Genomic DNA, 72,089 nt, shown 5'->3' with positions numbered 1-72,089 from the left:
TATTTTATAACAGAAAAGAACATGTTTTGCTTTCAATATTACTATTGTAAAACAAAAATAGCTAAAACCAGAATGCTCAGGCCTCCTTTCTTTTTTTCCCCTAAGGACAGAAAGGAAGTTACAACAGAAAATAAAATAAAAATAAAGAGAAAGTATAGATTTATGAAGGCACAAGCCAAATTCAGAAATTTCTCCTAGCCTAAAGCATTACAACAGACACTGCATGCAGGCAAGATTTTTAAAGGGAGTCTCCTGTATCATCAAGGGTCTAGATTACATCATCATTGATTTAATCTTTTCCATCTCCTAATTTTAATCGTTCTGCTTTCCCAAAGGCTGTTGTAATTTATCCCATGGGTTCTCAAAATAAGTAAAATTAAAAATAGAAACATTGCTTCTGTGCTTTCTTGTCGTTACCATTTGTTAAAACCACATCTAATTGTAGAGATAACAGTGTCTTCTGCTCCAGTTCCAATGAAAAGGTTCTTTATATATTCACGTTGTCATTGAGATCAAGGAGAATATTTGTGAATTGAAAAACCGGTAACACATTTACTCTGCTTTAGTATAAAATTTAACCAAAATGAAATTTGCTGAATTTATGAGACAAGAGCTATATCCAAAATAAATTTGCCAGAAATGTTTAACGTCATGAGATACTTCAAGTATAATTTTATTTTTCTTCTTAGATCAGACTCTTGCAACCCTTCCCTAAATATGTTTTAAGAATAAACAAAATTACAGTAGTTCTTACTTTCTAACTTGTTCACTCCTTCAGAGATTTACTAGGAAAGAGAGAAAAAAATCTTAAAGAGGATAATGAGTCCCAGCTGAGAATCATGTGCCAAGACTCTGTGACTTTTTTTTTCCTTTAAAGACATAGATAATGAGGATAGGAAACAAGTTGTAGTTATTTGGAAATGTTTCTTTTTTAAAAAGACAAAAGTCCAGAAGTTGTCACTTTGAAAACGGGTGAATTACCATTTGATATTACCCTAGTTGAAAGGGATTTAAGAGGCTATCAGCAGCTCTCAAAACATGTGCCATGTGGTGCCAGTCCAGATGGAAGTTGTCACTGGTCTTTGGTAAAAAAGTTAAATTTACTCTATTGTAGACCCTATTACTTATTATTATTTTTTACAACTACTTTGGTGTTAAATTGCTAATTTGACAAGATGAAATAATGTGAAACTACATTGTAGTTGTTACTTTTAATGTACTTAGCAAAATAAAAAGTTGGCAACCTTTTTATTTTCTCTCTTCATCTGTTTCCTTAAAATTTTACTGGTTCAAAAAAACCCACACATTGGTGAGCACTGATTTAATGGAGCTTCAGCCTTTCTACAAATACTTATTGAAATACATCAGCACACATTATGAGCATGACACATAGGTGTCATACACAGCTTACAGTCTAGTGACAAACATAAATAAGTAATAATTATAATTGAGTAGAGAAAGTGCTTTTTTGGGAGAGGGCAGTGTGTGAAATACTGGAGCATATGAGAAGGGCACCTATACCCAATCTGGGGAAGTCAGGCAAGGATTTCTAGCAAAAAGATAAACATATGAATTAGGGTGTCATACTCATGAGCAAAGTATTTCCTATATGGTGTCTAGGCACTTGGGCATGCAAAACAAAATGCTGCTCTATCATGTTATTAGAGCAAATGGTTTTAATTAGAATCTGCTGAACTTTGATGAAAGGATCATGTCCCAACCTAAACAACAGTTCTTTATTAAGCAGCTATTCTTGTCTCCAGACACAGGGTTATGGGATAATACTTTTAAGGAGAGAAGTGATATTCTCTTTCTCTAGCTCTATATCTCTTCTGAAAGTAAAACTTTTTTTGCCCTCTTTCAGGTCCTGAGTTATTGTTTTAGAGGGAGAGAGTGTCGGGAGAAAACTAGAAAGGGGGAAACCTTATATCTCTGGTTTTGGTTTTCAAAACCCATCAAAGATGGCATATGTAGGTACCTCTGGATAAGTCACAGGTAAGACAGTGTCTAGAGAATAAAGCGCTGCGGATGAGGGGGAACTTTCCCTGAGACTGAAATATTGCTGTAACGGTAATGGGGAGTAGATGCTGGAGGGATGGAGGGGAAGAGGAGAGACCCAAGAGGAACAGATGAAAGGGAGGGAAACCCTATGTTCAGTCAGTCTCAAAGAGGTGAGAGCATCCAGGAAAATAATATATCTTTTTTAAAGTTGTTCCTAGTGAGGGAAACTCAAATTCCCATGCAATCCAGATGGGGTTAAGAGAACTATGGGATCTAGCGACACTTGTGGAGAGAAACAAGGGTTATACTGCTAACTGGAAATGCCTTCCCAATGACTTGAGAATAAGCATGAATAATATAATAATGGGATGGCTGTACTGGTTGATGAATTATCAAAATTGGTGCAGTCATTACACAGAATCACTCACCATCCCCAAACTAAAAGATTAATGCCTGGGAAAGCAAAGGAGCTTCCAGGACCCTTCGTAACCACCCAAGCCAGTGTCTGCTTCCTTTCTGACTGGCTGGTATATTGCTCATCTACTGTCATAACACTTTACTCCAAAAAATGGCAGCTTAAAGCAAAAATAAGCTTTTTTTTAAATCTTGGAAAGTTTCTGTCGGTCAGGAATTTGGGAGCAGCTTAATTGGGTGGTTCGGGCCCAAGGTATATCATGAGTTTGCAGTCAAAAGGTCAGCTGAGTCTGCAGTCTTGACTAGGGCTGAGAACAAGTCCTAAAATGCCTCACTCACATGGTTAGCAAGTTAATGCTGACTATTGCAGAGGGCGTCAGTTCCTTGCCACATAGACTTTTCTGTGGGCTGCAACAGTGTCCTCATGACATGGTAATTACTTTTCCCAGGAATTAGTGATCCAAGAGAGAGCAAGGCTGAAGCCACAATGTCTTTTATGCTTTAACCTCAGAAGCCACAATCCATCATTTCTGAAATATCCTATAGATAACACAAGTCATCCACATTTAAAGTAGGAGGAACTACATAGGGTATACTAACCAGGAGGTGAAAAATCACTGGGGATCATCTTAAAAGTTCCTACTCATAGTCGGTGCCTACAGTTTGCTAAATATTTTGATTATCATTTTCACATGAGTCAGAGTAGCCTGGAAGAAGACAAAGGAAGCAAGGCAGAACAAACCCAACTGAGATTAAGTTCTTTTCTTTCCCAAAGAATGGCACCCCAAATAAAAGGTGAGGATTATAAAAATAGAAAATTTGTTCCTGCACACCTGAATTTGCATGCTGAGATTCATAACTATATGTCCTATGTAGCTGCTCCCTGAAAATAACTGCCAAATTATTTTTTTAACCAACCATTTTCTGTTGCTACATTCTTTAAATAATTTTGCTACTCATGTGAGTCTAGGAAGCACTCTGCCTCTTCCCATTAGGTACTGATTTCATTATATCATTCCTTTTGGCAGTCCATAGTATGGACCACTGGTAATTACCTTCCCAGAAGAGCATCTGTGCAGCACAGCAGATGCTAACTAGAGCTGCCTTGGCGTTCAGAAGAGAGTTGACAGTGAGGGTCTGTATATTTATGCAGCATTCATATTTTACACCTGCAATCAATTATCTACTGTTGAGGGAAAATGCTGATAAAATTTAGCCTTGCTTAAGTTTATTAACAAGCAAGCACCAATGATAGTATGGCAGCTAGCCATTAAATTATCAAGGGGGCATTCTGAGTTCAGTATCTTTAGAATTTTCTAGTACTTTATGGAGATCTTGAGTTCTAGAATTTTAGAAATGCTGCCATTTTTCAGAGTTATACTGTTATTCTTGGAAAGACCATTTAAAAATTCTAAATTACTTGGATATATTTGGCATCTGAGTGAAAAAGGAAGACTAATTTATCAATGGTATTAGTATTAGTTTCCACCCAAGAAAAGAATGAATAATTACTGATTTATGCCTCATAAAAACAAGCCTCTGAATTATACATGTTTTACCACATCTTTTCTTCAATACACAGCAACTATTGCTGAGCTATTCATCTTGTACTAGAAAAAGACATTCTGTGGAGTTGAAATATAATTTCCACATGTCAAATAGCTAGTGACTGAGTTTACATAGTACTTCAGAAGAACACAGACCCCTACCTCTCATCAGTAATTCTTGAGGTTATGCACACAGAATGGAAAAATAGTAATAATTGCTACTGTTGCAGCCATGAGGTGTACTGCATGAATCTCCCTCTAAGAAAGAACTTGGTGTTCAGCTGTAAAAAATACAGGAAGTTTACAGCTCCCAGCTACTGAAATCTCCAGATTAACTTCAGCTTTTGAGCTGAGACCATGCTCTTCTGGACAGTCTCCAGCCATTAATGGACATGTGAGTATTCTAGCCTGGCCATTTCTTGGCCAACATGGGGCAATCTTTGCTCAGGAGCTTCTCATTGAGTTGACTGAACTTTGTCAGATCTAAACCGTGGTCTGAGGCTCTTCCTGCTGAATCTTGCTTCCTCCCATTTTTTTTTCCCCACAGCTATCAGATATGCATCACGGTCTGAAATCTTTTCCTGCCCATTTTTGCTTTCTTCCCCTTTTATATTTCATATGGAGTGCTTCCAATAAATCTCTTGCATTTTAAACTCCATCTCAATGTCTGCTTCCCAGTGGACCAAATGACACAGCTACTATTTACTAAGAATCTACAATACAAACAGTCTATCATGCATGGTATGTTTGCGGAAGTTATTTAACCTCTCCTAACTGCTCCTTCATCTTTGAAGTGAAGTTATTGTTAGAATTAAATGAAATAATCTAGAAAGAGAAATTTGTACAGTTCCCAATATACAGTAAGTAATAACTGGTATGTAACATTAAAAATATTATTATGCCAGATTCCGAGGAATTTTGCGTTTATTATTTATAATACTTGCAGTATTCAGCAAGTATTATCATGCTCATTTTGCATATGAGGAAACTAGAGTTCAGTGAAGGTAAAACAACATCCTCATGGGAGGCTAAGATGAGTGGATTGCCTGAGCCTGTGGGTTCGAGACCCGCCTGGTCAGCGAGACCGCATGCCTGAAATTCCGGCTACTCGGAAGGCTGTGGCGGAAGGATCGCCAGAACCCAGCAGGTCGAGGCTGCAGTGGCCAGGAGCGGCCACTGCACTCCAGTCTGGGCGACAGAGTGAGACTCCAACTCAAAAAAATAAAAAAAATGTTCAAATTACTTAACATTTACATAGCTAGAATGTGTAACCTGAGGTTAAAACCCAGTAAGGTCCATAGACGAGAGTAATGTACACATAGGTGGGCAAAGAATCCATTGCTATTACCTAGAGCATAAAGGAACTCTGCACTCTCTTTGGCAGAGTATGTACAATTTGTAATTAATGCAAACTCTTTTTGGGGAGTTCTTTAATAAATGTAAGTCTATTATCTTAATTTCACCAAATATATGACATTAAAAATGATCAATGGGTCCTTAAGATGAAGAGTTAATCTAAAAGCTTAGAAAAGGAATATGTAATGCTATGGCTGTTTCCTAATAAGTATCAGTCAGTTATTTTTGTAGAATGGCTCTTAATTTGGTTTGTCTAATGTTTTCTCATAATTAAATTGAGGTTATGTTTACAATCCCATCTTACTATTGCTAGAAAAAGTATGTAAACTGAAATCAACCTGTTATACCCCCGCCCCTGCTGGACAAATGTTCAAGCCCATTATTTAAAGATTCCCAAAAATGTGTAAAGAAACATAGTTAAACAGAAGAATATTAACATCCTTGTATGTAAATAATTTCTTGGAGGGGAGCACATCTATATTTTTCCTTCGTAGTTTTAGGATAAAGAATTTTAAGTTAAAAAGTTATGTTACATAAATATTTTATTTTTTTGAGTTGGCGTCTCACTCCATTGCCTAGGCTGGAGTGCAGTGGTATGCTCACAGCCACCACAGCCTTGACCTGCTGGGCTCAGGTGATCCTTCCACCCCAGCCTTCCAAGTAGCTGGAACTCCAGGCATGCACCACCATGCCTGGCTAGTTTTTGATTTATTGTAGAGATGAGGTCTTGCCAAGTTGCCCAGGCTGGTTGGTAGAAGACAGCAAGAGATCAGGCAATCCTCTCATCTCAGCCTCCCAAAGTGCTGGGATTATATGTATATATTTTAAATTGAGATTGTGCTGTTTCCTCAGGAGTGAGATGTTAATGCATGGGATTGATGGACTAGATTTAGGGGTAAGCAGTCCTCTTAGAGATATTCTGCCAGGAAACTAGTTTTTTTTTCCCCAAATAAATCTATGAGGCTAATTAAATAAGTCCTCTTGTGTACAAAAGAACATGGAACTTATGATCTGAAAGATGAGGTGGCCACTTTATGCTCAATGGGGCTACTGGCCTTTTAAGCCAGTTTTGGCCAAGAGTGGTCAGTATGATGACCACAGGAAGAAAAAGACCAATAAAGTAAATGGCAATGTTACCTAGTAGTGGCCAGGGCAAGATAGGTCAGAACTGCAGATCTGAGCAAATGACTTAGTTACTCATTAGCTAAAGTGATGCCACCAAACCACCAAAGACAGGGACTATTCAAAAATGAAAATTACATCTGTTACAGAATGACACGTATCTATAATGCATGTAATGTGATATTTAGTATATTTTTGAATGAGTTTGTAATAATGCAGTTTATTTATTATGAATAAATACCTTTTTGAACATTTTTCAAGTAATGAATTCAGTTATAGTCCCATTGTAGAAAGCAGAACAGGGCCTTCTGGGACCATTAGGTCACAGTAATAGTACTTAAGGACTCCTGCATATTTGGTACCCAAAAGAGATGTTTATGAAAATACATTTTGGCGTAAGGACTGTTACATTTACACAGATGTATGTGTGTATCAGAACAGAATATGCACTTTGGGGAAATTAAATAAAAATCATTTGAAAAAGTGGACTCTTAAGTATAGTTATAAATCTCAAAAAGAAGCAGCTCTAATTTATTGCACATGTGGGAGAAATTCTGGGTGTATTCTTCCTGGATGTACTTTCCTCTCCACTGTTACAACTACAGCACAGAGGGGTAATTATCAGTTTGCAAATTCTACTGTGAAAGGACCAAAGTGATCTCACTGGAAATTTTTCCCAGAGACTCTTTGCTTTTTAAAATAATATAACTGTGTATGAAATGAATGTTTGGCACATTTAAAAATATATATATAGCAAATTATAGCAAATGTGAAAAAAAGTAAACTTATCTAAATGCTATAGTTGTGCCAGCAAATGGGTCATTAGGATCTTGTGTTTCGAAGGAAACATATTCATTATATAATCTTTTAAAAATGTATAATAATAAAAACAATGTTCAGTAGACTCCTAAAACAATTCCATGCTAACTTTGTTTTTGGTAAATAAAACTCTAAGAAAAATTTGCTTCCAAATAAAATGGGGTCACACTGAAAATCTAGTGACATGGAATGAAAATTAAGTAAGTGATATTTTTTCCTTAAATAAAGATAATGGTTATAATTCACTAATTAGAAACAATAACAAAATTTAAAAGCTATGGTAGCTTTTCCAGCAAGATGGCAATGGAGCAGGTTGAATTGTGAGAGTTTCTGCAAAAGCGAGTGTCCATAAAGACTCTCTGTGTGAGTGGGTGTGTGCCAGTGGATGAGTCAAAATCGGCCTGAAGGAAGACTCGGGAACAGGACTCTCTTTCAGAGGTGACTGCAACATCCCCCTGCCCTGAGATTGGATCCCCTGGTGCACAGGATTTTCTGCTGTTTGGGGGCTCTTCTAAGAGGCAGCCGAAAGCAACTGATATTCACACCTGGCCCTGGGCCCACACCATCACCTGTGACAGCAGAGTGGCGTGATCCCCAATCCCCAGGTTCTGTGGAGAGGGCAGGGAAAGCAGGAAAGGAGCCCCACCACTGGTGAGGAAATGCCGACTAGTGCCATTTTCTCTGTCCTGGGACCAGGCAGAGACCTGCGTTGCCCAGCCCAGCTCTGCCCAGCCTCCAATCTGGGACCTAGAGGCTATATCTTCATCAAACTTGGAGTGACAGACACCCCTCCCCTATGCTGGAATGCCACATGTATGTCAGATCTGAGTGGAATGCCACATGTATGTCAGATCTTGACAGCAGACGCAGCAAGCCGGGTGAGTCCAGATCTGATCCACCCTCCTCCCACAGTAGACCATGGGGCATCTGACCCATGCTGAGAGCAACCCTATCAGCCTGCGCTGACAGCAGAGAAGAAGAGCTGGAGACCAGAGCTGAGAGGAAGTTGGAGTTACAGGAATGATCTCAGAGGATTTTTGTTGTTGTTGTTGTTGGTTTTTCTGTTTGTTTGTTTTGCCAGTTTTTTTTGTTTGGTTTTTTGTTTTAGGTTTTTTCCTTTTCTTTCTTTCATTCTGTTTTTGATTATTTTCATACTAGCTTTATTTCTGTTGATGCTTTTTTTTTTTTTTTTTTTAGATTTCCTGTTTTTGTATGGGTATTTTTGAGGGAGAGTACATCAATAGGGGTTTTTTTTTGTTGGTTTGTGTGTTTGTATGATCATCTGTATGGTTTTGTTTTTCTTATGTTTTCTGTCTTTCTTTGTGTCTCTTTTCATTTGTTAGTTGCTAAGCCTATCTTCCTCTCTTTCCACCTTCCTTTTGTCCTCCTCTTTCCTTTTTCCATTCTTTTCCTTTTTCTTACCTCATTTTGCTTTCATGGGGCAAAACTAAACAACCACTGCATGGGCACCTTGTAAGGCAGTGGGAAGTAGGTTCCGGGGGGGCCTACACACCTCCCAAGAGATACTGGGTATAGCAGATAGTTTCTGAATCACAGCTGCCCCCTCAAATAAATCTCAAAATTGCAAAAAGTACAGTCCCCCCCACCCACAGTCCAACTTCAAAATTGAACAAAGCCAGAGGATCTACATAAGGAAGAATAGGAGATTGAGCAAACAGAAATAAAAGCTACCCCCTCATCCCTGAACAACAGAATTAAAGAAGAGGTTAAATTAAAGGGGGAGGTGGAGAAGGAAGAGCAAAATCTATACAAATGAAGAAAAAACAAAGGAAGATTATGGGTCTCACAGTCTCACACAGACCACTGGGAGGTCAGCCACTGAGAATAAATACAGACTTTGAAATACAAATAATAAAAAGCCCCCAGAATGACTGATCTCAAACTACAAATCCAGATATCAGGATATTAATAGAGAGAATAAATAGAAATGAGGAGAGATAAAAGGAAAGAATGAAGGAGTTGATAACTGAGATAACAGCAATAAAGAATACAATGAATGAAATAAATAACAAACTGATAAGCACGGAAGACAGAATTAGCCAAGCAGAAGAAAGAATCTCAGAGCTTGAGGACCAAAATATGGAACTAAACCAAACTTTTAAAAACAGAGAAAAGAAGCTTAAAAACACAGAACAAAAACTCCAAGAGAAGAGTGATTATTTCAAGAGACTGAACTTAAGATTAATTGGAATTCCTGAGGCAGCTAGAGAGACAGAGGCCACCTTGGAACAAACATTCCATCAAATTAGCCAAGAAAACTTCACTCATCTCATCAGTGATGCAACCAATCAAATACAATAAATTCAGAGAATCCCTGCAAGATAACAAATGAGAAGACCAACTCCTAGACACATAGCAATTTGCCTACACAAAGTAGGTATAAAAGAAAAAATCCTAAAGGCAGCAAGAGAAAAAGGTCAGACTACCTACCACATAAGACCAATTAGAATAGCAGCAGACTTACCTACAGAAACATTTCAGGCTAGGAGAGCGTGGAGCCCAATCTTCAAAGTTCTCAAAGATAAACAATTTCAACCAAGAATAACCTACCCAACTAAGCTAAGCTTCATCAGTGATGGAGAATTAAATTCCTTCCCAGACATTCAATCCCTAAGAGTTTATACTGCCTCCAGACCAGTACTACAGGAAACACATAAGAAAGTATTAAACACAGAAGAAACGAAGAAAAGAAAGACAACGCCCTTCCCAAGAATCAGGAAAAAGATTTAAAACACACATGAATCAACACGAAAATCAAAAGAAAGACAACAAACAAACAGACAGCAGCAACAACCACAAACTCTATAAGAACCTCAAGACAGGAATAAACTCCCACATCTCAACAATTAGACTGAATGTGAATGGACTAAATGTACCACTGAAAAGACATAGAATGGCAAAATGGATAAAATATCATGAGGCAACAATATCTTGTCTCCAAGAGACTCCTCTCACCAGAAAAGACACTCACAGGCTCAAAGTAAGAGGATGGGAAACAAAATTTCAGGAGAATGGGAAACAAAATTTTGGTGAATGGAACACAAAAGAAAACAGGAGTAATGATCTTAATATAAGACAAAACACTGTTTAAGTGATCAAAAATTAGAAAAGGTATGGAAGGCTACTACATAATGATAAAAGGTTCAATCTATCAACAAGAAATATCCATCCTAAACATATATATATCCAACATAGGAGCACCAACTTTCATAAAGTAGCTTCTAGTTAAACTTAAAAAAGATATTGACTCTAACATTATCATAGCTGGGGACTTAAATATCCCAGTCACAACCCTTGACAGATCATCAAGACAAAAAATCAACAAGGAGATCTTGAACCTCAGTGTGATGCTTGACCAACAGGACTTAACTGATACTTAGACAAAACTCCCCCCAACAGCCACGGAACATACATTCTAGCATCACCACCTGGAACATAGTCTAAGATTGACTACATCCTTGGCCATAACTCAAGCATAAACAAATTCCATAAGATTGAAATACTACCATGCACCTTCTCAGACCAGTGGAATAAAAATAAATATCAACACCAACAAATTCCCCCAAAACCAACAAAGACATGAATACTAAATAGCATGATACTAAACAATTCCTGGGTCAACATGGAAATCAAAACAGAGATTAAAAGATACCTGGAAAAAATTGAAAAACAAAAAAATTCTTACCAAAACCTCTGGGATGCCATGAAATCAGTACTAAGAGGGGAATTCATATATCTACAAATACACATGAAGAAAATGGGAAGATCACACATTAACAGTGTAACAAATCATCTAAGAAAGCTGGAAAAGCAAGACCACCAAAACCCCAACTTGAGTAGAAAAAAAGCTGGTTCTTTGAAAGGATAAACAAGATTAATGGACCCCTAGCTAGACTGACAAGAAAAAGAGAGAAAAGCCCAAATAAATACAATCAGAAATGCAAAAGATCAAGTCACAACTGATCCCGAAGAAATACAAAAGATTATCAGAGACTACCGTGTACACTTGTATGGAAGTAAACTTGAAAACCTAAAGGAAATGGAGGACTTTCTGACATCACACAGCCTCCCACAGTTGAAACAAGAAGAAACTGAGACCCTAAATAGACCAATAACCACCCAAGAAATTGATTATGTCAGAAGAAAACTACTTACCAAAAAAGCCCTGGATGATGGATTTCCAGCACAATTCTACAAAACATACAAGGAGGGACTGATACCAATCCTATTTACTTTTAGTAATCACAGGCAATTGAGAAAGATGGAACTCTCCTAAATCATTTTATGAAGCTAACATCACATTGATACCCAAACCAGGTAACGATCCAACAAAAAAAGAGAACTACGGGCCAATAACCTTGATTAACATTGATGTTAAAATTCTCAACAAGATCCTAGCAAATTGGATCCAACAACACATCTCAAATATCATACAAACAAGTAGGCTTCATCCCTGGGATGCAGGGCTAGTTCAATATTTGCAAAACCATAAACATAATTAAACACATCAACAGTTATAAAAACAAAAACCACATGGTTATAACAGAGATGTGAAAAAAGCTTTTAATAAAACCAGCACCTCTTCTTGATAAAAACCCCTCAAACATCTAGGCACAGACGGAACATACCTCAAAATAGTAAGAGCCATCTAGGAGAAACCCATAGCCATCAAACTGCTAAATAGAAATTGGAACCATTTCCCCTGAAAACTGGAACATGACAAGGATGCCCACTCTCACCCCTCCTTTACAACATAGTTTTGGAAGTTCTAGCCAGAGCAATCAGACAATAGAAGGAGATCAGGAATATCCAAAGAGGAAGTCAATTTATCCCTCTTTGCAGATGACATGATTCTATACCTCGAAAACCCAAGAGAATCTGTCAAAAAACCCCTTGCACTGATAAAGAACTTTGGCAAAGTCTCATGGTATTAAATAAAGGTGCAAAAGACAGTCACATTCCCATACACCAACAAACAAACAGAAACCCAAATAAAATGCACAATCCCATGCACAATAGTCAAATAAATAAATAAATAAATAAATACCTTGTTATCTTCCTAACCAGAGACATGAAATACCTTTACAACAAAAATGACAAAACACTGCTCAAAGTAATCACAAATGACACAAACAAATGGAAAAATATTCCATGCTCATGAATTAGAAGAACCAACATTATTAAGATGTCCATCCTATCCAAGACAATCTACAGATTTTATGCAATACCCATTAAGTTACCAGCAGTATTCTTCTCAGACCTGGAAACAACAATACAGGAATTCATATGGAAACATAAACGACCACGAATAGCCAACACAATCCTCAGCAAAAAAAAAAAAAAGGAAGGTATCACACTCCCAGACTTTAAACTTTATTATAAAGCTACAATAATCAAAACAGCCTGGTATTGGTACAAGAACAGGCATAAAGACCAATGGAACAGGATGGAGATTCCGGAAGCAAAAATTCAATTTCTCAACTAACTCATCTTTGACAAAGCCTCCACCACCAACCACTGGGGAGAGAATAACCTATTCAGTAAATGGTGCCGGGAAAACTGGCTAACCACATGCAGAAGATTAAAACAAGACCCCTACCTATCACCATACACAAAAATTAACTCTAAATAGATCAAAGATCCAAACGTAAAATCTCAAACTATAAGAACCTTAGAAAATGCAGAAGACACCCTTATGGAAATTGGAACTGGCAACCAATTCCGGATCAAAATCCCAAGTGTCCAGGCCATAAGAGATAAGATATACAAGTGGGACCATATCAAACTGACAAGCTTTTATGAAGCCAAAGAAACCATCAAGAGAGCAGGAAGACAGCCCACAGACTGGGAAAAAATATTTGCCAACTGTATGTCTGACAAAGGTCTAAGATCTAGGATCTACAAGGAACTCAAACGTGCTGAAAAGAAAAAAGCAAATAGCCCCATTACAAAGGCAAAAGATATGAATATACATTTCTCAAAAGAAGACACATAAGCAGCCAACAGATACATGAAAAAATGCTCAGCATCACTAGTCATCAAAGAAATGCAAATTAAAATCACATGAGATACCAACTAACTTCAGTCATGATGGCCATCATTGATAACTCAAAAAAACAACAACAACAGATGCTGGAGAGAACACGGGGAAAAGGGATTACTTCTACACTGTTAGTGGAAGGGTAAACTCATACAACCTCTGTGGAAAATAGTGTAGTAATTCCTAAAAGATCTAAAAATCGACCTTCCATACGACCTCACAATCTCCCTACTGGGAATAAACTCAGAGGAACTCAAATCACTCTCTGAAAAAGATACCTGCACATGCATGGTTATTGCAGCATTATTTACAATAGCAAAAACATGGAACCAACCGTGCTGCCTTCAAAAGGGGACTGGATAAAAAATGTGGTACATATACATGATGGACTATTATGTAGTCATAAAGAAGGACAAAATTATGAAACTTACAGCAGCTTCATTGGACTTAGAGTCTATAATAGTGAGTGATCTATCACAGAAAGAAAGTACTGAGTATCACATGTTCTCACTCATAAGTGGACCTTGAACGATTATTGTAAAACTCTAAGAAAAGGATTGGTAGTAGTGGGAAATTACCTGGGGCGTAGGGGGTCACGAGTGGCAGTAGTGGGAATCTGCTGGGGGCCAGGAGGGGCACACCTCATCAACAAGGGTACCTGCATAATGAACATTTATAGACCTAACCCTGAATAGTACCCCACATTTTTAAAATAAAAAATTTAAAGAAAAAAAAAACAAACTCATGCCCCAGGGACCCTGACACCCTCAAAAAAAAAAAAATAATCAGCCTGGCATGGTGACTCAAGCCTATAATCCGAGCACTTTGGGAGGCCAAGGTGAGTGGATTGCCTGAGCCCATGGGTGCGAGAGCAGTCTGGGCAACATGATGAGACCTCGTCTCTACAATAAAAAATCAAAAAAATTAGCCAGGCGTGGTAGCATGGGCCTGTAGTTCCGGTTACTTGGAAGGCTGAGGTGGAAGGATTACCAGAGCCCAGCAGGTCAATGCTTGGGTGGCCATGAACATGCCACTGCACTCCAACCTGGACGACAGAGTGAAGTAAAATAAATAAATAAATAAATAAAATGAGCATATTTTTTTGAGTGACCTCAAAATAAATAAATAAATAGATAAATAAAATTAAAAAAATTTTTAAAAGCCATAGTAAATTTTATATGAGTTGTAGTGAGACCAATTTACTTCCATAGATAATTGTCACAGTAAATAGGAGTTATAAGTTCTGCTATATAATGTGGGGCACTTTAACTCACTATGATTAAAACAGGAAAAGGCAGACAGTGGATTCTAAATAAATGGTTTCATGAAGATGCTGAATATGGCTAAATCAATTAAAATGATATTATGCTATGTCCTGTTAAATAGTGTACATTTTATAAATGCCATAGAGTTTATTAAATTTAAGAAGTTGTTTTAGTTTTTCATAAAGCCTGAAGATATAAATTGAATTAAGTAAACCATAAGAAATGTACTGTAAAGTGCATTGTGGGCTAATCTGGCTTGATAAATAACAGAACTTTATCCCATCTTAAAGAAAAATTATTCAAAATTATTCCTGTCTGAATCTAGTTCATTCTGATTTATATCATTCTAACTCTTCAAACAATCTTGTAGGAAAAATATTACAATTTACCTTCACATTTAAAAAGATCTCATATAATAGGCCACATTCATGAGCTTATTTCATTGTGTTGCTAAGATCATTAAATGAGATAATGTTTCTTATGGTGTTTGACACATCTTATTCATAATGTGGGTTTAATATATAATATTTGGCTGTCTCGACATTTCCTTGGTATTTGCCACAAATATTGGGCAGTGTTTAATCAAAAAAACTGAATTAACTATATTAAACATACAGGAATGAAAATAATTTTTCAAACGAGTGAGAAGGTAAGAAACAAAATTTTGAGGACATCTTGTAAAAGTGTAGTCATAGAAGGTAAGATTGTTGTTTATATTTTCAGGATTACAGTTTTATCTATGGAAGATATTCCTTTTTAATTATAATTACATGTTATGCAATGTCAAAGAAGAACATAGAATTCTTGTCACTGACATACCAGTTTTCTCCTGAGTGTACCTGAGTAAGGCACGTTTTATTAGACATCTAAAATGTTAATGTATAAACAATCACTTTCCCCACTTCAAAGAATATTCCTGGTAACAAAATTTCCTTTAACTATACTTTTCTAGTAAATATTTCACCTTTCATCTATGACCTAAACAACTCATTTCCCCCTTATCTTTGCTATCTACTAGTGGCAAAAACTTAATCAAATCGTTTCACTTACAGTCTCACATTAGAAAATACATACAACGTCCATTCTTCAGCTTAAAAATTCTGAACATGACTGGTTTTAACATAGTATGATATGGCTTATTGCCTGACAGACAAATAGTAGTTAGCTACAAGGACATTTAGCTGAAGTGATTAGAAAATATTTACTCCTTCAATTAGTTGTAACCTTTAAAATCCATTGCTCTAGGGTCCAAGGCTTTACGACAGTGGTCCCCAACCTTTTCGGCATCAGGGACCAGTTTCATGGAAGACAATTTTTCTATGGACCAGGGTGGGGGAGATGGTTTTGGGATGACTCAAGCACATAACATTTGTTGTGCACTTTATTTCTATTACAGTTACATTGTAATATATAATGAAAAAATTATACAACTCACCATTAAAAAAATAGAGGTATGGGTGGAAGTGACAAATAAAACCATGGGTGGGCCACGCACAGACTGAAATAAGTGTCGGATTCTGACTTAAAGCCTGACACCAGATGCAGCTGTACAATGAAGTACATTAACTCACTTGCCACTCACTGATAGGGTTTTGATATGAGTCTGCTAGCAATTGATTTATTATGGTCTCTGTGCAGTCAAACTTCACTGCTTATGTTAATCTGTATTTGCAGCTGTTCCCCGGCACTTGCATCACTGCCTCAGTACCATCCTGTATCATCAGGCATCAGATTTTCAAAAGAAGCAAGCAGCCTAGATCCCTCACATGTGCAGTTCACTCTCCTACGAGAATCTAATGCCTCCACTGATCTGACAGAAGCCGGAGCTCAGTCGGTGATGTGGAGTGGCTATAATTACAGATGAGCTTCACTTACTTGCCCTTTGCTCCCCTCCTGCTGTGGATCCTGATTCCTAACAGGCCACTAATTGGTACTAGTCCCTGGCATCGCCTTGGGGGTTGAGGACCCCTGTTTAAGACACCTCCTTGAGCTTTCCTAGAGGATTTAGCCCCCTCAAAGGGAAACCAACAAAAGGTTAAGCATCAACAATTTAGTGCAAATATTAAGTGCCTCTTGTAGAAAACATATTGAAGCAAGGGGTTAGGGGACATAAAAAGGAATTGGCAGCCGGGCTCGGTGGCTCAGCCTGTAATCCCACGCCTTTGGGAGGCTGAGGTGAGTGGATTGCCTGAGCCCGCGGGTTCGAGACCCGCCTGGGCAGCAAGACCTCATCTCTACAATAAATCAAAAAACCAGCCGGGCGTGGTAGTACGCGCCTGTAATTCTGGCTACCTGGAAGGCTGAGGTGGAAGGATCGCCGGAGCCCAGCAGGTCGAGGCTGCGGTGACCGGGAGCGGCCGCTGCACTCCAGTCTGGGCGACAGAGTGAGACTCCAACTAAAAAAAAAAAAAAAAAAAAAAAGGAATTGGCCATTAAATTTATAATTCTTAGGAAAGAATTGGCTATAACAAGAAAAACATCCTATCCTTAACAATAGAGTTCATATGTGTACTATTAAGAAATGTTATCCTTAATAATTAATAACTAATACATGCTGTCTTTTAAAAAAAATAGACTTACTTCATTTATTTAACAAACATTTACTCTATAGGCAGTTTTCTAGGCTGGATGTTCCAAGGTTAAAATGACAAAGTCTGTACTTTCAAATAGCTTATATAGTGATGAAAAACACAAAGAAAGAAAATAAATAAACAAAAAATCAAACAGTGATAAATGTCATGATCATGTGAGGCATTAACTAGAAGATACTTCTGTGGAGTTTTTTATTACGTTTATTTTTGTTATTGTTTTGCTTTTCTTAGCGAGTCTCAGTCTCACTTAGGCTGGAGTGCAGTGGCACTATCATAGTTCACTGTATCCTCAAACTCCTTTCACCTAATCCTCCCCATTGGCTAGGACTTCAGGTGCATGCCACCATGCCCAGCTAATTTTTAAGATTTTTAAAAATTTTTTTCAGAGAAAGGGTCTCTCTGTGTTGCCCAGGCTGGTTTGGAACTCCTGGCCTTATGTGATCCTCTCACGCTGGCCTACCAAAGTGCTGGGATTACAGGTGTGAATGCCTGCATCTAGCTGGGCTGCTTTTTTATTGATGGTCGGTAAAGGCCTTTCTATGAGTAGAGAAATTTAAAACTGAGATATGCATAACAAAAGGAAGACAAGTTACTTAAAGAAGTGGAGTGGAACATTCCAGGAAAAGAGAACAGCTGGGCAAGGCAGATAGATTCCTCATTCCTTGGCATGATTGAGGAACAGAAAGTAGGTGAGAATGGTTGGGGGCTAGTGAGAAGAGCTAGAATGGCCGAAGGTGAAGAAAGAGAAGTACACGGAAGCTACTGGGTTGAGTAAAGCCTTGTAAACCATGGTGAAGTTTTTGGAGTATATTTTTATTACCATGGGGGAGCCATGTGAAGCCTTTAAGCAAGAGACTTCTGGAGTTCTGAGGTCTAATTTTTTTTTTTTTAAGACCAGTAGGGCTATGTGTATTAAACAGATTTTACACAGCAAGAATGAAACAAAGGTGATTAAGGAGACTTTTACCATCGCTGAGGAGAGATGGCTGTGCTTAGATTAAGGTAGTTTGACAAATGAGGTAGCATTAAGAAAAATAAAAATAAAAACAAGATTACGGTAGTAGCAATGGAGATGAAAAGAAGCAGATGGATTTTGGGAAGTACAACATAAAATTTGCTGACATACTGGATATGGGGGTTATGGCAAAGAAGAGAATCAAGGATACTTTCTATAATTTTAGCTTGTGCAACCAGGTGTTCGATTTTATCAACTATGATGGGGAAGAACAAGGTGAGATTAGAGGAGATGATAACAGGATTCCAGGGCTCTATTTTGGATATGTTAACTTCAAGATTAATATTTGCTAGTCATCTAAGTAAATATGTTGAGCCAGCAGAACTGGGTTCTAAGGAGACTGGTACCTCCATGAAAGTGCCATGGACATGCTTTCGTTGCAATATCTCTTTTGGTCTTGATAACAACTCAAGGCATTTTATTTTTATATGGCTAGTATTAGCTTTTTATATATTAGTATCTCTTAATGCTCAGAGATACATACATGCTGAAAGTCACCCAGCTACTAAAAGGTAGAGCCTGGATTCAAATCAGAGCATTCTTGTTCGACTCGTTGCACCAGTTGTTTTACTGGAGTGTTAGAATATGTGGATTTCTGAGTGGAACACTTTAACATTTTTTGAATGAAGATGTTTTTTTAAAAGTCTGTTTAGTCTGGAGAGAATAAGCTCAATCAGAATCTAATCCAAGTGTTTAAATTCTCTAGTATTTTCTGTCCTTATATGACTTCTCTGTAGCAGGTGGCATTGATAGTTTTTTCTTTAGCAAAAAATAAAATCTGAGGAGGCTAGTGGCTGGTAGGTGGGAATGGGGAGATGTTGCTTGAAGGTACCAACTTTGGTTATAAGATGAATACATTCTGGAGGTCTAATGTACAGCATGATGACTATAGTTAATAATTCTGTACTGGACACTTGAAATTTGCTAAAAGAGTAGGCTTTAAGCGTTCTTACCACACACCTATACAAACAGTAACTATGTAAGGTGATGGATGTGTTAATTAGCTTGATTGTGGTAGTCATTTCACAATGTATATTTATATCGTCATCACTTTGTATACCTTAAATACATATATACATTTTTCTATACTTAAGTATTTGCCAATTATCTCAATAAACCTAGGAAAAATTTTTGTAAATCCACAAAATTCACTCTCTCTTGGCTTGTGGGATATGACTCTTTTGTCTCCTTTTTCAAATACTGATGGCCTCTTCTTCCCTGACACTTACCTATGGCTATACCGCAATGATTTTTAGCCTTTCCCCATCTCCTCTCTACAATCTCATGTTCTCATTGCTTCCAATAATAAATGCACGCTTGCGACTCTGAAAGGTTTTGCTTGTAGCCCAGACATTTCTCCTCCTGTGGGAGACTAAGTCCAAAAATGTTCCTGAAAGCAATTAGTCTGGTAGGAAAGGATGGGGAAGGAGCCTGCCTCCCTCCCCCCAACCCTCCCCCAACCTAGGAGCAAAGAGGAGGAGTGAAGTTTCAGGACTGTGAAAATCTCACTCGTACGTGAATTATTGATAAGCACCTACACACTGGCTGCTCTTATGGGCCTAGTGCGGCAGGCAGACGGGGATGAGGTAATTACATGCATGAGCAGCCCTGGCTAGGATGCAGTTGGCGCAAGGACATTCACGTAAGCTTTACAGAATCCTCGGCCACAGGGTCATAAAGCGCAGAGGAAGACTCCCATTTAGTCTCTCAAGGAGAATGAACAAAAAACTCTAGCGTTTACCAGTTTAGCAGAACATTAAAAAAGTAAATGGAGGTCAGGCTTGGTGGCTCAGCCTGTAATCCCAGTACTTCAGGATGCCAAGGAGAGTGGATTGCCGGAGCCCGCCGGTTCGAGACCAGCCCGTGCAACTTGGCGAGACCTCGTCTCTACAGTAATAATAATAACAATAAAAAATAGGCGGGGCATGGTCGTGCGACTGTAGTTCCAGCTACTTGGAAGGCTGAGGTGGAAGGATCACCAGAGCCCAGCAGGTCGACGCTGGGGTAGCCGTGAGTGTGCCAAACCCTCCAGCCTGGGCGACAGAGTGAGACTCCAACTCAAAAAAAAAAAAAAAAAAAAGTAAATAGAGTCATGTTTTCATTCATAAGTGGGACCTGAACATTAATACATTAGCACAAGGGAGGGCTTGGCACTCGCTGGGCACTGCCAGGAGAGGAAGGGAGGGGATGCATAAAACAACAAAAAGGGTATGTGGTACCAATCGCGGCAAGTGAGGGCCAGTTGGAGTCCCAAACTTCATCTGCATGCAGCCTACTTGTGTAGTTAACCCCTACTTGAACCCCACATTTCTCTTTAAAAAAAAAAGTAAACGGAGGCCCGGGAATGGTGGCTCACGCCTGTAATCCCAGCATTTTGGGAGGTCAAGGCGGGATCCCTTAAGACTAATTGTTTGAGACCAGCCTAGGCAACACGGCGAGGCCTCCTCTCTACAAAATGAATAACGAATGAATGAATGAATAAATAAATAAATAAATAATGATAACAACAATAATAATCAGCTGTGCATGGTGGCGCGAGCCTGTAGGCCCAGCTACTCAGGAAGCTGAGGTGCAAGGATCGACAGAGCCCAGGAGGTCGAGGCTGTGGTGAGCCGTGATCATGCCACTGCATTCCAGCTTGGGCACACCTCAAAAAATTAAAGATAATAATGACAAAAAGTAATGGAAAGCAACTCATTAGGGAAGGAGGAAAGTTAGGACAATACGAGATGGAAAAGGTGCGTTGCCGCAGGTCATGAAGAGAACAAGGGACTGATTGGGGAGCGTGAGAATAAATGCACCTATGTAGAAAAAAAATGAAAAACCGGGATTGGCGGACACGAAACACTCAGCGTTGTTAGAAATGCACGGTCAAAAACAAAACAAAAAAATCACCTCACCCTACGTTAGCTGCGCGGCCCCACCGACCGCCAGAGGCTCAGCCGACTCGCGGTCGCGGCGCATCCCCCCTCCCGCCCGCTTCCGCGAAAGCCCCTCCGCAGAGCCGCGCGCACGTGCGTGGCAGGTACCGCCCCCTCCGCTCTCTCCGCCAATGAGAAAGAGCGTCGTAAATCGCCACTGTCCGGCCGCAGGTCACGTGACGGCGTCGCCCCGCCCTCTCACCCCGCTGTCTCTAGGTTCTGGGAAGATGGCGAAGGTCTCAGAGCTTTACGATGTCACTTGGGAAGGTAACTTCGGGTGGGGCTGCTGCAGGGAGACCCAAAGCCCTGGGAGGCGGTTCGGAAGTACCGGCTGCTCTCGGAGAGCTGGGTTCTTCGGTCTCTCTTTGGCACCGGGGCTCTCGCTGGGTGGGCCAAGTGAGGTGGAGGTTGAGGCTGACCCCTTCCTTGGCCCGGCCGTGTCCTCCGCCGCGTTCCCCGCCTGCTCGTGGTGGACTGGACCGGTCGCCGCTCCAGTCCAGCGGCCTGGAGCAGCTTCCATTTTACAAGGCGGGAGGAACCTGGGACTGGGGATGTCACACTCTTCCTGTGGTTATTGGGCGGCGCACAAGAGGCGGGATAGTGGTTGCTGAAGCTTCTTTGGAGCCAAGACATACAGGGCCTGTAAGGCCTTACACAAAGTGTGTTGTGTAAGGTTACTGAGCTGTGCAGAGAGGCTGTGTAGAAAGAAGATCCATGAGCAAATCTGATTTGTCTTACATGCCACTTTACAAGTCGTTCTCTCTTTAAACCCAAGTTTTCAGTTTCTTTCCTTTTTTGTCTATTTTCTGTCCCACCCCCTTCCAAAACACATTTATGCATGCTTTACAACTTTTTTAAGTAGTAAGACTACCAGTAATTTATTTTCAGAAGAGGAATAACTGGTTAACTCTGGGGCATGTACTCATGTGTGATGAACTTATTTCCCCATCCTTGGTTGATCTTGAATGGAGTGCGTTCTTTAAACCTGGAAGCAGCGTTATATTTTTTTTCCCTCCTCTTAAAACCTTAGTGGGAGGCCTGCTTCCGTTTCGTTAAGACATGGAATTTGTGTAATTGGAATTCATGTTCCCTGCATTTAGCATAGTACTGTAGAATTCAGTAGCTAATTTGCTTAGTGAATGCCTTCCTGGGATGTCTTAATAATGGCCTGAAAACGTGTGGACTGAAAGTTAAATTTACTGTTTGATCGTGAATAAATTTCTCAGGTCTTAAAAAGTTGCAAACACATTAGAGAAAAAGCAAAATTCCTTTATTCTTGGACCGAGTTCAGTGATTTGTTCGATTTGCAGCCTCTGGCACACTGTGAACCTCAGTATTTTTACCTGTATTGGGGGAATGTATTATATTAAACAAAAGTTTTAAACGCTTAGTGCAGCTCTTATATCAAGTTATGTAGTACACAGTCTTTTACTTCAAGGAGTTTGCAGTCTGACAACATAGTTTTAAAAGGCTTGCGTCAGGGTTAATTCATTAAGCTTAATAGTAGATAAGTGGCTATTTTTAATGCTTTACAAAAACTCCAAAGAGTTTTAAATGTTTCATAAGATTTAGAAAACGCTTTTATGAAGTTTTGCTCAGTATAGCTTTCTTAGATGATAGTATCGTATATACTATAGAATCTTGAAGGATGAGTAAGTGTAAGTGCCAGCAAACACAAAGTGTGCTGAGGGCATTCTAAAGAGGTCTGAAGCAATTATATTTGGAATAATAAATAATGACTACTTCACACATTTTTTGAGGAACAAAAGAGAAAACATGCTAAAATACTTTGTAAACTAAGTACATATAAAAGGATGTGTTATCATAAGTTAATACTGATATGTTTCTGTTCCTCCTCTGTAATCTGGCTTTTGCCCATTTCTCCAGCGTTATCTTGAGCTGTTCTTCCCATGACTCTCTGAGCTGGCTGTGCTGGCCTTGGTTGAATTCCCTAAATTGCCCTGCTTCTTAAAACTGGGCAAATGTTATTCGCGCCACTAGCTGTGTCCTCTCTCCTTGCTTCACTATTGCTCCCATTAAACTTGATCATTTCCATAATTCCCTTCAATAATGGTTAAGTACTGCAAAAAAGTCTTCATTGACTACTGTACCCCTCCACCCATCCCCCAACAAAATTGAAAAAAAAAGAAAAAAGAAAAAAATCCTTAAACAACAAAATCAAACAAGCAACAAAACTTACCCGTGGTTTTTCAGTTATGTGTTCTCATACTATTGAAGCACTTACCCAATTGTGTTATGTTTGAAAATTTTGTCTCTCCTGGAATGAAAGGGACCAGGCCTGAATTTTCACTGTCACATCACTTAGAACCTGACACATGGGGGAGGAGAGAACTCAGTAATTATTTGTTGACTACATGAATTGTTAATGGGATTAATAATAATCACTAAGAAATTGCCAAAAAAATTATAGCTGCAAGTCATATTTCTAGTATTAGGATTATTTCTTTAGTATCCTAGATGAATTTAGACATCTCATCTAATAGGATATGCGTTGCTCACTAGTAGAATGAAGATTTAGCTCTTTCCAGAATTAAAATTCTATTTTAAATATCTTTAAAGATAGAATATTCTAGATTTTTATGTCAGAGACTTAAGATAACTGATTTTTAGGATGTAGGAGGGTGATGGGAGGATTCTCAGAGACAATGTTTTGTTGATTTTTATGAGTGGAATTGTCAGAGCTGTGTCCTTAGGAATTCCTCTGAACAGTATTATGAATTGGTTCAAAGAATACTGTAATTCTTGAGATAGAAAAGTTTATCACCTGTTTACAAAAGAGCTATATGGTAACTTTAACACCTCCAAGTTTCTATTAGCCTCTATAAAAAAATACTAGAGTATATAGTTTATTTATTCAACCAGTTGAAAGTTATTGATGCTTATTACATAGGGGAATTGTTACTTAAGAGTTTGGTGGTGGAAAAGAGAATTTAGAGTAATAAAGAGAGCAGTTGAAAGTTCTTGATGCTTATTACATAGAGGAGTTATTACTTAAGAGTTTGGAGGTGGGAAAGGGAATTTAAAGTTATAAAGAGAGTATCATCAAATTTCTTGAGAATATGGTATTTGGGCAGGACATGGATAGGATGCCTAGAACAATGCCTGGCATATAGTAGGCATTAAATGAGTACTTGTTGGAAAAAAATGTATGAGAAATGTTTGAGAGAATTTTGTGTTCAAGCAACCACAATTTGATTTTCATGCCCTATGACTCTAAGGTTTCTAGGGGTCTTAATGCCAACTTTAACATACAGATATTTGTACATCTGTACTACCTTTGCTACTGTAGATCACACTCCCTCTATAGACAATTCTTTGATTTCTTGATAACATTCTTCTAGATCTTTTCAGACCTTTTCTTTGTTGAGTTCTCTACATTAATTTACTCCTTATTTTTTGGTATCTTCAGTGGTTCTTTCCTTAGCCCCTCTTCTTAATCTGTTATCAGTTGTTATTAAACCTGAACTCAATAGACTTTTGATTGATGCAAGTATAAGTGTTACGTGGTCTGTGAACTCCATGACTTGCAGAATTGACTGTGTATAAACATGTGCATGTTTCTGTGAAAAGATGGTGCAAAGAACCTCATCAGCTTTGAAGATACCTATAGAAAGGTTAAATGACTTTTGTGGACTGTCTCTTCCATACCCAGCTTTAAATCAGCTTGTGTGATAAATAACAGTTTAATTAAACATATATGTGAGTACTTTGCACCAGGCACTGTTCTAGTTCTTGGGGATGCAATGCTGAACAAGACAAGTAGGGTCCCAGATTTCATGGCACGTATCTTGAGACTTCACTTCTAAAGTAAAGATCCATATTTCCAGTAATCTACAAGGCACATGTATTGGGTGTTCCACAATTGGTAAAACTCAAAACTGAACTCATCATCTTCCTCCTGCGTACTACCTCCTGTCTCCACCACCATCACTGTTACCACTTACTCTTCTGCATTTTTCCGCAGAAAAGTAGATGGCATCATGTATCTCCCCTCGTTCATAAGACAACTTCCGCTCATTCTTTAAGACACAGATCTATGAGATTTTGAAGTCTGCAAAGTACAGCTGTGTATGGGAAATAGATAATAATCAGGTTTCAATGAACTATATGTTTTACAAAAGGTCATCTTTGAAAGGTAAGAGCTAGAAAGGTGCCTTGAATGCTAGACTGTGGAGTTTGGAGACAGATATATATGTTTGGGAGACACTCTGCTAATTAAAAAAAAATAACTGCTTTCATTAAACTTAAATTTTATAAATGTACATGTTGATATCGAACAGGGCCTTTTCTTGATAGGGATCCCTTCATTGAAATTCCTTGCCATGTTTAATAAACATTTACAGTTTTGCTTTCTTTAATATGGGGTAGGAATATAGAGAGTCTCCTATAATAGCTACAGTGTACAAGTCTTTTAGGTTTTTATTATTGTCCTCATAATATTTTAAATTAAGTCCCCATATTTACTATGACAAAAATTTTTCAGAGCTATTTACTTTGATGGAGTCTTTTCAAAGCATCCAACTTTGTTTCATAGAAAGAAATCTATTTTTTTGCACTCAAATTTCTTTGGCTTATAATATTTAATTATGCTATAGAATTACATTAAGTTTAACTGTCATGAACTGGTTTGGATATAAACAGCTAAATTTTTAAAATGTAGTAAGTGGCGGAAACAATTAAGCAGGAACTAGCTGACTGATGAGGCTTATTAAAGCCAAGAGCTTCTAAAATGTTGTGGGCATCATTAGTATGTTTTGCAGAACTAAATTATTTGAGTTGATTCTAACTGGAGGATGGTTATGATAATTTTTACTGAACCATATTAATTTTACCCATCATATTTTAATTACATGTTTGCATCCTTTACACACACACATCTTCATTGATCACCTAGTGGTGAGAGTCAAAACAGAGCTCTCAGTAAATGCTTGTTTGTTCATTGAATGATTCCTAGGATATGAAGTTTATTCTATTATTTGTGGTAATAGTAGATAGTAATATTAGTGAGGAAAATAACTTATTAGGCATTTTATATACATTGTCTCATTTAATCTCACATGTATCCTATGAGACAGGCTTTATTTCCATTTTAATAAAGTTTGTTTTATTTTCTTCTAATCTTCTTACGTTATTATATGGTCATTTAATTTTCCTTATAGAAATTATTATCTGAAGTTATGTGGTTTGTCATCTTTTTACCCTACTGGAATGTAAGCATTATGAGTTCAGGAACTTTTTTTTTGTTTCTTACTTTGTTCCTGAGGCCCAGATCAGGCCTGGCAAGTAGTAGGCATTCAGTAAATATTAGTTGAATGATGAATAATTTCAAAGGTTGTGGTTCCAAACATTACACTATACTGCTCCAAAGGAGAAAGGAATCATTGAGTATCAATTTAAAGTTAATAAATTAAGTTGTCGAATTATGTAAGTCTTTAGAAATATCTGGTAGTAATTTGAAGACCAATTTGAGTAGAGACAGTTTGAAAACTATCCTAGCAATTTTAGTATAGATTGAGGAGAACCTGGGCTTGGATAATAGCAGTGGAAACCGTGGAAGGCATAAATCTTAGAAACATTTCAAGAGTCCACAGGACCTAGATACCAAAGGAGGAGTTAGAAACAACAGTCACAGTTGAAATCTCAGGTATCCTTAACAGAAGGTGCCATTAAACAGAAATGTGAACATTGGGAGCAAAAGCCATCTTTTTAGGGAAAAACATTTTTTTGATTTTTCTTATTTGAGTTGAGATAATGAACTATCAAAGGTCAAAGCTTTTTTTTTTATACAAGAAATAATTTATTTTTACTAATAATTCTTTGGATGAACATAAGTAGGGCATTTCTGAAAATACTTATGTGATATACTATTAATATATTAATAATATTATAGCAGCATCCAGAATATGGTACAGTCAGCTATATAAGTATAGTTTAAGATATTTATAGGAAGAATGTTGTTTATTTTGCAAAAATTATATTGTTTTAAAAAATACATAAACAATATTCCTTGTTTTGTGTTAGGCTATTATATTTTAATATAATGACGTTTATGACTGTGTTAGACTGTTGTTCTTAGAAGTCATGCTTTTAAAAAAAGTGTGTCCTCTTTCCTACAACTGTTTTTCCATAGTCCACAGTAAGAAATACTTTTTACCAATTAACTCATATTGAATTATGTACATTCATTTGAAGGGGGACCCCAAAAAACGAATTACCTTTTGGAGATCACTCAGAGTTGTTCCTCCGTATCAAATGAACAACCAAAGTTTTTATCTAGAAGTTTTGAGAAGGATGTGTCATGATTATGTCAAACAGGTGACTGGTTCTTCCACCTTGACAATACGTCTGCCCACACTGCACTGAGTGTTCAGCAGTTTTGACCAGAAACGCCATGTTCCCCTTGCGTCACCCTCCCTATTCACCCCATCTCACCTTCCGTGACCTTTTTTTTGTTTCCCTGGATGAAAAAAGTCCTCAAAAGAAAACATTTTGCCAGTATGGAAGTGATGATACAAAAAATGGCAGAAGCACTGAAAAGCATCAAAATTGATAAGAGTTCGAAAACTATTTTGAGCAGTAGAGAAAACATCTCGATAGGTGTATTGTATCAAATGGAGTATTTTGAAAGTGACTGAGTTTAAATATGTAAGAGTAAATACACAATTAAAAAAAAATAAATTCCAGGTTTTTTTGGTCCCCCTTGTACGTATACATGAATGTTTGAATATGTGTATAAACTGAAACCAAAGTTTCATTTAGAAAGTATTTTTAGTATGAGCATTGTATTCTATTCTGTTTGGTCTTCTCTCCCCCTCCCCAAATGCTGGAAGAAATTCACTAAATTGATTTCATACCGCACTAAGGGATTGTAATACATAGTTTGAAAAATACTTTTGTTGGAGCTCTGTGTGCATTCAAATAAATTGTCCCCCTCTTCTTTTTCTTTTCAAATCGAGTGGCCTTTTCTTTCTGAATATCTTGTTTTTTAACATTGTGCAACCAATCTGGGTAAATTTGTAGGACTATGAATAATTTAAAGTTTATCCCACAGGTATCGACCTTTTAAAGGAGTATACTGGTTCATGTAAATGAATCTGTAAATGATATTTCAGAATATTTGATAAAGTGAAGTGGAGGAAATGTAGAATTGAAGGAAGCAGTTTTAGACTAAAGAAGTCAGCGGAGTAAGTAGCAGGCATGTTTTTCCATCTTTTCAGAGGCCCGCTCTCTACAGTGACACCTAGTCCTCATGGAAGGAATAAACAGAATAATTATAACTACTCTCTTAAACTTTGATTTTTAACTCATCTCACAGGGCTTGCACGATAGTTAGTAAAATGTGCATATAAGTAGGGAGAAGCCTTTTTTGGAGGGAATGGTATTAGGGTGAAGTGAAAAGTTCTGAGCCACCTTTGAGAAAGCAGTGGAGGAAGAACCTTTATTTCTTGCCAGCAGCTAAGACAGTTATTATTTATTTTCCTTATAGTAAAGGAAATTTTTGTAGTGCTTTACATTTTATGAAATGCTTTTCATAAATTTGTCTAATTTTAGGAGTCTTAAATTCAGGGACCAAGCAGGTAAGGAAATTTGTGAACTTGGGTGAAAGACAAGAATGAAGAATTGGTGAGTGCATGCTCTACCTCATGGTAATGAAAATCAGCTTAAAAACAAACTAAAAGCCTCCGACTACTGTACTGTCCAAGCAACATCTGCAGGGTCCTAATTTTGCTTTATATAATTTTTACCAAAGACCTGTAAGACAGGCTCGTGATAGAGTCAGACTTCCATATCCTTGGGTTCCACGCCCACATTTCAACCAACTGTTGATGGAGAATGTTAAAAAATATATATTAACAACAGGACAACTAAAGTAATACAAATAAAAATACAGTGTCACTATTTACATAACATTTACAATGTATTAAGTATTATAAGTTATCTAGAGATGACTGAAAGTAGAGGAGGATGCACGTAGATTATTTGCAAATAGTATACCACTTTATTTAAAGGATTTGAGCATATTGGACTTAGGACCAATCCCTTGCTGATACTGAAAGGCAACTATTTTATAGCTGAGGTTAGAAATAAGTTGATGGGTCCAAGGTCATTATGCTGATTAGTGACAGAGTTGGAATTTAAACCCTAGTCCTGTAATTCTAGATCCTGTGCCTTTTTTTTGCCATGGGATACTCCAAGCCAGGAGTTGGCTTCTTTTTTTCTTTCTGTAAAGGTCTAGATAGTATACATTTTTGGCTTTGTGTGCCATGTGGTTTGCCTTCACTATTTCTCTGCCATTGCAACACAAAAATAGCAGTAGGTATCATCCAAATGTGGGTGGATGTATTCTGATAAAACTTTATTTGCAAAACAGATGCTGCAGAATTTGTCCCTGTGGTTGTGTTACTGATCCCTGCCTTAAAATCTTCAGCTCTAAATGCATCATAAAGGGTAAAGCCAGATGATGGGATTAGAAGAAGGCAAATAGCACTTGCTTTTGTATGGTGTACCATTGACTTGGGGAGAAGCTTCAAGACATGTTGGTTTGGAAACCAAAAAAGAATTAACTATGTACATGAAAACTGGGAAGGAAATGGAGGGCAGACAATTTTTGAGCACATGTTGTGCCAGGTATTGTTCTATACACGTAAATTAACTCATAATGCTAACTATAACAACTATATGATACAGTTATTATTTTCACCTCCATTCTTTAGATGAGAAGGTTAAAGTGCAAGGCAATATCAATGTCGCTCACCTGGAAAGTGGCAGAGCTGGATTGAACTCAAGCAGTTTGAGTTTGGCATCTCCACTCTTACCTGCTATATGCTACTGCTTCTATATGGGTAGAAGAGAAAACTGAAAGAAAATTTTTAAAATGTAAAACATGGTAATATTGAAACACAGGACAAACCTTTGGGTAATGAGAAAAGTTGTGGGGAAAAATTGAAGTGTATGGCAAATATAAACTCTGAATTTTAAAACTGTTTTATTATTAAATTTCTGTGTCAGAATTTGAAGGAAAATATTGTGATACTCAACCTAAATATTTTTTGAACCTGTCAGTGTTTTATTTGTTAAATATTAATCTACCTATATTTTAAAAGGATTTTCCTCCTTCCTTTTTTTAAAGTATCTTTTTATTATAAAGTGAAAGGAAAAAAGAAAACTACACAGAACAAATTTACAGCTTAATTATTTACTGCAAAGTGAACACATGGTCTGAAACCACTGCCCAGATCAAGAAATAGGACTTTGTCATCCCTCTCAGAAGTTCCTTCATGGTGGCCCACCCCAATCATAGCTCCTTCCCTTTTTCCATCAGTAAACATCATTCTGACTTTCCATGTAATCACCTCTGTGCATTTAAAAATAGTTATGTTATCCCCAGGCATATACTTTAGTCTCGCTAATTTTTAAAATGTTTGAGACATGTTTTAAGTATCTTTTGATTTATAGATTCCCATTCTATTCTTTTCTTTAAACAACAACAACAAAAATCTAGGCCAAACTTGGTGACTCAACCTGTTGTCCCAGCACTTTGGGAAGCGGAGACAAATGGATTACCTGAGTCCATGGGTTCGAGACCAGCCCAGGCAACTTGGCGAGACCTCATTTCTACAATAAATAAATAGAATAATAATAAAAAAAAATCTGTTTAAGAACTTGGGCTATACAATCTGTAGAGTTTGCCAGTGTCTAGATTGTCCTTATTGCATATTTATATTGTAATTCAGTATGTTTCTCTGTGTTCTGTAATTCTTGCAAATTTTCAGCTGGTTTCAGAGATTGGATCAGTCTTAGAGTTTATCTTTTTGTCAACACTGTAGGAGGTACATAATATCTGGCTATCTCTCTTTTATAGTTAATTATATTAGCAGCTATTGATGCTTATTGCCTATTGTAATTCACTAAGTTTGCAGAATGGTAGCATTCTAGTTTCATCTATCCTTTTTCATTTGTTAGTTGAATTGTTAATACTTCCCTTCATCTGTTATTTGGTTACATAGTGGTACATGTGAAAAAGGCAGTATAAATGCTTTCTGCTCATTTTCAAAATAGTGAATTGGTTTTTACGATGCCGTCTGATGGTGACCAGTTTCTTTTTTCATATCATTGTGGACTTATGGATTTAAATATATTTGATGGGTTTCCAATACTATTATCATTATTGAAATTTCAACTGCTCCTTCTTGATTTGTAATACCTTTTCATATTGGCTTCTGAGGTTTTGTTTTTGCTTTTTTTTTTTTTTTCTCTTAATTTAGGATTATGTTGGTTGTGGGTTTGTTGTGTGTGGCTTTTACTATTTTGAGGAATTTCCCTCTATGCCTATTTTGTTGAAGGTTTTTTATCATGAAGGAATGTTGAGTTTTATAAAATGCTTTTTTGTTGTCTATTGAAATGGTCATGATTTTTTTTTTTTTTTTAAATTTGAGTTGGAGTCTCACTCTGTCGCCCAGACTGGAGTGCAGTGGCCGCTCCCGGCCACCGCAGCCTCGACCTGACCTGCAGGGCTCCAGTGATCCTTCCGCCTCAGCCTTCCAAGTAGCCGGAATTACAGGCATGCGTTACCATGCCCGGCTGATTTTCTGATTTATTGTAGAGATGAGGTCTTGCTGCCCAGGCGGGTCTCGAACCCGCGGGCTCAGGCAATCCACTCACCTCAGCCTCCCAAAGGCGGGGGATTACAGACTGAACCACCGAGCCCGGCTGATTTTTGTTTTTAATTGTTTGTTTAGTTGATCACATTTATTGACTTGTGTATGTTGAACCACCCTTATATCCCTGGGGTAAAACCCACTTGGTCATGTGTATTATGTTTCTTCATGTGCAATGGAATTCAGTTTGTCAATATTTTGTTGAGGATTTTTGTATCTATGTTCATTAGGGATACCAGTTCTTCTTTGACAGTCTGGTAGAATTCAGCTGTGAGCCCATTTGATCCTGGACATTTTTTGGCTGGGACACTTTTTTTTTTTTTTTTTTGAGTTGGAGTCTCACTCTGTCGCCCAGACTGGAGTGCAGTGGCATGCTCATGGCAACCCCAGCATCAACCTGCTGGGCTCCGGTGATCCTTCTGCTTTAGCCTTACAAGTAGCCAGAACTACAGGCGTGCGCTATCACGCCCGGCTAATTTCTTATATGTTGTAGAGATGAGGTCTCGCTAAGTTGCCTGGGCTGGTCTCAAACCTGCAGGCTCAGGCATTCCACTCACCTCAGCCTCCCAAAGTGCTGGGATTATAGGCGGAGCCACGGAGCCAGGCCTGGGAGACTTTTAATTACTGTTTCAGTCTCATTACTTGTAATTGGTCTGTTCAGGGTTTCTATTTCTTCTTGATTCATAGGTGGTGGGTGTATTATGTTTCCAAGAGTTTATTCATTTCCTCTAGATTGTCGTGTGTGTGTGTGTGTGTGTGTGTGTGTGTGTGTGTGTGTGCGCGATCCTAATAGGCTTGGTTGATCTTTTGAATTTCTGTCTCCATTTTCATTTTTGTTTGAGTTAATTTGAATCTTGTCTTTGTTTCTTAATCTAACTAATGGTCTATCAATTTTGTTTATCTTTTCACCAAATCAACTTTTTGTTTGGTTGATCCTTTGTGTTGTTTCTTTGTTTTCACTTTAGTTTGGCTGTGATTTTCATTATTCATTTTCTTCTGCTGACTTTGGGTTTGGTTTGTTCATGTTCTTCTAGTTCCTTAATATGTGACATTAGGTTGTGGATATGTGTTCTTTAAATCTTATGAATGTAGACCTTAAGTGCTGTACATTTTCCTCTGAGCACAACTTTGGCTGTATCTTAGCATTAACCTCAGGCAGTTTGTGTTCTGAATGTCAAAGTACAGTTGGTCTTAGAGCCTCAGGTGTTTTCTTGGCAGCCCATCCCAGCCTGGAACTGTTTGCTGTAGCAGAGTTTGTCCTTCAGGCCTATTCTCTCCCAGGCTGGCTAGAAACCAGTCACTAGTGAGGATTGAGTTCCTGGGATATGGCAGCTGGAGCTGCTCAGGTTTCCCTCCCCCTGCACAATTCCATATGAGTTTTGGCAGCTTACAGCTGTGGGTAAGGCAGTTTACTATGAGGTACTGGACTTCCGCAAGGCTCAGGGCCCTCCAAGTCTGTGGCAGGAGCACAGGACTCAAGTCCTCTCATTCACCTTCTTCACTGCATCTGGAGGCTGCCAAGGAGTCTGTGCCATGATCCAGAGGAGAGTCTGGGTAGTTCTGGCCTAGGCTGGTTGATTTTCTTCTTTTTTTGCACTGTGTGCTTGTTATCACTTCTTTGATGAGTTGTGGGCTGTGGTGCTGGTCATGTTTCTTTCTGGGTGCTGAGGAAACTCTTAGTTTACTTTGTAGGAGAAACATTCTCTAGTTACCTCTTGTCAGCCATCTTAATCTTGAGTTGAGAATGATTTCCTTTGACTCTATACCTTACCTTCTGGATGCACTGGAGTAAGTGTTGGGTCTGCAAGGCTGCAGGGGACTCTGCCCCATAGCTTTGCTAGGTGTAACCCATCTGCAGCTCTGTGGGTTGGGGTTTGCACCTCTCTCAGACTAGAGTTGCATGCAAATTGCTCTATAGTTCTCAGGCCTTTGGGAAGGCCCTGCCCTCCTTGTTCCACTAGGCATTACCCTAGTGAGGGCTTTCTTTAGTGATCCTGACCCTGTGACTCCACTGGGCATTGCCCTGGTGGGGGATTTCTGTGGTTGCTTTGCCTGTGTGGCAGTTCTCTGCTTGAGCTATGAGGTTCTCTGATGTATCCCTTGAATTCTAGGTCAGGGCATCCGTAACTGTTTCTCTTGTAGTCTGTGCACTTGCAGAGGTGCACTCAGGGTGCACTATCAAGGTTTAACTTTTGTGAATTCTGGAGCAGCAGCCCAAACTGAGGAACACGACACCAGAATGTGAGGAGCAAAATCTTAAAGCGGCCCTGGGCACTTCCTTTGAAATTGTTCTACTCAAATATTTCTGAAATGTCTTCAGAGTCATTCTTTCATTGTCTAGGTGGATAACATCTGGCTTCCATTCATCCATATTGATCTCCTTATCAAATATTCTCTTGGCAATATCCTTGGTGTTTTCTCCCAAATACATGCCTTTAATTCTTTACAGTCTGTCCAGGCTGACAGTTTTCCAGATTTTTAAGTTCTGCTTCCCTTTGGCTTTAAATATTTCATTTAATTTTTTTCTTGCTTCACCTCTTTTACTATAAGTCATCAAAAGAAGCCATGTAACACCCCGAACACTTGCCCTAGCTATTTCTTCTGCCAAATACCCTAGTTTATTGCTCTTAAATTATTTCTTCCACAGGTATTAGGATATGAACGCAGTTTGGCCAAATTCTTTGCCGCTTTGTAACTAGGATGGCCTTTCCTCCAGTTTCCCATAAGAAATTTCTCATTTCTGTCTGAGACCTCATCAGAATGATATTTATGGTCTGTATTCCTATCAGCATGCTGATTGTGACCGCTTCAGTAATCTCTAATATTCAGGCTTCCCTTATAACTTTCCTCATCTTTTAAACCCTTGCCAGAACAGCCCTTTATGGTCCAGCCTTACCAGTTACCCAGTTCTAAAGTCATTTTTCACATTTTTGTTATAGCAATAGTACACTTCTTGGTACCAATTTCTGTTTTAATCTGTGTTGCTGTGACAAAATATCTGAGACTGGGTAATCTTTGAAGAACAGAAATGTATTTCTCATCGTGTGGAGGCTGGAAGTCCAAGATCAAGGTGCTGGCCATTTCTGGTAAGGACCTGGTCTCTGCTTCTCAGATGGCATCTTGAACGCTGTGTCATGTGATGGAAGGAAAGGAAGGGCAAAAAAGGGGGACTGACAAAGACAGAAATAATAGACACTGGATACACCAACAAGGGAGAGGTGAAGAGCTCTGTAGGGTTCAGTATTGGCCACTTGAGAACCAATCCCCATCACTACACAGTATATTCATGTAACAAACATGCATGTGTACCCCCTGAATCTAAAATAAAAATGGAAAATAATAGAAGGAGGCAAACTCACTACTTTTATCTCTTTTATAAGGGTGCTAATCCCATCCATGAGGTTGGATCCCTCATGGTCTAATCACTTCCTGAAGGCTCCACCTTCTAAAACTATTGCACTATTGCACTAGGGATTATGTTTAAACATAGGATTTTGGGTGGGACACAAACATTCAAACATTAACAGCTCTGATTCTTTCTCTTATTTCTCTTCATAATCATAGCTGCATTGTCAGAGGATAAGCCTTTTTCCTCTAAGCCATTATCTATTCTTAGTTTTTCAAGTAACTATGTAACTAATGATCATCACAAGTCTTTATGTTGATTTTTTTTCTAGTCATTTGATTGTTTAAAATCTGTTCTCTAGTAGATTCTCAGGAAAATGCCCAGCAATATTCTCTAAATTCTGCATGTTGATCACATTTTGTGCACTTCACACTTGGAACTGAGTTTTGCCAGGATGAAAATCTTTGGTTCATATTTTCTTTTCTTGAATACCTTAAATATGTTAATGAACTTTCTTCTGGCATAAAACATTGCTGTGGAAGAGTTTAATAATCATCTAGTTTTCTTTCCCTTGTAATTTAAGTCCTTTTTCCTGTAATGTTTATTTTAGTATATTCCTTGCTATTGATCTTTCAGGGTTAATATTCTCAACTACCTGACATATTCTTTCAGTATGTAGATTCATATCTTTTCCAATACCAAAGATTTCTTGAATTATAGTTTTTTAATATTCTGTGTCTTTGCTCAAATTTTCTTTTCCAGGAACTCCTTTTCTCTGTGTGTTGGATATTCTTTACCTATCTTTAATATCCATCATATTCTTTCAAATCGTTATTCATCTTTTTATTTCTTCTGCATTTAAAGAATGTGGTCTTTTTCATCCTGTGTTTTTTTGATTGTATTTCTTCTAGTTTAAATTTCTGAAATATTTTTCTTTTACTTCTGATTCTGAGTTCTCTCACCTCATTTTTGAGGTTTTCTGATTCAGATTTATGTGTTACTTTATGTTCTGTATCATTTTCTTAATGCCCTTTAGCTCATGTTGAAATAGTATGTTATAGTTTTGACTGGTTTTGCAGGCTTGTGTTTCTGACCTACCTTCAATGTATATAGCAATGAATTTGTGCACTTTGTTTTATTTTATTTTTCTTGGGTAACTTAACTGTGATACTTTTCTGTTGCTCTTTTTTTACATGACATTTGTTTTCCTAAAATTATAAAATGAGGTGTGTGGTTCAGTAAAATTTTAACTTCAGAAAACTCCACTCCTTCTTCTGTTGTTTTTGTCTAGCATTCCTGCTCTTAAATTTCATGGATATATCACCCTTCCTGTTGTCATCAGGATGCTGAATTTTGATCCCGCTCTTCTCAGTTTGCAGTCTTGTTTTAAAATGAGCTTTTCTCAATTTTAAGAATCCACAGAGGCTCAACTGCTCCAGCCTGTTCAGTCCTTCTTACCACTGGCTGCTTGCATTTATCTGGGATTACATAGCACAAAGCCCTTCCTCTTTTCAGATGCTCTTCACATATTGGCTCATGGTGCTCTCTGGCTCTTTGGGGGTTCTTCTGTTGCTAGATCCATCAGATACCACTTATTGCTTCCTTTATTTTTATTCTGTATAGATTATGGTACCATGCAGGTCTTGTAGCTGTTGACTGTGCAGTTGTAGTGGCCACCATCCTTCCAGAGTCCCTCCTGTCTTTTTAAAAAAGAAATAAAATAGTTCATACATAACTTTTTGTACCTAATTTTCTTCTCCATTTTCTTTATCTATTTCCATTGTTTGATTTATGTATTTCACTTAGACTGTGTCATTGACTTGGAACCATTTATGTATTTTACTTAGACTGTGTCGTTGACTGTGACCATTAACTTGGATCTAATGCTTTCTAAGTTCCCACTGTGCCCCAGTTATTCTGCTAAGAACTTTATATATTTTTTATTTAATCCTAATTATATATCCCTGAGCTGAAGATATTATTATCTCCATTCATAGATGTGGAAGGCTAAGCACCGATTTGGTAAGTTGTGTGAGGTCATGTGGAAGAGTTTAGATTCAAACCAAGTCTGTCAAGTTTATGTTCTTGCCGCTAGACTATATCTTCCATGACTGGTTTCTTTTAATTTTTTATGTCTTTCTAGTTTAGCTTCTGTTTTTTTGTTTGTTTCAAATTTATTTATTTTTAAAATTGACATATAAAACAACATTCTGATTGTTTTTTGTTTTATTTTTTGTTTTTTTGCACCAGAGTAATTTTCGTAGTATATAGCTCTGATCATGTTGCTCAGCATTTTTTGGTTGTTTCCTATACTTTTAGCATCAGACTTCAAGTATGAAATAAAAGTCTTCTAAGAAATCACTCTATTTATATCCTACCCTCTCATTCCCTAATTCTACTGCCCTAATTCTACTGTGTTTTAAAATTCGGAACTACCAGTAGTTCCTTCTGTGTGGAGTAACTTACTTTCTTGTTTGCCTGAAGAACTCTTTAACCTTTAAGACATAGTTCAAGGTTACTTCCTGTGCAAAGTGAGAGTCAAGCTGATTTCTAGGTCTTAGTACAAGTAATTATTGGTAGAAAGAAATTATCATTTGCAATGATTTGTACGGCCATTTTTGTAAATTAAATTTAATGGGAATATATTTTCATCTTTTTTTTTTGGTAGGCTTTAAATTGTAAGGACTCATGCATGTAAATGTAGTGAGAATCTTGTGCTTGTCTTCTGTTTATTCCCTAGGAGGCCTAGCACATTGCTTATTTAACTTATTTGTTCAACAAATATTTAATTCAAGTATCTAAATTGATTTCACAGTGTTCTAGAGGCTAGGAAATCCAAGAACCGGCTGGCAGATTCAGTCTCTGGACATTAGTGTTTATTTTCTTTAACTAAAAAGCTGATTTTTGTCTTGTCAGTTTTGACATCTATCAGATGTGTGTGTATACATAAATAACTTTTTTTGTTCCAGAAATGCGAGATAAAATGAGAAAATGGAGAGAAGAAAACTCACGAAATAGTGAGCAAATTGTAGAAGTTGGAGAAGAATTAATTAATGAATATGCTTCTAAACTTGGAGATGATAGTAAGTTCTTCAATTTACTATGCTCAGGCTCAGCACTTGCCTCATTTATGGTTTTTTCTTTTTTTTGTTACTTGTTTAAAAAACTTTTTATGTATGTTTTTTTCTGCTGGTCATCTCAATATTTTCTGTGACTTTTTGTCAGGATTTATAATTTATAACTTACAATTTATAATTGCTTGGTAGTAAGAAGCTGTGAAATAGGCATTTTTATCTTACGGCTGACAAATGTCTAGCCAGATATATTTCATAAAGATATTCTGATGTGGCCAAAATGTATTTCATAAAGAATCTTTTAGAACAGTAAAAGTATCAAATACTTGGAGATTTTAACCTTACAAGATATTCAGATGTTTTTACATTGCTGAAACCATATAAGGATGGATTCTCATAATTCTAGAAGTAATGCAATAAATCAGTTTTCAGTTATAAGTAATGTTCGTGAAATATCCAAAACTAGAAGATTTTTTATTAGTCTTATTTCTATTTGGGGGACTTTTATATTTAATTCAGTTTTTTCCCCCCTCTCTATGTATCTAGTATGGATCATATATGAACAGGTGATGATTGCGGCCCTTGACTATGGTCGAGATGAATTGGCTTTGGTAGGTATTTAAACTGATAATATTTTATCTTCTACTTAATTTGCTTCATGAATTATATACAGTAGTTAATATTTAGTATATAGCTTATAATGAATACTTTCTATAGCTTGTTTTGAATGCTACTCTTAACTACTGTTAAGAGTAGTGGGACTAGCTAGATACTTTAGGGCACAGTATCTACTTACAACTAATAATCCTGAGAAGTAAATATTTAATATCCTGCTTTTATTGAAAAGATTAAATTAGCTGTTGAAATTCATCTACTTAGTAGATGATTTATACTGTATTATGGAGTTTAAAATAAGAAATGTAGTTCAAAAATTCTTTTTTGGTTTATTGAATGATTTTCATAGTATGTAATGTTAAATACTGTTATACAATATTATAAACATATATCTTAAGTATTAGAAAATCTTGACACGTGCAGAACATAACTTAGAATACTAATACTGCTTTTAAAAGTAAAACTATAATGATAACTATATTTTTGGACTCTCATGTGCTAGGCAGTATGCCAAATGCCTTACACTATGCTTTTAGTCTCCACAATTATTTGTTGAGTTGATTTGTGTTTGATGTTATGCCATTATATCCATTTTATAAATCAGGAAACAGAGGCATCTGTTCTGTTGTTCCTATTATTCTGAATTCTTAAGTACTAGCTCATGCTACCTCCTCATTTAAACCAGAAGAAAATACACAAAAACAGAAAATTATAAATATCAGGAAAACATTTACATCTGAAATAGTATTGTCCTTTTCAAGGTAATCACTTTAGATTGGCTATAAATGTAATTCTGGAGGAGCTGCTATTGGTAAAAACATTCCACAAAACCTTTATTGGATTAAACTCAGAACTTACAAGTCATAATCTTTTAAATATCCATAGAGGTGGCAGTTTTATATCCTCTTGAGAATTTTTTTTTTTTTTTAATAGCCAAATACCATTTGATAAAGTAGGGATGGAATGGTTCAAGCAATAATCAGCTGCTGCCTCTCTTGACCAGTTAAAGCTGAGAGGCAGAGCATGGGAGAAAAAGGAGTATTTAATTTCTATAACCAGGTTATAGCGAGATGGGTTGGCATCCTTAACCAAAAATTCCGCTCAGAGCAACACAAATTTATTTCCGTATTTATACTTAAAATTCATAGTCCTTTACCCACCACGAGTTCAAAACTTATGTGCAGTTTTAGCGTGACTTAAGATTTACATGAACAATTTTTTTATACACAAGCACTGACGTGATTCAGTGTCTCCTGGTAATGCTGACATTTTAGATAACATTCTGCAATTTACAGCATGTTCTTTTCATGTTCTTTACAGAAAGGTGCAGACAGTTGCAACATTTGGAAGTAAGAGAAAGTCACAACATTTAAAATGATTGCTTTAAATTGTTTTAAAACATAATTATAACAATCTTCTATTCCTAGAACTCTGACCTAACAGCCTGATGTCCTTGTATTCACAGATGGAGGGAAGGTGGACAATGCTCACACCAGGCTTTCAAATACAGAATTTTTGACCTTGGACCATTCTCCTAATTATTAGGTGGTCTTACTTGCAGGCTGTTTCTTCTTCAGTATCAGCATTAGCTTACTAGATAAGATTGGCCAGTTGAGCAAGGCCATGCTAGGAAAGGAGAAGGGCTGAGGGAATAGGAAAATCGTACCTTTGAGTTCAAGCAATTTTTACATTTAACCCAACTCAGCTACTAAAGAATACAAGTTTTTAAGTCTTTTCTAAATGACTATTCTGATATAACCAGCATGACCTCTTTTCAGCCTATAACAGGAGGTCACCTTAGATAATATTGATAGGTAAAGCAGTAGATCAATTTAAATAACTTTTTTTATAGCACAATGATTTTTTTTAAAAGGTTGAGGTTTTTATATAGTTAGCTTGATTGACCAAGTAATGCGGTTTTACATGATGTCAAAGAAATAAATGAACATACCTTTACTTTTGACTAATTTGAATATTTTTCTTAATGTGGCAAATTTTCAGTCAGATTTTGAAGCTGTATTTCCAGATCATATTAAAAGCAGTTTTGTTACTTGTTAATAGTTTTATCACCAGTCAGAGGCTTTTTTTTTTTTTTTTTTGGTCACTCATGTTTTAGGATTTTTGAATGAACCAATTCTGTAATCCTTGGCATTTCTAGCACTTTGAAGATTATTAATACCTCATATGTTGCTGAGAACTTAGCTACTCGATAAATATTTGATTATTTATTTAGTTGAGTTGACAAGTGAATTATGGATACCTGACCAAAGAAATTGGTATTCCATAGATTTGGTGTCTGTATTTTCCGACCTTAGTATATGTGCATTGAAAGGCTAACGATTTCAAAAGGGCATAATTAAACAGTGCTGGTATTATTTGCTAGGGACTTAAGATGTCTACCTAAGAACTTAATTCTTACCAGGAGAATGCTTATGCCATAGTTAGGAAGAAAAAGTCAGGAAGCTGTTGTTCGCATTTAAGTAGGGACCTGAAACATTATGGAAACAGTTTTTTTGTTTGTTTGTTTGTTTTTTTTGAGTTGGAGTCTCACTCAGTCGCCCAGACTGGAGTGCAGTGGACGCTCCTGGCCACTGCAGCCTCGACCTGCTGGGCTCTGGCGATCCTTCCACCTCAGCCTTCCAAGTAGCTGGAATTACAGGCATGCGCTACCATGCCTGGCTGATTTTTTAATTTATTGTAGAGATGAAGTCTCGCTGCCCAGGCGGGTCTCGAACCCACGGGCTCAGGCAATCCACTCACCTCAGCCTCCCAAAAGCGCGGGATTACAGGCTGAGCCACCAAGTCCAGCTTGGAAACAGTTTTTAAGGAGAAATACTATAATATTTGAAGAGTTATCAGTAGATCTTATAATTTATTCATTTTTCTGGTTAAGGGCATAATTAATTTTTGAGAACCAATTGTTGCCTTCACTGTAATTTCATAGTTCTTCTTTTTACCTCATTATTTGATACTGATTAATTTCACTTTCTGTTATTAGTTGACACTAATGAAATTATTCTTGAAGATACCCTGAAGACTATGTAGGCAATTCCTTATAGCCCATTTAGCATATGTAATGTAATTGCTACTCTTCAAGTTGTTTTTGCCAATTATATTTTCAGTTTTGTCTTCAAGAGTTAAGAAGACAGTTTCCTGGCAGTCACAGAGTCAAGCGATTAACAGGCATGAGATTTGAAGCCATGGAAAGGTAACCAAATCTTGTGAACAGTGTGATCCCATTTAAAAGTGCATGCAGCCTGTTAATCTTGGTGGTGTTAGTCTTTTTTAATTTTGAGCATTCTAGTGTATATGAAATACTATCTCATGGTGGCTTTAATTTACATTTCTTGGTGAAAAACTTGTTATTTCTGATTGAATTTTCAAATAACTTCTTTATGAAGTATTGTTTCAGTCTTTGCCCATTTTAAAAATGAATTTTTAAATTTTTTTATTGTTGATTTGTTGGAATTCTTCATATATTCCAGATAAAAGAACTTTGTGCTATGGATATTTCTTCTTATTCTCTGGCTTGTGTAATTATTTTCTTAATAGTGCTTAAGGAAAACACAGGAGTTTTTAATTTTGACAAAGTTAAGTTTATCTTTTTTTTTTTAGTGGTTAGTGACTTTTGTGTCCTGAGAATTTGTTTTTTACTCCAACATCTCAGTGATGCTATTTATTTTTTTCTAGACAGTAGGAATATTTTAAGTTAATTGTTTTTCTTTTTTAAATTTTAAGAATACTTTTAGATTTTTTTAAATTTTAAGTGTACCATTTTTCTGTTTGCTATCTGCTTTAAACTTTTATTTGCAGAATTCTAGATGATTGTGCCATTTAGTTCAACTATGATCTTATCTTCTATTATGGCTGTCAGCTACTGATGAGGGAGTATGTAAGTCTCTAATTCTAATAGTGGATTTATCTATTTCTCTTTGCAGTTTTTACTTCATTTTGACTCTGCGTTCATTACATAATATTTGGGATTGTTATTTTTTTTTTTAGAGAATGACCCCCGTATATAATATAATTATCTGAGCTTCTCTTTATCCCTGATAATTTTTCTTGCTCTGTAAGTCTGCTTTGCTGAAATTAATACAGCTATTTCTGCTTTCTTTGGATTAGTGTTATAGCATGTCTTTCTCCATCTCTACCTTTACTCTGTCAAACCTTTATTTTCATTTAGAGCGGGTTTCGTAGGCAACATTTAGTTGGGTCATGTTTTTCAACCCATTTTTATGGTGTCTTCATTTCATTGGTATGTTTAGACCATTTCTGCTTTTTCTGTTTAATTGAGTATTTTATAGGATTTTATTTTTTTCTCTCTCAGTATATCAGTTATACTACATTTTAAATTTTTGGAAAATGGTTGTCCTAGCACTTGCAGCATACATTTACAACTATTCCTAGTCTACTTTCAAATACTATACTGATTCACAGGTAGTGCAAGTACCTTACAACAGAATATTTTTAACTTTTCTCTTTTTCACTTATAACTATATTTTCAACACACTCTTTTGAACAAAACTGTTATATGGTTATTTAAGAATAAGAAAAATAAAAGATCTTATTTTACGTTCATTTATTCATTTTCTAATGCTCTTTCATTCTTTATATAGACCAGAGTTGCTGACCAATATTTTTCTTTTCTCTGAAGAGCAGGTTTTATTTCTTGCAAGGCAGGTCTACTGGAAGCTTAGTCTTTCAAATTTTGTTTATCTGAGAGTCTGTTTTTTTTTTCCTTTAATGGAGGATTTCTCAGGTAACAATACTAGGTTGCTGATTTTCCTTTAAAACACTTTTAAATATTTCACTCCACTCTTTTCTTGCTCGTGTTGTTTCTGAAGAGAAGTCTATAATTCTTATCCTCTGGCTTTTTTCAAAATTTTCTCTTTGTCTTTGATTTTCTACAGTTTGACTATAATATGTGCAGGTATTGATTTTTTTCCCCCTATTTATTGTGCTTTATTTTGGATCTGTAGTTTTGTGTCTGTTCTAAGTTTGGAAAACTCTCAGTCATTATTAGAAACAAAGGAACATTTCCTATGTTCCTTTCATTATTTTCCTTCTAGTATTCCCATTACATATATGGTGCATCTTTTGTAATTGTCCGCAGTACTTGGATATTCTGTTCTATTGTCTTTTCTATTCGCAAGTTTTTATTGATATTTCTTCAAGCTTACTAATTCTTTTTTGGGTCATGTCCAGTCTACTGACAAGACCATCAAGGCATTCTTAATTTTAGTTACACTGTTATTTCTAACATTTTCTTTTGATTCTTTTTTAGAGTTTCCATCTTTCTAGTTACATTATCCATCTGTTTTTGCATCTTGTTCACTTTTTCCTTTAGAGCTGTAAACATATACATAGTTGTTTAAATTTTCAGTCTTTAATGTCAATATTTCTGCCATATCTGAGTCTGGTCCTGATGCTTGCTCTGTCTCTTTAACCGGTGTGGCTAGTTTTTGCCTTTGTATTCAGGCTATATTGAATCAATATTATTTTTGAAATAAATTGTTCTGTAAGTACTGTATACATGATTTTTTTTCTTAAAAAAATCAGACTAGTAAACTTTCAAGTGAAGATAGGAAGACTTGGGTAGCAATTATAACTGCATTTAAAGCCCTGTGAGTTTAGACTTTTTTCTGTATTTACCATTTATCACTATATTTTTAATGTAATGATTCTTGATGTTTATTTTTCTTTTTAAATAGATATGATGATGCTATACAACTATATGATCGAATTTTACAAGAAGATCCAACTAACACTGTAAGTTTGCAGATAGTTTTGAAGGTGATGTAAAATTTCATTTAAAAGGTAAAATTAATTCATTGAGGAAATAATGGAAAGGTACATAAGGAACCAGGTATTTTCTTTTTCCAACTTTAAATAGTTCATGATGGGCCACATTCAAATGATTAAATAGTTTTAAGATTCTTCTGTAAGATTTGCCTTCTTGAAGATATCTTATTAGAAAAGAAGCTAGTTAAAATTTGGAAAGAGTGGACTGTACTTATATAAAAGGCCAACAGAGCCTAGAGTTTGTATTATTTTGAAGTTTATGGACTACTAACTTATTTATTTGGTGTAATTAGTTTTTAGTTGTCTTAATGAAAAATGAAAGAGATCATCTTAGTAATTATATATGAGATTAATGAAGGTATTTTGTTTTTAGTTTTTTATACCCTAAGCACAGATAAGAAGAGAGATTTTTAGAATTTTTAATCAAAACTCTGGTTAAATTTTTTTTGTCTTGTAGAAGGAGAAATTGTTATATTAACATAGTGTAGATTATGAAAGTTTTCTCTCATTTGGCAAGAATCTCTTTAAAAAGTCTTATAATATATGGTGGCTTTTTTTTAAATGAGACATGATCTCATTCTGTAGCTTAGACTGGAGTGCAGTGGCATGATCCTAGCTCACTACAGCCTCATACTTTTCGGATCAGGTGGTCCTCCTTCCTCCTCCCATTTCAGATTCTTGAGTAGCTAGTAGGACTATGTACACGAATAGTCATGCTTGGCTAATTTTTTTTCCCCATAGAGTTGAGGTTTCACTGTTTTGCTTGGTCTGGTTGTTCTTAAACTCTTGGCCTTAAGCAATCTTCCTGCCTCATCTCCCATGCTCTAGGATTATAGGCATGACCACTTCACCTGACCCTGACTGTGGATTTTAAGATGTAAGCTACTTAGTAACTGAACAACAGTAACTTGAATTATATAATTCCTAAAGTGCATTTATCCTAGGCATTGGTTATAAATCCCCTATCTCTGCTTATTTCTTCTGATAGTCTACAGTAATACTTATATATTATCATAGTTGACAGGGTTTCAGTGAAAAGGTTTCATTATTTTGTGAATATATTCAGAATATAGAGAGTTCAGGGAAAAGTTTTGACAGCTGCAAGTCTACTTGTAATAAAAAAAAAAGAAGAAATAGCTTCTATCAGTTTATCTATATACTACCAATAAAAAGAGGCTTAAAATTGGAAAGCTTTTGAATAACTTTCTAACCTTAATTATCCTAATATCCGTTTGTCTTAGTCAAACAATCCCTTATAAAAAGTACCATTTTTCCCTTGTATATTTATTTACTCATGGTTACTTCAATTGTAAAATATTCATCTTCTACTTAACCATAGATTGCAAAAAATGAAATCAAGTTTTTGAAATGAGCTTCTGTGTTTTATATGTTTTTCTCATACCAGGTTAAAAGGTTCGTAATTTAAGTCATTTTTTAAAAATTAATACTTATGTCTCAGTTTAAGTTGAGGATATTTTAAGTAAGTTATTTCACTCCTTCAGGATGTAAGATCATATGTAATTAAATGTTGCTCTGTATTTGTAATACCGTCCATATTTTATGGCTTTTTATGAATTTTAAGCCTGGCTAGACAGAGAAATTCAAATAGTTCCCCTCACAGAATATGTGTGAAGTGGTGCAGGTTGAGCGTCCCTAATCCAAAATTTCATAATCTGAAATGCTTCAAAATTTGAAACTTTTTCAACACTTGATATCATGTGATGGAACACAATCAAAACAAAGCCAAAACTTTGTTTTAGCACAAAATTATTTAAAATATTGTGTAAAATTGCCTTTAGGCTGTGTTTAAGGTGTATAGGAAACATAAATGAATTTGTGTTTCGATTTAGGTCTTATTTCCATGATATCTCATACTAATATACAAATATTCCAAAATTGATATGATCTGAAATCTGAAACATTTCTGGTCCCAAGCATTTTGGATAAGGGATACTCAACCTGTAGTAATTGAATCCCTTAATGGTTATGTTAACTTTTTAGAACAGGTGACTAAATTAAGCTTTGATAAATGTTTTATTACTTTATCAGACGTTATTCCTATCTAATCTCCCCTCAGTCCCTTTTTTTATAAACATTTATTGAGTACCTCTTATGAGCCACCAAAGTGTTGCTGTTACCAAGAGTTAAAATACTCCTTCTGTTCTGTATTGTAGAAAGCACTCTGCTAGATATTGAGAGAGAAAATAAAGCCATATAAGACCAGAACTAATTAAATTCTATTAGCAGACTTCTCTTAGATTCAATAGTTAAGTTACTCTGTAGAAGACATCACCATTTCTTTTTTCAAAACAACTTTAATGTATTATTTCAAAGGTAGAAAAGTCCTCATCCATAGTTGTAATCCAGGCTTTTATCCCATTGTTCTCTGCATTGTCTAAAAGTGATTGTGTGGCCTTTTTTCATTGTCTTGTACCTCTGTGTTCCTAGATAACCACGATAGAAATGACGTTATTTATTAAAGCTTTTAGGGGCTCTCCTTCCTTCTGACATGCATTCCTTATTTTTTTAGAAAACATTTGTTGAGTGCTTACAGTGTCCTTGTTGCTGGGACCAGAAGGATAAATTCGACAGCATTTTGCCCTTTTTTGCTTTTAGGGAGACAGCATGATGTAATGAATATATCATGGACTTTGAAATTGATTTATTAAATCTGATTCTTTGATGATTTGCTGCATTAGTTATGAGCTTTGTAAGCCTTGAATACTGAGTGTGGCTTAAATGAAACAAAGACGATGGGCTAGTGGCTGGCATGAGTAAGTCTTAGCATTATTAAAGTAAAAGTCCTGCTTGGGAAAGAAAGAATAAGGTAATTTTAAATTTTTTAAATTTTTCCATTGAGAGGGTGGTGAAATGGAATATATTCTATCTATTTTTTAAAAGTTGTATATTAGTCTCTTGAAAAAGTAATAACACATTAAAACTTACAATACAAAATGATATATGGTATAAAAAAAAAGTCTGTCTTACCTCTGAGTTCAAGTCCTTCTTTCCCTAGGCAAATACTTGTAACAATTTTTTGTGTGTTCTTTCAGAGATGTTTTTCACAGACAAACTGGCATGTTCTTATATATCCCTTCTCACAGAGAAAATGGTTAGAAATGCAGATGTGGCAAACTCAGCAATGTATTATTTTTCTTTTTTGAGTTGGAGTCTCACTCTGTCGCCCAGACTGAAGTGCAGTGGCACTGCTCCTGGCCACCGCAACCTCGACCTGCTGGGCTCCGGCGATCCTTCTGCCTCAGCCTTCCAAGTAGCTGGAACTACAGGCACGCGCTACCACGCCCGGCTAATTTTTTTGATTTATTGTAGAGATGAGGTCTCACCAAGTTGCCCAGGCAGGTGTCAAACTCGTAGGCTCAGGCAGTTCACTCACCTCGGCCTCCCAAAGCATGGGATTACAGGCTGAGCCACAGAACTCAGTAGCAATGTATTTTTAAAGATAATGCCATGTTAGCACATTCTTTACACTCCTGTTTAGTAGCTGCATTGTATTGCATTGCATTGCATCGGATGTGTATGTATCATCCCTTGTCTTGATGAAAACCAGTTTTTTAATGAAATTCCTTTGGTGATCCTTGATTCTGATACCTTCCTCTCAGAAACAGTGTTGCAGTGGATGCCATTTGTGGGATGAATCATTAGAAGTGAAATATCAGGCTCTGGAGGTCCATGCCTTTTAAATTTTGATTAATGTTAACAAATTTCTTCCAAAAAGGCTTTTTAGTCATCTATACTTATTTTCTTTGGTGTATAAGAGTGCCACTTTATATCTACTCATATAGTATATTATCAGCATTTTTGTTTTAATCTTGGCTAGCCTATCAGTTAAAAATGTTACTATTTTAATTTGCATTATGAGCAATGTTGAACATCTAATATTCTCAAACAGCCATTTGTATTTTTCTTTCTGAACTGTCTCTGTTTATACCTTTTTCAAATGAAATTTCATTTCTGTTCTGATTAAAGAGAAGGCAAAGTTCTGGTGTTCCCTTGTAAAGCTTCTTCTTCCCCATCTCTTCTGAGGAAAATAGTATTTTCCTCTGTGTTGTTTCATTATATAGAATAGCTAGATTCATAAGGAAAAGATCTATATTTGTGAACGACCTGGTCTATTATTGTTCAGAATTTTAATTTCTTGTTCTTAGAGAATGAACAATGAAGTCAAATTTTGATTAGGTAAGTACCATCATATATTTTTAGAGATAACTTGTCAGCGATGTGGGATATGGTTTGAAGGAATTGAGAGGAGATAAGTTGTAGTCTATTCTGTCTTAGGTTAGATATTATGGGGACTTAAAACTAAGACAAGTGGAGTTGGAGGGAATAGAGGGATGATTGACAGTATAGTATACTTTGCAATAAAACTATAAACAATTAAAATTTAGATGTGAATATATTCTTTGAGAAGAATAGCTCTGAAGGGTGAAAATTTTAGTCTTCTAAGCTATCAAAAATAAGTGTTGGATTGGGTTTAATAGGCTTTTATTTGTTGGATTACTTCAATATCAGGTTTTTGTTTTGTTTTGTTTTTTGCTTGCTTGTGTCTTAAATAATAGTAGACTTTTCCTCCTCTTAATGAGGGAAACATTTTTGTTCATTGCGTGGAACAGTGCTTAGCATTTGGTTGGCTTTTGATGATAACTTGTTGAATGAATGCCTTTGAACAGGAAGTGGGATAATTACTGTCTTTCAGTTGATTTTATATTTCACTAAAATCAGATTTTGTTCTGAATTATGGACTTTATTGTGATATCAAATATTTGAAGTTTGATTTTAAGAATTAGATCTAATTGCTTCTGTGCTAAAGGTCAAGATGCTTTTAAACTGCCACATTTTCCCAGGATTGAGCGTAAGCCTTAGAGGCAAGAGAACCTGGAATTCTGCTTTCCCGTTGATTGTCAACTATCCACTTTTTCCTGAGCCCCTGAATATGGAGTACGAGTGGGGGATTCTAGAGTGTATTTTGCTAGCAGTCCTTAATTCTTTAATACTTTTCGAGGTGGTATCTCTTCCCCAAGTAGCTTATTTTTTTAAAGATGTTACACGTCATTCAGAAAAACTCTCTACCTAGTCCCATTGTGTGTAACATTAAAGAAGGCAGGTAGTCAATTTGATAAAAATGTCTTCATGGTCTTTAAATGTTTGAAACAAATTGTGTAGGTTCCTGTTTATTGTTTGACACTAGTGTATATAGCTTTGGTTGGAAAAATTTTATAGGAACATGATTGTTCAAATTCTATTCTTCCTTCAGGGTCCAGCCCCCTCTAACTACCTCCTATTTGATTGTTTCAGGAAAAAAATCACAATAACCTTTATTCTTACCCTTAAGTTTTAAAAATACTATACTTTTATAATATATTATAGTTATTTCTCTGAGGGCCAGGGATAAGTCTTATTTATTTGATGCTTATTGAAGGAAATAGAACAGGAATTTTGTTTTTAACCAGTTGATTTACTTTTGAATAATGGAGTGATTGTGGTCCAGGCTATCTTGTTATTTGAGTGTTTTCCACTATCATCCATGGGTTTCTCAGAATTATTGCATTTCTTAATGCCTTCAGATTGTTTATTCAGAACATCAATTAGGGCAGCAGACAAATTATCTGAATTGGTTAGGCTAAAAATCTAAATTTTGTGTAGGCAAAAATGCAGTTTTAACATTAATTAAGGGATGATATAATTTATTTAATGTGCTCTGATTTTGTGAAATTAAAAAAATTTTTTTTTTAATTTTAAATTGTCCTCTCACTTTGTCACCCAGGCTAGAGTGGTACAGTCACAGCTCAGTGGAGCCCCAACCTCTTGGGCTCAGGTGATCCTTCCATCTCTTCCTTCCAGGTAGCTGCGATTACACTATAGGCACATGCTACCACACTTGACTAAAATTTTTGTTTTCGAATATTCGTAGAGATGAGGTCTTACTCTGTTGCCTAGGTTGGTCTCAGTCTCCTGGACTCAAGCAATCCTCCTGGCTCTTCTTTCCAAAGTTGTGGGATTACAAATGTGAGCCACTGCATTCGGCCAAATTTTTTTAAAGTTTTGATCTAAATAAAGCATGTTCAATTAAAATAACAGGTTATATAATTGTCTTGATTTTTTTTTTCTGCTTTTCAAATGACTTAAAATAAAACTGCTGCTTTCTAAAGGCAGAGGGTATGATAAATATGAGGACAGTAGTGAAAGGAATGGTAAAACTAAAGAAAATGATGATGATAATGAAAGGTAATGTTTACTGAATATTTACTATGGGCCATCACTGAGTTAATCACTTTACATATGTTACCTCATTAATTGTCACCATAGTCCTATCAGATATTGTTTTTATTTTATGACCACACAAATTCATAGAGAAGTTAAGTGTCTTGGCCACAATTATACAGTTAGCTAAGTAAGAAGCTCTGGATAGGCGCTTTAATTTCAGAGTAATAAGGCTCTTAATTGTGAAGAAAGAAGCAATGGTAATAAATGGAATTGTGACTGTGTAGTTAATATACATGGCAACTAGCTATCCCCCTACAGGAATTGTATTATTTAAATTCAGTAATTTTAACTAGACTGTACTTGTAGTTGTCAAAGAGTATATGAAACCTAATAATGTGTTTTTGTTTTTTAAGTTCTAAGTTTGATTTTCACTTTATGGAATATTATGCTAGGGAGGTTGTGATAGAAATTGTTCTTTTTTACAGGCCTTTTTTTTATGTTCTGGATAAGACTCAGAAGTCAAGAGAAGCCTTTTTTGACCCTTATTCTGGTTGCTTGGTAATTATTTGACACCCAGGGTTTTGTATGGCTTTTGGGAGGTATGCTGCTTGACTCATGATTTAAAGTTAGACATTATATGAATAAGGAATTGGGCAGCAAGATAGGGTCTGGAGAGCAAGAGAATGTGGTAGAAAAGTGTACAAATTCAGGAGCCCTAGGATTTGTTGTGTACGTGTACGCTTTATTTTTGGTCTACGTAAAATGAATTATCACTGCCTAATCCTCAAGTTCTTTCTAGGTGTAAAATTTGTGATGTATGCAGATGGCTACTGAGCATCTACTTCCTTCAGTTTCCAGTACTGTTCTGTGTGAATGTGCAAAAGCTGAGATGACTGTTTCTACTTTCATCTTAACTTTTTGAACCAGCATCTTTGTATTATAATTGTTGTATATTTTATATGATACATTGTATGTTTTCTGTTTATTTACAAAATCAGATGGCAAAAATTTAACTGCCTTTTCTTTTATATTTCATCCTATATTGTAATGAATAACTTTTTGAAGTTTCATATTTTATAATAGAAGTTTTAACTCCACGTATTAAAATCATTTATAAAATGCAGAATTGTTTTCATTTTTAAGACTTTGACTCTTGGCAAAGATTAATCCAACAAAATATTTAGAAAAAATTAGAACTTTGGTATATTTTAGAGGACAAAAAGCATGAGAAAGAAGTGCACAATGATAAATACTCATGACTTAATATTTAGCCTACTTACTTTTTTTTTTCACTGTTTCAGCATATAATTGACATAGAAAAAAACAGGACATATTTAAGGCATACAATTTGATGTGTTGACATTTGTATGCACCTATGAAACCATCACTACAATCAAAAGAGTGAACAAAACCATTGTTCTCAAAAGTTTCCTTTTTTCCCTTTCCATTTTTGTATTCTTACAGATATCCTTAAGCTTTCTTGTAGGATACAGTTAAGTTACTTACAGATACTTTGAACCTTTTGAGTCTTTGTTAAACCTGGTTAGAACAGTGTTTGGAAGAGGACTAATTATTCCCCATTACTGAGCAATGTCCTTCTGGGTACTCTATCCCGTGTCCCATGAATTATGACATTTTTCAGTCTGGCTAGTAGAAAAATCACTATTGCCAGCCCTGTATGAGCACTGGACACTGTTTAATTTTCTGGAACTTCTTTCCCTGACTTGGGTACTTGCCTCACCTGTATGCACTATTCAGTACAAAACTGAGTACTCAAGAGGAACCTTCTGCAGGGTTCCAGAGTCCTCATTCTATATTTTTCTGTCTTCTATAGCACTCTGTCCTATGAATTGCCTTTTATAATCTTAGCTGCCTCTCCTGAACTCAGTGAGTACACTGGGCTCCACCTGATTTTTCCCTCCCTGCATGGTACATTTGAAACTCTCAAGGCAGTGAGCCAGGACAATAAAAACAGGGCTCCACTGATTTGCTTCCCCACCTCTCAGGGATCATTGAGCTTCTTTGCCCTATGTCCTTACCTTAAAGCAGGAGGAGTAAATCTGGTTCCCATTACTTCACTTTGGCTCAGTGCTTGACGCTAATTTAACACGATTGTGATAAATAAAGGTCAGTTCTTATGCCAGAATAGTATTATTTTTCCTTAAAAGAAATAGCCTGTGAAGGGCTGATATTAGTGAAAGTACATGGCCTAATAATATACCTTTGCTAATGATAGTGATTACCTAGTAGGTTTTTTTAAAATTGTTGTATATATTTTCATTGGGAAGACTGACTTTGCATAGCTGAATAGTTACCACCTAAAAGTTTGTTTTAAATTTTTTAGTATTTTTAGAGATAAAATGGTGTACCTTAGATTTTACATGATCAAGAAATACATTGCTTATATAGTAGAGATTTGGAGGTGTGCTTCCTAAATTGATTAAAAAGTCTTGTATTTAAAATCTTTCCTTATACCTCACTGAGGTTTTGTTAGGTGGCAAAACGTTAGCTTTTAAAATTGATTATTGCAGAGTTAATACTAAATTTCTGTTTTTCATAGCTCTTATAAAGTTATGACATTCTAACCATCCCAGATTTACATGATTCAAAATAATAATGAATTACTTAAATTGTAATATTTCAGTTTCTTTCAAGAAGTCTCAGAAGAATCTAAGGATGGGAATCAGAATTTTCAAATTTCTGTCTGTTTTGATGAATTTAAGTTGATTATACCTCTATTTTCTATCATTTAAAAAAGGATTGTCTTTTAAAAGTCATTTTAAAAAGATTAATTATCTTTGAAACATTTTAAAGCAATGCAGAATGCTGCTGACTATTAGTATGTATTCAACAGTGGAGAACTGGTTCTATGGTCAGATATTAATAGTTGAAAAACGAGTCAGTCAAGTGTTTTCAGTACATTTTTCACAAGACTCATTGTGCATAACAGTGTCCATTACAGTGTTTATACCACACTTCTTACTATGATGTGTTAGTTGCCATTTTTTATATTTTGACTTTTTGTCTCATTTGTATCCAGTATTTTCAATAAGTTTTTACGCATTTATGTGCTATCTCATCTCAGTTGTTGCAAATACAATATGGATTGGGGCAAGATATAAATATCAAAGGACTGTGCCAGTCCTTTAAAGACTTAGAGCTTTGTGGCAAGACTTAATACATAAATGTTAAACATAACACCAGATATTTTAAAAAGATAACACCTATTTGCTAAATACTGTGCTAGTTGTTTTATTTTGATACTTGACGGTAGATGGTACTGAGGTTTGGAGAGGTTAAGGAAGCTGATAGTGACAAGAGTTGGGATTCCGTTTTTTGTCTTTTTGATTTCAAAACCTAGACTCTTTTTGCTATACCATAATACCTATGGAACAAGTAGAATCATGAAAGAAATGAAAGGAATAAATTAAATTATGTGTTAAACGATGCTAGATTGATGAAATCAGATATTATATGTCAAAAAGAAATCAATTTTGTGATTGTCTGTTAATTTATCCCTAATCTATTTGGGGGAGGACGAGGGGTAAGGCTCTCATTTTAAAGTCTAATACTCTTCTTTAAGTTATTTTCAGTGCTTTTACTTCTGAATTTCTTGAAAGTTTTTAAAAACTTTCTTGTTTTGCATCGTAAAATTATTTCGAAAATAATGTTTGATGCTTTCTTGTTTTGTATAGTAACTTTATTTCAAAAATATTTGAGTATGCCTACTCTGTGGCAGGCATTGTGCTAGGCTTCTGGCATAACCCAAATAATTAAAAATATGTGATGGAAAAGCCAAAAACAACAACAAAAAGGAATGATTTTTTTTGGAGGACTGGTTTCTTGTAGTTCAGGCTTCCCCTGCTAGGTCACTGTTCTAGGAATCCATCAACTTCGGTGTACCAGCTAGTATTGTTCTGAGAGACTATGCTCGGCTTCAGTGAATATTTTTTGGAGCAAGGCGTTTGCCCATTTCATGATGTGTGACTTCCGAGCCTACCTGCCCACACTATGCTGAGTGTTCAGCAGTTTCTGACCTAAAATGGCATCACCTCATGTCCCATCCTCTCTGTTCACCTGATCTCACACTGAGTGACTTTTTTTTGTTTTCCAGTAATGACAGAAGCACTAAAAGACATCAATATTGATGATTTAAAACACTAAGCAGTGGAAAAAACATCTCAGTAGGCCAAATGGAGAGTATGTTGAGGGTGACTAAAGTTTAAATATGTAAGAATGAATGCACAATTTTTAATAAATAAATTCTAGGTTTTTTTGGATCCTCCCTCTTACATTCTTAAAACGTGTCATTTTTTAATTACCAACATATTATCACAATTATTACAAATGTTGCTCTTACCCTTATTTATTGGGAGTCTCTTAATTTCTCCAAACTCACTTTTTCGGTGCTAAATCACTCACCTCCCACCCCATAACTTGTAGCTTTCTACTTTCTCTACTCTGCCACAGCCTGTGTTAGGATCTCCTTTTTGTTACCACACCATCCTGGATATCTCTATCATTGTCCTTACTGCATGATATATTTTACTTGATGTGTCTTTGTCATGAGACTGAGCTCCTGCAAAGAATTACCTATTTTTTTAATCTATATTTTTCATTAGCTAGCACAGTTCCTGGCAAACAATAGAAGTCTGACACATTTTTGATGAATGCACAAATAAATGGCATTGATTTTTATAGTTATCATTTTTAAAACTTTAAAATACAAGTTTTAAATGTTTTTTCTATTATAAAATATTTCTTTCTGGACCTATATTACTCTTTTGAAAGACTCAGCGTTTTCTCTTAAAGTTGTGGAAAAAGTTGTTAGAAGCCATATTTATATAAAGTCATTCAAGTGTCCTTGGTGAGATTTTTTCCCCCTAATCTCCACTGTCTTTCTACCTCTTAATATACAGATCTTATGAATAAGACAGAGTGAAGGACTTTAAGTTGGATAAAGATTAGGATTCCCTGCTGCCTTGTAATTATCAGAATCTGGATGGTTATTTATTTGGATGAAACGATGCATACATTGTGTGCATCAAAAGTAAAGCATATGTGATTGTTAGGAGAATGTTGAATTCCCCAGTGGGATGTCATGGGGTATGTTTATAAACTCCCACTAAGCAGTAGTACTACAATGGAATTTCGCTGGCATTGAGATAATAATTTGCACAGTCAAATTACCTTCTTTACAAAAACCCCAAGAAATCATGAAGCCCTAATCCTTTATTAATGTCAACCCATAGGCTGCAAGAAAGCGTAAGATTGCCATTCGAAAAGCCCAGGGGAAAAATGTGGAGGCTATTCGGGAACTGAATGAGTATCTGGAACAGTGAGTGTTTTACAAGAGGATTGTGTTTTGTTATTCTGATAAATCTTTTTTAATTAAAATGGAATTTGCATTTGATTTTCGTTTGTCTCCATGCTGTTCATTTACAGAATATCTACACACTTACCTTTTTTTCCCCTTTCCTCTCACCAGATTTGTTGGAGACCAAGAAGCTTGGCATGAACTTGCAGAACTTTATATCAATGAGCATGAGTAAGTTGTTAAATATAATATTTTTTTTAAAGTGAAATTTTCATCATTGTAAGTTCAGAGGACATAGTGGTTTCCAAAGAATTGATGAGAAAATGTGAATCATGTGTTATTTGAAATGAAAAACAAAACAAATCAACAATTAAATGAAAACTAATCAGCAATATGCTGGTCATAATATGTGAATAGCTTTAACTAGGTCATTTGTGTTTTGCCAAATCATTTTTGTTTGGGATATAAATTTTTCTTTCAAATACAGGTGGGCATTTTTTGGAATTAGGGAGGCCTGCATTTGCTAAACTAAAGTTATTTTTGGTGAATCAAAATTGTGAATTTTTAGAGTTCAGATTGTTCTTATATACAAAGAGTATTATACTCCCTGCTGTTTAAAAATTCTGTCAATTGGATGCATGTATTAGCCTTAGTACTAAGAGAATCAGCTCTTCCAAAGTAGAAGCATTCTGTTGCCTGGGTAAAAAACCAAGAATAATCAAGAATGTTGAATGCTGTAGGAACTTGCTTATTGGATATTTAATGTTTTTGTTAGCTTTTTTATTGCTGTAGTGACAGGAGGAAATCCCAGTGTGTGAGAGGATTAGTCCAGAGCTTTAGTGCAAGTTTTCTAATATCACAGCATTAACGCTAACCTCTATCTAGATGCATTTTTTTTCTTTTTTCCCTTAGTTCTGAATCTGAAGTATATTACATTGTTTCTTTTCCTTCTTTTTGGCAGAATAAGATTCTCACGCACATTTTCTTATTGTGCATGAATATTTAACCTCGTTCTCAACTACAAACAACTGACAAAGGAAGTAAAAGAAAATAAAGACACTTGTCTCTTGTCTGTAGTCTCTCTGTATAGTCTGAGGTAGTTATCTGTATAATTCTAAGAAAAGTAGGAGCTAACATAAAAGTAATGGCTGTCATTTAATGTATATGTACTATACATTCTGGGAACCGTTTTTTAAGTTCTCTACTATACTCTGAATCTGATTCTGTGTTTTCAGGTAGGAACTTAACTTCTGAAATATGTTCAGTATAGATGTATATGTTCATGTATGTACACTTATGTAAAGACATTCTTGATTCTCTTATGCATGTGAGACTATATATGATATCTTATATTTAAATAACAAATATATATACACACACACATTTGCATATATATATTTATATATGATATATATACTATATATATACACACATTTGTATATATATATCATATTTAAATAGCATGAAACTGAATTTTCAGGGTGCAGTAAATAAGCATCAGAATTTTTATTTTGTTTCTAAAACAGATGACAGTCATTGAATACTTTTTACCTTTTGAAGGTTTTGTGACCAAAAGCATTTAAAAACGTTTCAGATAATTAAGGAAATCTTTTTCTTCTCAAGTTAAAAAACAGCCTCATGCAGAAAATTTGAGAAACTCAATAAAATGTAAAAACTTAAGCCAAAAATTACATAGAACTTTATCATCCTAAGTTAACTACAGTTACATATTTGATTTTTGGTCTTACATACCTTTTAAAACTAAAACCTAAAATGAAATTATCTTTTGTAGCTTATGTTTTGCCTTAGTTATAGTTTGTCAAAAATGTCTTATCACTATAAACATTCTACAGTGTGATTTTAATGACTTTATATTATTTCATTTTATAAATTGACCCTAATATTTTTGACTAGTTTCCTAGGGAGATATAAAGGTTCTTTTATGTTTTCACTGTAATACTTTGTTTTGTTTCATTGGGCTAAATTCTTAGAAATAGAATGACTTGATTAATTGATGTGTACATTTTTTGTAGTTTTGATAAATAGTTCCTGATTGTTTCCTAGAATGGTAATATTGGTTTACTTGCACGCCAGCATTACTAGAGTGCCTCTTTAACAATACTGGGTACTGTGACTTCTAATATCTTAGCAACTTTGGTAGGTGAAAATTGGTTATGCCTTTTAATTTCATTTTTCAGAGCTCCTTATATAAAGGAGATCAACCATTTGTCAAAAATTATCCTTGTTTGTTATATGCTTTTAAAACACTCACTTATTTTAAGTTGTAGAAACTTTATCTTTTTAGAAAAATAGATATATCAACTTTTATCACTTTCATGTCTAGTAGTCCTTTAACAACTCTATAAATATATCACCTCTGGGTTTTTTTTTTTTTCCTGTTTTGTTTGCAGTTTTATTCTTTTATGTGTATTTGAGATACTTCTATGTTTAGTCATCAAATTCAGGCTGTACATTATATTTAACTTATCATTAGATTTATTTATTTATTTTTGTTTTACTGTGTAGGACCACATTCACTTCTGTTTTGTTTTGAATCTCCTAAGAGTTTATTTAAGTAGAGATGAATGTACAGTTGAGAAATGTCAAGAAATAAAAAGATAAAATACCTGAAAGATAATTTTTTTAGAAGAAATGATATCTGTGTTCAGCCTACCCTTTTACCTAGTATCACAAAACTTTTTGGTTTTAAAACTTATTAGTTGCAACATGATTATTCATTTTTTATAATTGAACACTTAGAAGGAACATTAAGACTTAGGGTGAGTGGAAAGAAATATCTCCAGATTTTGTTGAAACTGAGAATTAGAATCAGTTCATTTGATTCATTTGCCTTGTTTGAGCAAGTCATTGTAGTAGGTGGGATTTTTTTTGGTGGAGTGTTAAATTATTGTGGGATGTCAGTTCAGCATCAATTTTGTGGACTTACTGGCAAAAATATAGCAGTTGAGAAAATGCTAGATGTATTTTTCTGCATAGGGACAGTTATGAGGTTTTTAAGGTATAATAGGTCACCAGAAGTGTTAGTAACCTAGATCTAGGATTTTTTTTTTTTTTTAAAACAGACAGGTATCTCACTACGTTACCCAGGCTGAACCTGAATTCCTGGACTCAAGTGATCCTTTTACGTCAACCTTCCAAACAGCTGGGACTACAGCTGGTACAGGTGTACCACTTTACCTGGCTCTAGAATTTTTAACTCCAAATAAATTTCCATAGTAGAATTTTTATCTAGGCCTAATTTGTCTTTAGTTATTTCAGTGATGTATGTCACACCCATTGACCATGTGATACTTGTAAATTTTAAAAATTAAAAATTACTTGTAAATTTTAAAAATTTGTGTGTACTTCTGATATTACAGATTTATTATTCCTACTCTGAAAATCTGAAAAACTCCAAAATCTGTAACATGGTGCTCAAAGGAAATGCTCATTGGAGCATTTGGATTTTGGATTTTTGGATTAGGGATGCTCAGCTGGTAAGATAATGTAATATTCTAATCCCCTCCCTCCCGAAAAACTCTGAAATCTAAAGCACTCCTTATCCTGATCATTTGAAATGATATACATTCACATTATGGAAGACACTAATTCTTTTACTTGATTAATAATTGAAACTAGATATTATATCAGCAGGGAACAGTTAGTATTAAAGGTTGACCATATTGTACAATTTAGTATCACAGGGAATTATCAGAATCCTATGAGTAAAACTCACAATGATGGTAAAGCAATATAGGACCAAATACTGTAACCTTCTGTTATATATACTTGAGTGAGGCATAGAAAAAAACTTTATTTAGTTCTAGTACATAGTAATACTAATTATTCTATTTTAAATAGATTCAAATTATTTTCAGTTCTCTAAGTTTAGTATTGTTGAGTCATTGTGTATCATGAATTGACTTGTTTATGTACCTTGAATGGTACTGGCTATGTACCATCCTTGGGAATTGAGGAAATTGTCATTTTCTGTATGGCCTAATACTCTTGGACAACTCTGAGAAAGGCTATGAAACCATCTCTTGAGCTCCTTCTGGCTCTAAATTTATTTGAGTCTATATTTTATGCACAAAATTCGTTTTATTTTGTATTTTGTAAAATTGGAGGACAGGATCTTTTTCTTATATGTGATGCTAGTTGATTTTTGAGAAAAATATCTTGGTATGCACTTTGCAATAAAAAGTCCTATATGCTCATTTTATCTTACTTTATGCTATATAAGAACCAGAGTCACAGTTGTGTTCTACTAACTTAAATCTCTAAGAACTTTACTGTTAGCCTTAATATGAATTTTTGGCGTCATACTGCTTAAAGGAAAACAGAAGAGAACTGTCTTTTGATACGTTGGATGCAGAAGGTAGAGATAACTTTCTCCTTTTAGAGTGATTGATAAATATTAGCTAGATAGTCATGATACTTTTGTTGTAGACATTTATTCAGTCATTTTTTTCATTCATTGTTGGGTCTTCTTTTATGTCAAGAACCAATGCTAGGTTTTATATATAAAATTGAAAGGGGCTAAATAACTGCATATTCTTGGATGAGAATCTGTATAAGATCCTTCATAAATCTAAAATGCTGTAATTCTTGGGTAGTCTAGAAGATGTATCTTTTTTCTTACGCTTTTTGTGTTTGACTACTGTGCACATTTTTAATGTTATGATTGACATCTTCATTACCATCTTCAACCACCACCACAGTTTTTCACTGTGGTATGTATTGCATATAGGCAGCATGCAGAGTGGTTAAAAGTGCAGGCTGTGGAGTGGCACAACCTGGGTTCTGTTTACATCTCTTTGCCTTCGTATTCTCGGCTATTGCATGGTGATACTTTCTTTCTTCCTAGGGTTTTGGTAGGATTACATAAATTAATACATGTAATACACTTAGAACAGTGCATGACACGTAATAAGCACTTATAAAGGTTAGTTATTAGTATACATGTGTGAAACTGGAATATGTATATTTTTTAAAGTAAGTATATCAGGCATTAGTGATAGACTTTGTATGTTAGATTAATAAACTTTTGTATATTAGTGATGAATGCCAAAAATAACTTTAGGTAGACCTTTTCTGTTGGGTGGTAGCATCATCTTCTCACTTAGAATAAATCTTGTAACACCTGAATTCTTTAGAATTCCATATATATAGTGAGGATATTAGCATGGCATTAAACATAAAATATATTAAGTGATCAAATCACATGGTTTTAAGCTGTTTTTCCAGAGTTCTTTCTGGCAATTCTCTCCTTAATTTTTCAGCAAGACTTTTGGTTTTTCTACCATGTGATTTAATAGTAGTAGAGCACATATCAAAATTAACTTGAACTATTTTTCATGGGCTTAGAAATTTATATCTTTAGTATAATTTGTGTAATTTGACATTTGGCAGTAAACCCAAGTAATGAAATGTTTCTGTAATAGAATATGTTGGTAAATATATGCCTGTGAAGGATTTTTAGTGACTAGAGAATACTTAATAAAATATTTATTTCTTCATTATACTTTAGCTATACGTGTACCTCCAGAAATTCTTTTATATGTAACCTGTTCCAAAGTCTTGAAGCCTGTGATATTGGTAATGATTGAATGTTATAGTAGTGACCCAACTTTTAAAATGCCATATTTAATGATTATTTATTAGGCTGCTTTAGGATTTAAGCCTGTGGTTATTCATTTCATTAAAAAGATTAGCCATTGATATATATGAATTCAGGATTACAAGTACTTTATTAATAAAGCTATGAAATTGTTTTGAAAATAAAATGTCTAATATCACTACATTTTAAAATTATTTTAAGGCATAACTAAGATAAAATTTGTGACTTTTAAAATTAATTTTACCTCTTTATATTTTTTAGCTATGCAAAAGCAGCCTTTTGTTTAGAGGAGCTTATGATGACTAATCCACACAATCACTTATACTGTCAGCAGTATGCTGAGGTAAGTACTTTCAGAAACAGCAAATGTGTTTTTATTTTTCTTGCTGTAGGATATTATTATGAAACTAAGAATTTTTTCATCATATTAGGCAAGTATATAAATATTTAAAGCATCTGATGAGTATTGAATTATGTTAATAAAAGTTTAAAATTTTTAACATTGAAATAGAAATACTGACTTTTCAATAAAACTCTATTGAAAAGTGAAATTCCTTTAATTTTGATATTTGTGTACTATTTTCTTTCCTAGCTATGAATTAATTATGTCATAGTTTTCACCACTTAATGGGTTCTGAGTCATTTAAAGTGATTATGATTTTTAAAACCATATTTTAAATAATTTTATGGGCAGTATTTTGGGACGTAAAAAGTATTTAATTTGCTTACTATTAAGAATGGTAGTACAAGTGAACGTTATCAGGTTAGAAGGACTTTATTATTAAGGAATGTCAGTACAGCTATAAAGCAACAATTGAGTATCTAATTCTACATTTATAAAGGCTAGCAATAGAAAATATTATAAAGTTAAGCATTTTCAAGGCAACAAAAATAGAAATTATACTGGCTTTTTTACTGTAACAGCGTTTTTATTTTAAGAACTAGTTAATGCTCATAGAATAGAATCGCTTTTGGGGAGGTTATGTTTTAAATTTCAGATTAGCTTGAACTACCTTAAGGTGAATTCTTTTAACATCTTGTATTTGTTTACAGAATATCTGTCTCTATTACTTAATGCCTATGGTATGATGAAACCATGTTATATTTCAAAGTAGCAAAATAAACAGTTTTCAGCACTCTGCAATTTTAACAGGTTAAATATACCCAGGGCGGACTTGAAAACCTCGAACTTTCAAGAAAGTATTTTGCACAGGCATTGAAACTGAACAACAGAAACATGAGAGCTTTGTTTGGGCTTTACATGGTGAGTTGAGGTGCATGTCTAATGTTATTTTACAAAATCTGTCACTTAAAAGCCATTTAACTATCCCTTCCAATCACTCCCCTCATTGTGTGTGTGTGTGTGTGTGTGTGTGTATGTTTTATTGACACTCCCCTCTTGTTTTTTTTAACGTGTGTATATTTTATTGATGAGCATATGATTTTTTTTTCTCTAGTTAATTTTGAGCAGTAAGTTATAAGGCAGTTTTATTTTTTAATGTTATTACACCCTAGCTGTTTGACATTTTATTGGAAAATATATCAGAATTGAAATCTGCTCCTATTAAATAATAACATTAAAAACCATATTATATATTTCTTAATTGTTTTGATATTCCTGGGTTTAAACCCATCATTATTCTCTTTCTTCTCTAAATTATACTTGTATGAGATGTTTTAAAATTATACCAATAAAAGACATTAGAAATAAAATCTCTAATATGTAAAATTAAAAGGTTTTTATGATGTAGAACAACAGTTTGGAAATTGCTTATGGAAAGTATGCAGTTATTTATGTATGCAGTTATTTATGTAGGGCTTAGAAAAGTCAATTAATAAAAGCTATAACAGAGGAAGAATTTGCTGACCTTTCAGATATATATAAGCTAAGCACCTCTCTGCAGTTGGAAAGACTGGGAAAATAAATTTTAATAAGTCAGTTTGTTCTTTAAAATTTTGATCTTTCCTAGTCTTTGTATGGACTTTTTGATGAGTATCTTCTTGTCAGGGCTTAGTAAAAAGAATTGGCTGAGCAAATAGAGTTAGGAAAAAACATAAATGAAATAATTTTTAAAAAGGAATGACAAAATGTGGTTACAAAAGCGTTCAAAAGAATTTCAAGAAAATTCTACCAGAACCAATTGCAGTGACTTGGAGGTTCAGTATTTTAGCAGTGTTTCTTTATCAAATTATATATTAATTTAAAAACTACATACTGTATACATTTTTACAGTAGTTTATACAAGCACTTTATGTACCAGGCATTGTTCTGAGCTCTGTTTTTTGTTATAAATCATTAAATCCTCTCATCAACTACTTGAGTAAGTACTCTTAAATACTGTGATTTCATAGATGGTGAAACTGAAGCACAAAGGGATTTAACGAATTTATCCAAAGATGTGCACAGAGCTCCTAAGTGGTTTAGCTGGGTCCAGCTCAGGCAGTTGACTCCAGAGTTTTTCTCTTAAGTACTGCATTTACTGAAATTCATACCAAAAAAAGGAACATTATAGATGTAGAGTTGTTTTTGACATTTAGATTTCAAACTAGCAGAAGAGGAGATTTGAGTGAAAGAGGCTATAGCACTGGCTAGCTATAAAAGAACGGCTTGGCCTTTTTTTTGTTTAACTCACATGGACAGATCTTTTTAAAAGTAAGCTATATTTAAGAATAAGGTGAAAGTTACATCTTTCCCCAGAAATAGCATACGTTTAAAAATTAGCATAAGATTTTGGGGGTTTGCAGATTCTTATATGGATCCTAGATTAAGAATTCCTCATTTAAATACATTTTTAAAAAGGTGAGAGTGGATCAAATTGCAGTGACTAAATTGGTTCTATGAAACACAGTTTGAAAACTCTTGGTATAGTCAAAGGAGAAATTGGTTAAAGATGAGGATCTCTTTTATTTCAAAGACTTCCATTAACTTGCTTTGGTCAAATTAAATCACTCCTATTGGACTTAAATTTTTTTGGCTTATAAAATACACTTCTATAGCTTCTTTATTTAAGCGCTTTAGAACTTTACCTTTAAGAATTGTGGTAAGATACATAATTAAATAATTTTAGTTATTATTTGAAATATTATTTATCTTTTCATTAATTTGGATTATATTTTTAAACATTTTCATTTTCATTTTTAAACACTAATTTCACTCAACTTTATTTTTATTTTAAAAATTGTTTTGGTACAGTTTTTTAAAACTCTTGGTTGTCATCCTTCTGTAACGATGACCCTTATGTGTTTTTGATGGTCTTGACTAGAAAAGGAATTTTGTTTTTGATATTTCTTTTTTGTTTTTAGTCGGCAAGTCATATTGCTTCTAACCCAAAAGCAAGTGCGAAAACAAAAAAGGACAACATGAAGTATGCTAGTTGGGCAGCTAGTCAAATAAACAGAGCTTATCAGGTTAGTATTGATCATTTTGATATGTTGCTTAGTTAATGTATTTATTTGTTTTTGTTTCTACACACTTCAAAGTCAGATATTGAGCATTGAACTTTTTTGCATTTCGTCCTTTTTAATTGTGTAGAATTAATTTGTAGTTTTAGGACCACCTGTTTTTCCCCTCAAAAGGAATCAGTATTTTTATTTTATAATTAGCCTTACCATCTGGAAATCTTAGTGGTTCCGCAGTTGGCAAATGTGAAGTCATTTTTAAAAATGTAATTCTAAACATTCTTGGTTCTAGATAAATTACATGATACATTTCAGAAGCAGATTGCGCATGTGAGTGTATTATTACTCATAGATATCTTGAGATATAGAAAAGAAGGAAGAAATGCCTCAAAATGTAGCTAATCAGATTATAGAGCAAAGTTTGTACACATCCTGAAACTTCTCCATTTGTTTCTCAATTTTCTCAAGCTTGTTTCTAGGATACAAGGTAAATGTATCCAATCTGATAAATATAATCATAGCACCCCAAAGCCCTCTTTGTACTTCTTCATAACTTCTACTCCTATCCTTAAGAGTCCTGATTTATAACCCTATAGTTTATGGAATCATACGATATGTGCTCATTTTTGTCTGGCACTATTAGGTTATAAGATTTATCCTTGTGTATGTCTGTAGTTCACTATTATTGTACTGTAGTCTGTTGTCGACCATATTTCAGTTTATCTAGTCAGTTGATGAGCATTTGGATTGTTTTTCCTGTTTTGGGCTGTTATGAATATGCTACACTGAATATGACTGTACAGGTATTTTGGTGTACATATATATGCATCTCTGATGGTTATATACCTTTGAGAGAAAATATTAGGTCATAGAAAGTTTATATATGTAATAGATAAAGGCAGTTTTCCAAATGAGTTTCTTCCTTCCACTGGCAGTATTTAAGAGTTCTAATAGTTCCACATCTTTACCAGTACTTGATTCTGTCAGTCTCTGTAGCCATTCTGGTAGTTGTGTAGTAGTATTGCATGATTTTATTTTGCATATCCCTGATGATCAGTGAGATTGAATGCTTTCATATGTTTATTGGCTATTTGTTAGTCATTTGGATATCCTTTTTCATGAAATCTCTTTTCCTCATTGGTTTGTATAAATTTTATTTCTTTACCTTTCTGGATATGAGTCCTTCTTAGATTATATGTGTAGCAAATATCTCTCACTACTTACTTGCTTTCGCTCTCACATGATTTTGACAAATAGAAGTTCTGAAGTTAAAATGTGCTCACATTTAGGCATCATTATGTTAAATGTGATTTATGAAGTTATACAATAGTATAATAAATTGTCAAATAACCACAAATGTTTCTCTTCCCATTAAAAAGTGAAATCTTGCACCCCTTGAATGTGAGTTGATCATATGATTTACTTTGGCCCTTGGGATATTAGCAATATGTTGCATATTGAAGTTTGCCTATTTGCTACTCTCAGAACTCTGAGATCTCTAATTGAATGAGTCCAAGTTAGACTGCCAAATGAGAGATATGGCCCAACCAGTCCAATTGACAGAGAGCCATAAATCTCATCCTTTTGTTTTATTTTATTTTTATCTATTTTATTGAAACATAATTTATGTGCAGTGAAGTGCATACTTTTTAAGTATATGATTTGAGTTTTGAAAATGTATGCGCCCCTCTCACCAACACCAACCGTCCCACCTACTCAAGATATACAACATTTTCATCACCCCAGAAAGTTCCCATCTGCCACTTTGCAGTCAGCTCCACCCCCCACTCGGAGACCAGCAAGTATTGATTTGACTTTTATACCAAACATTAGTTTTGCCTGAACTAGAACTTTATGTAAATAAGATAATAGGTTACGTGCTCTTGTGTGTCTGACTTTTTTCACTTAGCATAATTTTTCTGAGATTCATTCATCTACCATTCTATTTCATTTATCCTACTACTTTGTTGACCCATATTGTTTTGCACAAATTATGTAAAGATACATCTTCTTAGCCCAGTGTATCCCAATTATGGACGGATCACTGACCTCTGAGTTTGATAAGTGTTTACTGTTTGGTGGGTTTTGTGCTTTTTTTCTGGTGCATTTCTTCTATATTATAGAGAACTACAAAAGAAGAGTTTACTTAAGCAAAATCTAGTTGTATAAAAACAAAAATACAGAATTTGTGAATAATGTGGAAATTAGAGATTGACATTTTTGGTAACTAGATACATTTTGGGGATCTCGTTGACAACTTTATTACTCATCTAAGAATATATGCCAGTATAAAGTATGTAATAAATATTCTTTATGTGATTTTTCTAGATATTTATTAATTAGAGAAAATTCGGTTTTAGGAACTGCTTCTCTTTCTTTGTTTTAATGATGAAACAGAATGTGGCTACTACTTGGTCTTCAATTAGGTAATTGGTTTAGCATGTTCAGTAGAGGCAGGCACATTTGATTAATGCTCATGAAAAACTTTAATGTGAACCCCTCACCATGATTTTCCAGATAAATGCTTCTTTGGTACATTGTTAAATCTGTCTATGCTAGTGATCCATGTGTTATTTATGATTGTAGCAGTGATTCTGGCACTATCCTTTTGGGAAATAGATAATTAAATCATGATTTTAGGGAAAAAATAATTCCAACTTAATCAGTTAAATTGCCATATAATTCTGGAAAAAATAAATAGAATAAATGCATGTCAGGTAAAATTTGAAGTGATAGATTTATATTTCCAACTTTTTTTTTCTGGTATAAGTAAATTAGTTTGGTTATTCTAAATTGTGCTAGTTGTGAGTAGCATTGACACCAACTTAGGGGTTTTTTTAATTAGCTAATTTTAAAAAATGCTTCTTATTTTTATTATGTTTAAATAGATATCAAGACAAGTGCTGTATTTTAAAATATTATAACTTTAACTTTACAAATTTCTTTTCATTTTTACTTTGTTATTTAAAAACATTAGAATAAATGTTGCTATGTGGTATCTTATTTTATATCCCTCCCTCACCCCATCAAAACTTTTTCTCAGAATTAGACCTTTAAAAAAGTATCTGATTAGGACCATTCCTATTTACATTGGGTAGGCAGTAGTAAAAGAAAGAAGGCTGTCTGTTCTTGGTAAATCCTTGTGAACATGAATTTATCAACTGGAAAATAGAAGTAATGTGCAGGGCCCACATCCTTTATTCTCCATGGAAAATTATGAAAAGACAGAGTTTTAAATGTAGTGTTGCTGTTATCATATTTTGTAATTATGACTTGTATTTTTAACATTTGAACTCCTTAAATTAGCGATACATTATGAAAGGTGATCTTGATTTGTATAAGAACCTCTGTTTTTCTGGCATTTCCCCTAGAAATTCCCTTCATTTACTCTTTCAAGTCAAGATTCAGCCACAGAAGCTAGTGCTTTAGGAAGTGGGGTAATCGTAGTGTTAAGTCAGAGGGGTCAGAGGCAGGTTACCAATTCCTGAAACCTATTACTTCTATGATGTTACCTGTGCTTGATCACTTAATCTTTCTGAACAGGTCATGAGAAGTTTGCCAAATTAAGTTAATTGCAAAAGAGAAGAAACACATCATAAATCAAGTACTAAGTACTTAAGACAGCATTGCTGGTTGAAGAAATGATCAGTCACTTGAAAATGTATTGAATGGTTAGATGTTAACTTGAAAACACTAGATGTTGCTAGTACATTTTAATCAAAAAAGGTAATATAGGTATAATAAACTTTCCCTCAACTATACCAAGAAACACTTATTTATGTAATAAATCTATTGTGTTAAATCAGACAGATAAATGACAGAAATTGTCAGTTCAGTTAGAAAATTCATTTTGAAATCGGCATGTGGTATTCAACAGTGTTTCCCCCACTGATTAAATGTACTCATTGGATTTGATATGCCATTAGTTGCTTCTAAATACACAAATATAATTTCTATTTCGTTTATATGCATGGTACATTATATTTGATTTTCATTGTAAAACCCAATCCTAGTTTAGCTTTATAAAATATAACTTAATAAACAGGAATGCATATAAGACATGTTCATATCAATATAATATGTAGCATAGGGTTTTACTTCACAATTCTTTGCAGAAACATGATGTTTAACTAACTACTAAATCTGAAAACTTAAAAAAATTATCTGCTGAATAATTTTAGAGATTACTTGCAACATAAACATGTTTAATAAAAAGTACTTTCATTTATATTGTATCTTTGAAATTGTAAAGTTCTGTTTAGAGGCTAAACAAGTAGAAATGGTTCATGTTCCTGCATAGATATAAGCCAAATTTTATTTTAAAATTATACTTTTTTACTTCATAAATGTTTTTGAGTGTGAATAAGATAGTTTTAAAATTAAATATTTGGTCATATAGGTATCATACTACTTAAAAACTTAAACTTGCCAAGTGTACAGTGAAATCCTTGTACACTTCAACTGAAGGTGGAAAAAAACCTTAAACAGAAATTTTCCTTAATACCCCAATTTTTTCTTATAAAAAAAGAATTTATTCGATTTCATGCTAGTGACAAAATAGTTAATGTTAAGTTTCATTAGCAATGTGAAGGTAGGATTATGATTTTTGAGTAAGCCATTGAACTGAGCCTAATTGAACTTTTTTTTATTGTTTTAATTAGTTTGCAGGTCGAAGTAAGAAGGAAACCAAATACTCTCTTAAGGCAGTTGAAGACATGTTGGAAACATTGCAGATCACCCAGTCTTAAGGTTTCAAAAACTCTTTGACTTTAGATTTCACAACTGCACAATTGAACTTACTGGCCTGTGACTTGTTTACTAAATGCCCAGTGCTATTTATATACTACAGTAATTTTCTGTTAAGAAGGCAGTTGTAAAGAATGTGTTTATAAAAACCTAAAAATGCCTTTTACTGCTAAGCAGAAAGATGGAACCTCATGGAGGAGAGATTTAAGACTTATTGATTGTACATCAGTCTCTTCATATCACATACATATATACATATAAAACTGATGTAGAATAACCTTGTTAAATAAACCATGATGATTTATTAAACTTGCATATGAAGATTCTAGCTTCATTTTGTTATAACACCGCTAATATATTGTTTAGTAACTCAATTTCTAGTTAACTCCTCATTGGTGATGGGAAATACACAGCAGATGTAGCTGACAGAAGCAAATTATTATGACTTTGTTTATACTGTCAAATTAGATTTTGCTTTGCATTTCAGTAGGCTGTTTGAATTGTTTTATCTGATATGATGTTATTCTGATGACTTGCTTAAAATATGTCATTCTCCAAAGTTCAGTAAAATCTTTTTATACAATTTTGTTTTGACATGGGACATAATTAAAATTTAAACCTATAAAATGCCTTAAAGTTAATATGTATTATGATACTTAAATTTCACCTTTATGCAGGTTACATTTATTCAATCTTTTAAAATTGTAAATTGTATAAAATGATATTTAAGGACCACAGAGAGTAAGGATTAAAGGGGTACAGTAACTGAGTTATTTTTAGATTTGGAAAAATGAGAAAATCTAAGTTAGAAACAGTATTATTATGGTTTTCATAGTCTGTCTCCTCTTTATAATTAGAATTTTTAATTTTTTTCTTTTTATAATAATCATATGTTACCTTCACCAGTATTTTGCATGTTTCAATAGACTAGAAAGGACTTTGAAAGTTAAACTTTTTTTAGACACAAATCAGGATTTCTAAAGCAATTGTTCATTCAGGGCAAATACTTAATATTAGTTTGTAATAAATATATTTAAATTTATTTATTTTTACTAACAATATACAGAGACTTCTGCATACTTGTCATTGTGACTTTGGGCAAGTGAGGAATGTGGGAGAAACGGACAACCTGGAAGATTTTGAAAAGAAAACTGTTGTCAATATCATCTTTTAGTCTTTTGAATAATTCGTATTGCTACTAAACTATTCTCATATCTAATTTTTAACATTACAGTCTTTTCTGTTTTATTTGGCCATGAGTATTAAGCAGCTGATTAATATCTTCTGTGAAATAATCCTTCTCATATGAAAGTAATTTTTTCCACTAATCTTTGTTACCACAAAGATATACTCTTTCTGCACAAGAAATTAGTAACTGCATTTTCATCGTGATCAGCCCTTTCAAATTTATATTTTCTGTAAGGAAAATAGTGCCTGTACATTGTCCTGCTACATTTTTCTCTTCTAACCTCTTCCCTATTAGTGACTACATTAAGTTTATTTCAGCAGTTACAGTTGTGCAATAAGTAACTTAGTGCTTCTTATAGCTGTGTGTCTTAGTTTCACTTTATTTTTTCTAATTTTTAATTACTTGTCAGGAATTTTTTTGCATATTAAGCACATTGTCAGTGTATAATTACAAACTTCAACTTAGATGTACTGTAATCCCATTATGGCAGGCAGTTACCCGTTACCCACCCTACTATTACCTTACTTCTTTGTTAACAGTACCCTATTTTGATAAGATTGTAGCAAGGGAATCCCTTTCCTCAAAGAGATTAAGACTTTACTCCAGTCCCTGAGGCTGCATCTTGATTGATTTGAAATGAAAATGATGGTTTCCTTCATTATGGTCTGATTAGTACAAGGTAGAACTTTTTGCAGTGAAAGAAATAAACTGTGCTGTGCATTGTGATAGCTACTAGCTGCATGTGGCTGTTGAACACTTGAAATGTGGCTATATGACTGAGAAATTGAATTTTTAATTTTTAAAAAATTTAAATAGCCATATGTGATTCATGGCTACCATATTGGGCAACATAGATCTAAGGTGTGGTACGTGACATAGTTAGGCCAACGAAATGAAGCCAGCTCTAAAGGGCTTTCCTTTCAAATTAAAAAGTCAAAGCTTTGTGAAGTGACACTTTCTGCCTCTTT

General features: G+C 35.0%; 1 protein-coding gene across 3 annotated transcripts; it reads left to right on the top strand.

The window, feature by feature from the left end:
• The first annotated feature begins 21,269 nt into the window (after positions 1 to 21,269).
• Positions 21,270 to 70,567, top strand: EMC2 (ER membrane protein complex subunit 2). Of its 3 annotated transcripts, none has more exons than XM_008054912.1 (11): positions 21,270 to 21,379; positions 38,107 to 38,220; positions 38,758 to 38,822; positions 41,949 to 42,034; positions 44,538 to 44,595; positions 56,103 to 56,188; positions 56,339 to 56,398; positions 62,049 to 62,130; positions 62,941 to 63,051; positions 65,091 to 65,195; positions 69,848 to 70,247. In XM_008054912.1, exons 1-11 carry the CDS (start codon positions 21,340 to 21,342, stop codon positions 69,932 to 69,934), a joined length of 894 nt encoding a protein of 297 aa, XP_008053103.1. In that variant the 5' UTR covers positions 21,270 to 21,339; the 3' UTR covers positions 69,935 to 70,247. The 3 variants fall into 3 exon arrangements, with proteins under 3 accessions (XP_008053103.1, XP_021566523.1, XP_021566524.1); XM_021710848.1 differs by having other exon boundaries at positions 38,731 to 38,822; XM_021710849.1 differs by lacking the exon at positions 65,091 to 65,195 and having other exon boundaries at positions 69,848 to 70,567.
• Positions 70,568 to 72,089: the final 1,522 nt, after the last annotated feature.

This window comes from Carlito syrichta, unplaced genomic scaffold (genome assembly GCF_000164805.1).
Source record: "Carlito syrichta isolate Samal-C Ts95f unplaced genomic scaffold, Tarsius_syrichta-2.0.1 Scaffold301610, whole genome shotgun sequence".
NCBI lineage: Eukaryota > Metazoa > Chordata > Mammalia > Primates > Tarsiidae > Carlito > Carlito syrichta.
The sequence above is the reverse complement of the archived record's forward strand: the minus strand, read 5'-3'. Positions and strand labels throughout refer to the sequence as shown.

Coding starts and splice junctions, on each gene's coding strand:
- EMC2 (XM_021710848.1), top strand. CDS start 21,340: ATGGCGAAGGTCTCAGAGCTTTACGATGTCACTTGGGAAG. Junction 38,221..38,730: donor TTCTAAACTTGGAGATGATA/GTAAGTTCTTCA, acceptor TATTTAATTCAG/TTTTTTCCCCCCTCTCTATG. Junction 56,399..62,048: donor CTTTATATCAATGAGCATGA/GTAAGTTGTTAA, acceptor TATATTTTTTAG/CTATGCAAAAGCAGCCTTTT.